This window comes from Centroberyx affinis, unplaced genomic scaffold (assembly GCF_046629955.1).
Source record: "Centroberyx affinis isolate AG114_WGS23_722 - 3 ecotype Tasmania unplaced genomic scaffold, CSIRO-AGI_Caff_v1 ptg000211l_1, whole genome shotgun sequence".
In the NCBI taxonomy this organism is placed as follows: Eukaryota; Metazoa; Chordata; class Actinopteri; order Beryciformes; family Berycidae; genus Centroberyx; species Centroberyx affinis.
The window spans coordinates 190,445-259,966 of record NW_027278903.1 but is presented as its reverse complement, the minus strand read 5'-3'; the positions used below and the strand labels follow the sequence as shown (position 1 = coordinate 259,966).

Below are 69,522 nucleotides of genomic sequence, written 5' to 3'. Positions count from 1 at the left end.
TTCTGCTGCTGTAAATAATGCAACTTATGTTAACTTGCCTATATGAGGTTTCGAAGAAATGCCTCCCCTTACCTAGACAGCCACACAGAGCTTCTCTTGTTACTATGATTAAGAGCATTTCTGCTTTCGACATTATTAAACTCTAATGAAATAATACATGTTTACCCCTGAAGAAAAAAAAACAAACTGAAATTAAATACTGTTAATTAAAAATGTGATTCATTCATTTTGCATTTATTCAGTAGTTAATTATCTTTTCCCGTATGACACTGTTGCTTCCAATTCTGATTAAATATCTTTCCCAATTGTCATGGTTGAATAAAACACACTCCAGTAGCTCCTTTGAAGTCAGAACATTTTATTCAACTGAAAATGAAATCAACAGATAATTCATTCATGTGTGAGGTTGAATATAATAGCATTTGCAGCATACTAGATTGTAGTTATTATGCATCTTCATTTTCTTAATTGTTACCACGAATGAACACAAAGTAAACAATTAAGGTTTATTGATTTCTTGACTTTCATTGTCAGATCAGTGCTGATTTTATAAAATCAAAATGAAGATTTTTTTTTGACACCTGACTGCCATGCTTTATTTAATCCTGGATGGTGTAAAAAATCATTGTAAACACATATTTTGTATTTTTATAATAAGAAACAGCTTATACCTTACCTAATTCTGACCAGCAGGCCCACCATGGTACAGCGGAGCCATTTTAAACTCTGGCACATATCATTCCACCCGAGGAAGTCAAAACATTGGTGATTTCCTATTGGCACATTCACTAGTCCGCTTGACCATGAGGCATTTTTTTTTCTTTCCTTCTCTATATTCCAATTTTCCCCTATCCCGGGATCAATTTGGTTATCACAGAGGCTATCAGAGTGGACTTCATTGCTTACTGATTTACCGTGTGATGCCCACTAGATGGTAGCAGTATACTGAGGTATTTAATGAGGCTCTTCATATGCTTCCTTCTGTGTCTCTCATTGCTTTGTTTTACATGCCAGGAGGCTCCAATTAAGTTTCTTCCTCTTTGCACTTTCCCACTACATCCAATGACCCCACTTAGCCTGAGGAACAGGTTTGGATCATCTTGCCGCTTCCTCCTGGTAATGTATTTGCTCTAATACCAGTTTAATATTTTTTCCCTTTTGCGCTTCACGTACAGTATCCTTATGTACCAGTTGTACTTGCTGATCTCCTTTAGTCGAAAATGGAGGGATCCATTTCTGCCCAGTTGCGAGAACAAGTGGTGCACCAACTCAAAGCCTTAGCATTAGTAGGGGAGAACAGTGTAAGCTGAGCCTGTGGGTAAGATGAACCACCCCTTGTATCTAGGCAACCTTACACAAAATGAATCATGTAATCACAGATTTAGGAAGAATAATTAATGTCCCTGAATCTGTAATGTAGGACAGCATGTACAGAAAATGGTAAGAGAGCCAGGTCAAAAAGTGATTTTTGCTGAGCCTGTGCCTATGACATATTGAGATTATTTTTGTCCTAAATAATGCAACTACAATAAGGAAATTCAATTGCAAATGTGAACAGTCAAATTAATTTTAAATATGGCAGTTATGCTTCACTTTGGAGTGAAAATTGGATTACTTGTCATACATTATGCTCTCATAAATGGGAATTGAAATTGCGATTCTATTTCATGATTTCAAATGAATTGTCACTTCTCAACTACTCAAACAACAGGCTTGAACTGTTTCTAAACTTTAATTAATACTGTTGTACTGGGCCTATATGAGAAACCCTGGTGTCTAATCAACAGCAAGGTAAACCACCAGCCACCATGCTAATGTAATGGAGGTGGAAGTGGATGCAGATGCATTACAAAATGAGGCCACATAGACTCTCGCGGCAACCACACTGATACAACAGACAGACAGACATTGGGCTGTGTTGGAACATCAACATGGTGGGAAAGACAGGAAGTACAGGAAAGCTTTGCTCATAACTGCTATTTCATAGAAACAAGATTAGGTAGACCTAGTGCAAGCCGGGACTCCTCTTGGCTTTAGTACCCTAGTATAATATGTGTGCTCTGCATTGTAGTGATATACTAAGTGTGGTGGCCTGCACAAACCCTTCACATGGTGAAGGGAAAATTTGACATTTTCACATTAATTTGTGATATGTTGATTTTGACTTTTTTTTAATCTGTTATGTGTCTAAAAGTAAGAAGAAAGAAGAAGAAAAATGGCTTTAAACATTCCAAAACATTAAATTTTCTCCAGTGGCATTCCACCAACTTAGTCTACAGGAGAGTGTAAGGAAAAAACACATCAGCACTGAAAATAAATCCAATATGATTTGTTTACCTCATTTGTTTAACATATTTGGTCACTTCTTTACAGCAATCTGAAATCATAGGATTGTCTTCAGTGTGTGTCTGTGGATGTCCTTTACACCTAGCAATGCATTCTGGTAGCTCCACGGTGTGTTTCGAGAGACAGCGTGTGATGTTGGCCGCTCCACATTTGTATATTGTTGAGGTCTAGGCTACTTAATGCAAATCAGGGGCGTCCAGTGAGACTCGCCGCCTCTCGAAACTCGTGTACAAACTTTTAAAATAGCCGTTGTTGATGTAAAATGAAGACAGATTCAGCAACTGCATTGCTTATTTCTCGCCTCAGATGTTTTCAGAAACACATTTCGGTGAACTATTTTCGTAATATCAGAGAAGCTTTCCAAACTAGCCACCATGTTTTTCCAGTTTGAAATCTGGGGGCAGACGTATGGAAGCCACTTTATTAGGTACACCTAGCAGCCACATGAAAATCTCATGTGTTGTACGAAAATCGTACAATCGCTTTGGATAAAGGCGTCTGCCAAATGGGAAATTGTAAATTGTAATTGTTTGGATGAGCAGGCTATTTGTGTTAACAAGCAGGTGCTCCTAATAAAGTGGCCTTGAGTGTCATATTTATAAGATACTATCTCATAATTATGACTTAGCATCTCATTATTATGACTTAGCATCTCATAATTATGACTTAGCATTTCATAATTATGAGAAGCTTTCTCATAATTTTGAGATACTAGTATCTCATAAATATGACTTAGCATCTCATAATTATGAGATAGTATCTCATAATAATGACTTAGCATCTCATAATTATGAGATAATATCTCATTATTATGAGATACTATCTCATAATTATGATATACAAAGTCATACTATTGAGAAAAAAATCTCACTTAATGATGAAAAAAAAAAAAAAAAGATATTTAACAGGTGGCGATAGAGAGGCACACCCATCCCTCGCGTGAAATGACGAAACAACGCAATATCACGTATACCACCATAACTGTGTTCTCTCTCGCAACTTTCAACAATGGGTAGTCAGTCAGTCAGTTAGCTACTTTCACTCTTATAGGCCGGTCCCAGAGGCCCGGCAAAAAGAAGAAACAGGCTATACAGTATGAATTCAAAAAGAAACTGACCCAGAAAACCAAAAATCATCCCAATTTTCTACCCGGCTTTCTCCGTTTTATCTTTGTTTTGGTCGTACCGTTCTCGCCCTGTGTTTTCCGTTATGTTTTCCAAAACAAATGTACGGATGCCTCTAATTAGCTAAATGGATGGTGAGAAATCCATCCTTCCATCTCGGTTGAACTTTCTGTCCATCAAAACGGATGGAAATCTGACGGAGACAGACGCGCCATGAGCCCACATCGAAAATGAACGTACAAGGACAGATACAATGGATCATTGTGGCCGCCGCCTTAAAGGATAAGGCTGGTGTTTTATTAATGCTTTGCTTACCGTCAACAAACCCTATGAAAATAACAAAATCAACAATGCGTTTACTCTACTCCCGTTACTTTCTGACTTCCCACGTACCGTTTTTAGCCATCAACCCGGAAGTCATTGGCTCCAATTGTAAGCTAAAAACCTTTAAATACAGCTCACAAAGACATAGTTTCAATTTTAAAAATTGCTAACTGTTACCACGAAAAGTCAGACTATTGTAGTTATTACCAAATCAAATTCAAATGGGAACAAATTCTTCATGAAGCTGGCACTATTTTCGATGCTACAAAACTACTTTCCTGAGATAGCAAAGTGTTTACAGTCGGCTTATTAAGTTGTTTGAGGAAAAAGTCGGCTGGCTTGCGATGATGAAATATGCTGCCCAGAGCAACGGCATGGCTCTTTGATGTGTTTTTAATTGTTTTTTTAATACAATGGAGTTCTGCTGGGACATGGCTTCATTGGGCACCAGCTACATGGACGAGACTTGTTGTCAAAACAAAATCATTGCTGATTTTGTTATTTTCATAGGATTTGTTAACAGTAAGCAATGCATTAAAAAACACCAGCCTTATCCTTTAAGTGTTGACACTTTGTTGTCTCTCCAGTGTTACATCTGTCTGAACAAACAAGTCCTCCAAACCATACGACCAAATAGGTTGTTTGTTCTTACCCTCTCTAATAAGACCCACAGGAGCGTTTCCTAAATTAGCGCCCCTACCAGCGGCAGGAGATGGCAACAAGCGTTTCCAACGTGATCTCACAAAAATATGTGAAATTAACACGACCTCGACGAATTTGAAAACGTTCCTCTGCCACAAATTGAATTACGTCCCAAAGGTTGGTTATTGGTTAAATTTAGGCAAGTAAAACAAGTTTGGTTAAGGTTAGGGTTAGGGTTATGGTAAAGTTTAGGCAAATAAAACAACTTGGGTTAGGGTTATGGTTAGGCAACTAAAACAACTTGGTTAAGGTTAGGAAAATGGTTTGGTCACGGTTAAATTAAAAAAAAAATTAAATGTGACTCACGGTTGTATGTCCTTTGGAAATGCTGGGAACGTGCTACTTCAATGTTAAGAGAGAAACTTGACCGTCACGTGATGTGGACGCATTGTTGTTATTTACACGACCGCTAGAGGTCGCTTAACTTTAAAACGTAACTATAGGTCATAATAAGCTGCTTGTACAAACGACGTATGGAGTCGTTTTTTTGGGGGAGGACAGTCTCGTCTGAATGGGTTTACTGATCCCATACCAAATCCCTGTACCACATTTGCACAGCCTGTTTCACAGGACACTGCTAAAGCTGTGCCTTACCAAATGTATAGTCTAATGTATGCTCATCTAAAAATCAACGAAGACCAGGTGCTCAATATGATGTGCAAAATAATGAGAAAACATAATTTAATGTAATTTAAGGGTAATGAAGGAAGGTGCATACAATGACTCACGTCAAGTCTCAACTCGTGTACACAAGTTTTCGAGTCAGCGTGGACATGCGGTGCAGCATAGTAAATCTGGCTGAGTCGGAGAATTGTTATTAGAGCAGATTCAACCACATATTCATCACTTAAAAATATGTAGCCTATGGCAAAATATTCTATTTTATAAAGGCCTGCATGGACTATGTGTCATACAGCCTATCCCTAACATAAATAGGTATTTTCAAATTGTTTGCAATTAACGGGGTTAACAGTTTTATGGTGTAAGATTAATTTCTCTTTCATTTTGAGATAGCCTACTTGTTTGAGGTCTGACCATTTTGTCTTCACCTAAATGTAAAGAATTGCAATACAACCTTTATATTAGGCTACTATTATAGGCTATACATATCACGGATGTATAAATTAAATATTCAAACCCCAGCTGGAGTGATTTCTTTCCATATTGCATTTTTCCGACTTCCTTTGATGCCAATTTTCAGGCTGCCAAATAGAACTAATTGGTTCAATTGGACTTGTGACGTTAGAGTTTCTATTTCGAGGTCGGAGTAGTTTCTCTTCTTGGACGTATTACGCATCTCTATGTCATAAACTCTGGGTGCGAGGCCTCTGAACCAAGAATATTTAGGGGCGTGATATTTAAATGACAATTGTTTTCAGCCTCCACATTTATCAACGCCCGATCATTCTTACGCTGTAATTGGCGAGATACGAACGTTTCGTGAATCACACGTGAACCCTGTCGTAAGGTGATTTCTGCACTCGGATCTGCGCTGGTTTCTACGTTAGATTGATAAATGAGGGCCATTGTGATTATAGTGCAAGTCTGTGAAAGGTTTTATAGTGCAAGTCTGTCCCTTGTGGCCTATAGCCTACAAGTAAAATTTCATGCCAAACGCTTCCTCAGTGGGGTATAGGCCTAGTGAGCTCATGCCACCTTGTTTCATCCACAAATAAATGTGACTTCTCTGATCACGGATGTAAGCCCAAAATGATTGGATGACAATAGTTGGAAAAAAATATATCCGTACCGAATAATCGGTTTGTCCGACGGCTCACCCCTAGTGTAAACAAGCCCATGAGAGTCTGTCTCCATGCACACATTTCTTCACTAGGAGTAGGGGCTTTTATCAGAAGTCGATACACCAAAGCAACAGGTCAGTAGCCCACACAAAACAACAATGTATAAACAATGATATAACAATCACACAAACTTGGAAAGTATAATTGGAACAACAAAAATCAAGGCAATTTCAAGTCCCAAACAATGCACCAAAAACAGTATAATACTCAGTTCTTGGCAACATCTGGTAACAGTTGATTGTATTTCTGAACTTAAACAGTATCAAATAGACTTCTGTGCTGTTTTTGTGTGGAACTGCACGCGATTAATTTTGTGTTTAGATAATGTCAACTTCTGACTCATCTGATTTGCATAATAGCTAAAGTTATGTGGCTAGCTGCATGTTAACATTAACATTAGTTGCTTTGCTAAATTTGTTTGCACGTTAACTATGACACTCAAATAGTTTGTTTAGGTTTACTCAGCTGACTCGGAATAGTTCACCCAAAAATGAAAATTCTGTCATGATCACCCTCATGCCACATGCCAGTTTATTAGTCCATATAACACAGCCGGAGGTTGCCAGCACAACTTCGTAGCAGCCTTCTCTGAAAAAATGTACCGTAAGTCTTTGGGGACCGATCTTTAGAGTTACGAAAAAATAAATAAATAAATAACCATAAAATTACTCCACACAGCTTGTGCAGCATAATCCAAGTCTCCTGAAGCCAACCATCTCACAGTGAGTGGAAAAGACCAATATTTACACCATTATTTAGCACAAATCTTCACTAATTGTTTTCAAAAGACTGTTGCGTGTGCACGTACCAAGACCTGGCGTGGACATGTGAGTGGTGGAATAATCACCATACCCTATGTCAAGATGATTAGATCCACTCTATGCTCAGGTAGGCTAGCTGTCTCCAGTATCATTGCCAAAATGTTATATTGACCAAACCTAATACATTTTACACCTGTTATGCAAAACTGCTTTGCTAGCTCCATGTAGATGTAAGAAAAATATTCACCAGCAAAAAATATTTTTGTCAGCATAGCCACTGCAGTTGCAAATATTTGCGAGACTGTAACACTGAGCGAGCGAGCGAGCATCCCTCAACATGAGATAAGAGAATGCCATTTGACTGACTGATCGAAATCCAAATAAGATGTTGTCCGTCATGATCCCTTAGTAGAAACCATAACTTCGCTAGCCGCCTGCTCTACCCGTCCAGTAACAACGGGCTGCCCCCTCCCACACTACTGCAATAGAAACCTAGGGGCATAGTCTTTGAAAACTATATAATAAACATTGTTTTGCAAAAACATAATACTCACTATGATCATACTTTTTTCCACACACATCCTTTCACATGAACCACTTTTTGTCAAGCCATTGTTTTGCCTTCACTCTTGAGAGGAGTGATTTGCGTTTCCATGCGCATGTGTCATCCTGTTTACTATCATTCCACCATGGGCTTTACAGCTATTATAAATACCCACATCAACACTTTGGTTATGCAGAGCAGGGGGGAGTATGTCATAGTTTAGATACCTTGTCAGTCGTAAGTGGAAGTTATATTTGGAGTACATATGAAGATACTTTCAAAGTGGTTACATCTTTAATGACCCTTTCTCTCTACAGGTGGATGACTTCAGGATGAGATATTAACTTCCTCCTGCTGCATTGTGAGCAAAACCTGGGAAAGATAGGATTTTTTTTAACAACAGGATAACTGTTGAATTTTTATAGATATTGTGTTCACTGCACTTCTGTTTGATGTATATTCTGCCGCTGAGATATCAGTTATCTAATTGAGTATATGTAACAAGTGTCTAGAACAGCTGTATCCATGTCTTGGTTCTCCTGGCTCCTCACTCGGTGGCCCTCCTCAGCCCCGTACCTGCTCCTTCTGGGGGTGGTGGGCAGAGAGGTGGGGCTCAGGGTGGGGCTGGAGGTGGCTCAGACGGCGATGTGTTCTCGCTGGGGTGCGCTAATGGAGCAGAGCAAGCAGGGGCTCTCCCAGGATGGGGATGTGGTTATCGGCGGGCTCTTTAACCTTCATTACCTGCCTTCAGTTACAGACCAGGGCTTCACTAAGCCGCCATACTACAAACCTTGCACTGGGTAAAACTGTTCACTGTACATGTTATTGACTGATTACTGTATGTCACATACTGCACACTGTCTGCAATTTCAGGTTGACAAACACAAGAAGCATTCATTTGCCTTTTTGTATCTGATGATTACTTTTATCTTGATGACTTGCAGTCAGTTGAACATTTTGACTGCTATTTTTCTCACTCTACCTCTGTCTCAGTTTAGATCTCGCTCCATTAAGGTATATATATGCTATGGTGTTTGCGGTGGAAGAAATCAATCGTAACGCCATTCTGCTGCCAGGCGTGAGGCTGAGCTACCATATTCTTGATAGCTGTGGCCGACACCCCTGGGCCCTGCAAGGAGCACTGTCACTGGTTGGAGGAGACAGCCACAGCTGTAACTCAACAGCCCCTCTCCCTCATTCAGCTGTGTATGGACAAACTGGGGAGAGGAGAGGTAGCCTACTATACAGCTTGATGTGCATAGAACTGCTACTGTGTCCATAACACAACCAAATGAAATGATCATAGCATAAAGAGTGTGATGTTGTCTTTGACATAGTCAAACTGTATTTTCCATGTAACTGAACTAAAGTAGTGCACTCTTTTTGTCATTCATCTGTTTTCAACACATCCCCCACCATGTCCTTTGGTGTCATAAGGTGGTCCGCCTGTTCCTTTGGTCATTGGTGGTGCCTCATCCACAACAGGCAAAATACTGTCCAGGACCTTGAGGCCTCTCTCTGTACCTGTAGTGAGTTTCATTACCTCAGGAATAAAGCCTCAGAGGAACATATTTTTGCACAGTGCAAATCAGATGAAGTAGTTCATATGAAGCTGAAAACATTTAATCAGTTATTGTTTGATTAAAAAATATCAAATTATGATCAAAAAAATACTTACATTAAATTAATATTAATATTGTATTTTCATTTCTTTGTCTCAGATCAGCTACCTGTCTAGCTGTCCCTGTCTGAGTGACAGGCGTAAGTTTCCCAACTTCTTTAGGACCATCCCCAGTGATGTTTACCAAGCCCGGGCCATGGCTCGGCTTGCCATACGCTTCCACTGGACTTGGGTTGGAGCAGTGGTAGCAAACAATGACTATGGTCGCTTGGCAATCCAGGTGTTTGATTTTGTTGTTATATTGATTGTAGAACAAATACTATCCGTATATAGTGTGCCTGATGGTTATTACATTTTTTATACAAATAAATACACTATCTACATGTTGCTCATTCATCTAATTTTTGTGCTCCTTCCACCTCCATATTTCAGGAATTTCAGAAGGAGATTCAGGGAGCAGGAGTGTGTTTGGCATTCTTAGAGACTGTCAGCAGGGAGACGATTGTGAGAGATGCCAGACGAGTAGCAGTCACTGTTGAGGCCTCAACTGCCAGGGTGATTTTGATCTTTTGCTGGTACACAGATGTGAGGCAGTTATTCCTGGAACTAGCCAAGAGAAATGTGAGAAACTGAAATGAATAAGTATTCAACCGCCTGGACTCATCAAACTGAGACATCTAATTTGGAAATCATGAAAACTATTTTTATTTTTGCAATTTATTTATCCTTGCTCTCATTCTAGGTGACTGACAGACAGTTTCTAGCCAGTGAGGCTTGGAGCACCAGTGGTGATCTTCTTCAGAATCTTGCCCTCTCTAAGGTGGCAGGTGGTGTTCTAGGTGTGGCTGTTCGAAGTTCATCCATACCAGGATTTGAGAATTATCTCAGAAGTTTGCATCCATCTCATCGTCCTGACGATGAGATATTAAGAGAATTCTGGGAAAAGGAGTTTGGATGTCGTCCTGAAACTACACAATCACATGCCACACCTCTTTCTTCCTATCACTCTTCATCATTCAACTCTGTAACTCCTCTCCCAAGGTCTGACCATCCATCAAATGTCTCTACTTCATCTCCTGCCAACAGGTCCCCTCATTCAGCTCCCCTACCCCCCTGCAGTGGGACAGAGTCCCTGGAGGGGGTGCAGAATCTCTTTACCGATACCTCCCAGCTGAGGGTGACCTATAATGTTTACCTTGCTGTGTATGCTGCAGCTCATGCCCTTCACAGCCTTCTCTCCTGCCCCGACAGAGATAGCCCTCCCCGAAGCAACAGCTCCACCTGCTCCTCTCCACAAAACATCAACCCCATAGAGGTAAATGCAATCGAACCTTCCGTGGCTTGTCATTAAGGCTTGTAGCGGGTACTGTTTTAATGAAACTCTGAGAATAGTGTGTAGGTGTATATTAGAAATACCTTTGACACATACAGTATTTCACACAGTTTAATTGAAACTATTGAACTATTTCATTAACAACATTTTGATGCTTCCAGCTGTTGCAGCACTTGAACAAGGTGAACTTCACCACTCCACAGGGGGAAAAGTTTTTCTTTCAAGGGGCCGATATTCCAGCAGTGTATGACCTTGTCAACTGGCAGACCACCCCCGAGGGGTCACTCAAACTTGTTTTGATGGGTCGAGTGGATGGGTTTGATCTCCACCTTAACCAATCAGCTATTCAGTGGAGCACAGGGTCCAATCAGGTAGTCAAATAGAAAAGCATCTTGATTCAGGTTAATGATAAAATTGTTATTAAATTCAATGTTTTTCTTTGTACATTTACAAGACATTTATGTTGTGCTTGAGAATATGGTTTGGCTTATTGTTTAGGTGCCTGTTTCAGTGTGCAGTGAGAGTTGCCCCCCAGGTACCCGGATGGCCAGCAGGAAGGGGGAACCTGTCTGCTGCTTTGACTGTATCCCATGTGCTGAAGGGGAGATTAGCAATGAAACTGGTAAGGAAATTACAGTAACAAAAAGTTCCCACCAACATTTTATACAGTCAATGGCACAATTGCTGTTCATAACAGTATAAACAGGCTTCCAACACGCTGTAGGTGACCCAGCCTTTAACCTGAAGTTTTTCACTCGTCTGCAATTTTCGCTTTCTCTTTTGTTGTCCTTCAATCTCTACTAATCTGAAGAAGAGCAGTGTGCTCGAAATGTCACTTTGTGGTGCTATGCAATAAAGTAGCAAAAGGGAGCTACAGTGTGCGGACTTTCTTTCCTAAATATTGTATCACTTCGGCGTCCAGCACGTGCCTTCAATGGTTCCTGGATGTGCGCAAACATTTTATGTTCTTCTCCCAGGTTCCCTCCAGTGTGAGCGTTGCCCATCAGAGTTCTGGTCCAATGCTGAGCGAACTGCCTGCATCCCTCGTCAAGTGGACTTCCTTTCCTTTAATGAGACCTTGGGCATTACCCTGACAACAGCAGCTGTGTCGGGTGCCGTGGTGACAGCAGCTGTGTTTGTGGTCTTCCTGTGCTACCGTCACACTCCCGTGGTGAGAGCCCAGAGTAATATATTTTCTGTTAGATCCAAAACATTTGGCCTATCTAAATGCCCACATCTTTGTCTGTTAATGTGATTACCTCTATTTATCCCACTTCTCATTTCAAGGTGCGAGCCAACAATTCAGAACTGAGCTTCCTGCTTCTCCTGTCACTCAAGCTCTGCTTCCTGTGCTCGCTGGTGTTCATTGGTCGTCCGTCGATCTGGTCTTGCCGCTTCCAGCAGGCAGCATTTGGGATCAGCTTTGTACTCTGTGTTTCCTGCCTCCAGGTCAAGACCATAGTAGTTCTGGCTGCTTTCCGCTCAGCTCGGCCTGGTGCTGGAGCACTGATAAAGTGGTTTGGTCCAGGCCAACAGAGAGGAAGTGTCTGCCTCTTTACCTGTATACAGGTGAGTGTTATAGATGCACTGTTGAAGTTTTTCAGAAATAATAAAATGATGTCTGATGTACCATATTTCACTTCCAGTCAATTCATTTTGAACAATGCATGTTTTCATCCAGGTTCTCATCTGTACTATATGGCTGTCCCTCAGCCCCCCTGTGCCTCGACGTGACCTGGGTTTCCAAGGGTCAAAGGTTACCCTAGAGTGTGCCATGGCCTCTGTGGTGGGCTTCTCTCTCGTCCTAGGCTACATTGGCCTGCTGGCCTGCATCTGCCTCCTCTTGGCCTTCCTGGCTAGGAAACTTCCTGACAACTTCAATGAGGCCAAGCTCATCACCTTCAGCATGCTGATCTTCTGTGCGGTGTGGGTGGCCTTTGTGCCTGCTTACATTAGCTCTCCGGGGAAGTACGCTGTTGCTGTGGAGATTTTTGCCATCCTGGCCTCTAGCTATGGCCTCCTGCTCTGCATCTTTGCCCCAAAGTGCTTCATCATCCTCCTGAGGCCTGAGAGAAATACCAAGAAACACCTGATGGCCAGATAGCAGACAAACATATTTTCTTTCCAAATCATGTCTTTGTCTTGGGGAGACACTGGCCTTCCATCTGCTCCACTGGAGCTGTTCAGTGGACAAGAGTACAAGACTCCAGTTGCACTGTGAGGTTTCCAGGTCTTTTTGTGTATGTGACACCTGCCTCCCTTGCAACTGGTCCTCCATACTGTTGTTAATGTGACTTATGTTAACTTGCCTGGCTATGTGAGGTTTAGAAATAACTTATCCCCTTACCTAGACAGCCACACAGTTACGGCTTCACTTGTTACTATGATTAAGAACATTTCTGCTTTCCTTCGACATCATTAAGCTCTAATAAAAATAGCATGTCTTCCCCTGAAGAAAAATGCAAAACATTTAAATTAAATACTTCTAATTAAAAATGTAATTCATTCATTTTGCATTTATGCAGTAGGTTCTCTTCCTTTATATGACAGTGTTCTTATTAAATATGTAACCAATTGTCATGGTTGAATGAAACACTCAAGCAGCTCCTTTGAAGTCAGAATATTTTCTTAAACTGAAAATTAAATCAATGAATAATTCATTCATTGGTGAAAGACAATAGCATCTGCATCATACTACATTGTAGCTATTACCTATGCATCTTCATTTCCTCACATTGTTAATATAAATGAACATGAAGTAAACAGTCAAGGTTGACTGATTTATTGACATTCACTGTGAAATCACAGCTGATTTTTTAATATAATTTTTAATCAATAATCCTAAATGTTTTAAGTTTCAGAAAATGCTAGGCGACGATATTAGATTGTCTCCCTAAATATGTCTGTGCCTATCGCTACAAGTTAAGCTTTTTAACCTTGTTTACCAGGTTTTGATTCTCCAAACACCTGTATGTGGCTCAAATGAAAGTCATGGGATATATAGAACTAATCAATCAGTCTGATAACGTCAATCAGGGCAACTTGTGCCATCTGCTATTTGAATATGTCGGTCTGCTGGTGGAACCACAGAAATAGTCTCTTTTTGTAAAGTTCCTGAATCTCCTGTGAAAGAGTAGTTTCCTCTATTGCGAGGTCATAAGCGACTCTTTCACTATGTTGAATGGAGGTGGAACACATTGAAACTGGACAGTATAACCCAGTCGAAGCTTTCTGTCCATCCATTCTCATCGCCTCTGCCGTTCCTGATAGAATTATATCAGAGGGTGGGGTTGTAACTGTGGAGCGGCCCAGCAAGGGCAGACCTTCCCATGGGGGGCTGAATTCAAAAGGGCCAGTGACAAACTGCCCAATCTGATGCACCGCTTGCCGGACATGGTGTGGCAGATGATTGCTGAGTCGAAAACGGTGGTCTCACCTCGGCTCCATGCCACCTGTTCTCAATAATGTCTGCATGTCACTTGAGCAAGGTGCTGATGTCAGCAGAGCAGGCAGGCTGGAAACTGTGGTTTTGAACAGTCTGCTTCCTCCCATCTAGCCAGTCATAGCTGGTCAATGGGTAGAGCTAGTAGTTAGTTAGTTAGTTAGTAGTTGTGACAAGGACATACCCAACAGTCCCAGGTTGTTGGCCGCTGCTGCCGACTAAGCTGCCAGGTGAAATGTTTTGTTTCAAAATTCCATTGTCTCCTTGTCTTTAGTTTGTGGTGGAATAGGTGTTCTACTCCCTGACCAACTAGCAGTACCAGGAAAAAAGGTGGACAGCCAGTGCATCATCTAGTTGAGGAATGCCTTGATGCAAGACGTCAGGCTTCCCCTCCACCCTGGTGAAGAGAGGCCAGAGATCAGAGCCCTGATCCTCGGGGATTCCGACCAGGATGCCTCCACACACTCCCAGATGTTAATATGGGGACGACGGAGATGGGTCTCACCGCCGTTGCCGGTCTGTAAGCACCCTCCATGAGACGGTTGAGGCGTCAAGGCGGAACGGTAGGTGGGAGCTGTAGGCCGACCATCTCTGCAGCTGCTCTCATGACGGTGGGGGAATCTTGTTTCTCTGAAGGTGGAGCAGGAATGGCGGTGGAGAAGGATGCCGCCTGGGCAGAGATAGATGAGATGTTGTCATCATTGGCATCTTCCAGGAATGGCATCTGGTCATCAGGACAGGGCTTGGGGGAGCCATCGTCACACTCTACCTCACTGTCGTTGCATTCCATGGAAGATGGGAGGGCCCGACAGTTAATGCATTCTGGCGGTTCCGCCATCCCCAGAGATGCATGCTCGACACTGAGGCACTCATACATTGCTGGTGGGGATCAATGGTGATGACCAGTCCAGAGCACATCAAGCAGTGAGGTCTGAATTCAGGAAGTTGGTGAAAATGTCTATTGTCAAATCCCAAGATCCCAAGTAGTATTTACTGTACCGCCTCCACAGGGGGGAACCACAGGGAGATTTGTATGTAGTTTGTGCTATACGCAATTATTTTGGTAACCTCAAGATTTGTGGTACAAACACTGTACATTTTATAAAAATTTTATCACAAAAAAGTAGGCTAACCTTACCAGCCACCAAAACCAATATTACAAAATGAGGCCACGCAGATTCTTAAGTGTTGACTCTCCACTGTTACATCTGTAAATGGGTTCACTGATCCCACATCAAATCCTTGTAGACCACATTTGCACAGCCTGTTTCACAGGACACTGCTCAGGAGTTGAACTCTCCATCAACAGCGGCATTTCATGTCCAAATACTGCATACATTAGCCTGCATTTGCAATAGGGGAAGAATCATTTTATTTGGAAACGTCAACGCCCAGTGGGTTCAGCCATTGAAAATACAGGTGCTGTTTGGATTCTCCAGGCTGTCAACAGGCTGCTTGGAATCGTCGACGTACCTGCAGAGCTCCAATGTGCGTCAGCCAGCACACGAGCCCTGATTGGCTGCGTTGCAGCCCTGCTTTCCATGCGCTACTGCTTTATAAACACCTGTTCGCAGTGTGTGCACAGCGCACCAAGGGGTGCACCGTGCTGCTCGCGTCGCTTGGTGTTCCAAGTCCATTTTCTGTCACATCTCCATCAACAGCGGCATTTCATGTCCAAACACTGTAGGAAAAGTCATGGAAAGACAACATTACATTTGCAATAGGGCAAGAATCATTTTATTGGGAATATGTCAGCCCATGAAAATACAGGTGGTGTTTGAATTGTCCAGGCTGTTAGTGAAATAGCTGTGCCTCGCTGGACAGCTGCTGGGAATCCTCCACGACTTGCATATAGCTCCAGCTGCTATGTAGTGTGCAGCCGGCACACAAGGCCTTTTGGCCTTTTCCCAATCCACTTTTAAATACTGCCCAGTGTCTTTGATAAGAACTGAAGACAATGAAACAGTGTGAGAGAGCTCCACACAACACAAACACTCGGTTTCCCTAAAAAAGTGCTATCAACCGCGGTGCAGTATGCACTTTAAGTAGGTAGATAAGCTCTGCATGACGTCATGGACGCCGCAGTGTAGCGTTCAATGAAGGCAGCTGCTTCTAGCCTGGAGATCCAGAGGTCGACAGTTTGCCTCCCCTCGGCCACAGTGACCGCCAATGCGGCCCTCTGTGTCTGAGTGAGACTCCGCTCCCTAGCTTCTCCTTTTCACACTTTCTGTCATATCATACAATTACTTTCCAACACAAATTAAATAAATGACTAAATAAATACAGCATTAAATCAGTAAATCAGTAAAAAGTATTGTGACCACAGACAAGAGTTGAACTTTCAAAGTCCATGTTTTTTCCCTCACATCTCCATCAACAGCGGCATTTCATGTCCAAATACTGTAGGAAAAGTCATCATGGAAGGACAACATTAGCTTGCTGCATTTGCAATAGGGGAAGAATCATTTTATTTGGAGAGTTCAGTTTTTGAGACTGTAACAGACAGCTAAAGCTGTGCCTTGGGTTAGGGTTAGGGTTACTGCTGAAATGCAGTTCCAAGGATATGGATATTTTTGGATATGGATAGGATATGATGTGCAAAACAATGAGAAAAACTGTATGCACACATACACACAGCCTCCTTTTTCCCTCTGTGCCACCTCTTGGTACATTTATAATGGGATGTAATTGCTTGTGAAATGAGCGGTGATGGAGGTGAGGAATAGCACACCTGTGGCTGTGGGTGCCAGCCCTCCCCTGATCCCATCGCTACCTCCTCGCTTAACCCCCCTGAAACTAACTGTGTGTGTCTTACTCCCAGATGAAGTGACCACCTGCCTTCTTGACCCAGAGGCAGTGACCCAGGTCTTATGGGGGCCCTAAGCAAAATTTGATTTATCTCCCTCCCATTTTGTGGTTGTGAACCCACCATTCGCAAACCAGACTATCCACTGTATTACAATGAAATACATGACTAACATCATGGTTTGGTTTTGAAAATCAGTGTTTGTGTAAAATACTGCACTGCAAATTTATTCCAATTGCAAATGACTGAGAAAGCAAGTTTGACTATGGAGCCCGGGAGTGACCATTGGGAGAGAAAAAAAGTTATATCAAGTCCATGATTTACTGTAACGTGCGTTTTAGTTCATTCGTGTGCACAAGGTACAATTTGTTCCCTCGATTTCGTTAAACTGTGTATTTTAGGAAAAAATGCAACTTAAAAGGTACCTTTTAGGTATTGCAGATAGGCCTAGTAAGGATTTGGTATGTTAATATCCATTGTCTGTTTACACTGAATAGGCATATCCCCCAAATATTGCAACATATTTAGCCACTTAAACTTCAGGCCATGTAAACACAATCAGGTGGCTGCAACACACCCAGGACAGCGCCACATTTAAACATAATCACCAGTATGTGCACTGACTCTTTATAAGCTCGTGAAGAGCGCATGTATTATATATCGAGAGCACGATATCACTATTTCGAGGGCACGTTTTGGCAATTCATGCGCACGTAAAGAGGAAATCAAGGGAACGAATTATATCTCGTGCGCACTAATAAACCAAAACGAGGGCTCGAATTGCATATCGTGCGCACGTTACAGTAAATCGTGGCCACGACATAAATCATTTTTCTCCCGATGGCCACTCCCGGGCTCCGTATTTGACAAACAAATCATTAACTAAAAATAAAATCAAGTCTTAAATTTCCAGTTCCAAACAATGCAAAACCATAAACGTGCATGTAAATTAATCTGTATTTCCCAGGTGAGGTAACGTCCCCTCTGCTGGCTGTGTTGGAGGTCTGCAGTTCTTGGCAACATCTTAGAACAAGTTGTATTTCCTAACTTACATCTTGGCTGTCCAAACAGTATCAAACAGATTTGGGTGTTGCTGATGTGACTAATTTTGTGTCTTCTTCTCAAGTTACAACTTGGAGTGCTTTGGAGTAGAGGCTAGGGCTAAAATATAGTTTACTATGCCACTGTAGCCTAAATTCGGAAACAAATAGGCCATTGACTTTAAGCTAGAACGTTAACCTTTCTCACATATTTTTTTCTTTTTTTCCCCCTTTAGCCTGGTTGTTACAGACTTGCACAGCCAACTCACCAATAGAATGATGGTGCCAGCCACGGTTGTTTGTAGATTTGTTGCTAAATTACCATGTAACATCTGCAGCACAGAAACAAATTTCACTCAGCTGTTCTCTCTAATATCCATTGTGCCTTCATTGTACCAACAAGTGGTGACAAAGCCTCATCATGTTTACTACTACTCAATCCCTGCTCTACCAAGGTACTCTAATGTTTCCTACAACATTCTCTCTCTCATTTTTCTTACCCTCCTACACTAAATATGCAAAACTGTGTTGCAACAATTGGCAGTTGGGCTGTCTGAGGGACCCCAGATCATTTATTTTTAAATAAATATTGTCAGAAATTATTCCTTCATATTAATACTGAACTGAAAAATATAGCTGAAACAACAATATGCTTGGGCAGCCAAGACCGGCCCTGTTGAGGGAGCTTGGGTCCTACATCAAGAAATTTAAGATCTACTCTTGCACTCATGTAAATCACTTTGGATTTAAGAGTCAACTAAATGTCAAAGATGTAAATGTAACTCCATTACAGTTAAGTCTCCTTTTGCAGCAGTGGTCACTGATGTTCAGGTAAACTGTATGCCACATGAATGTTGACCTTGGTTAGTTCAAATGACATTATTATAGCTTGTGTAGTAAAAAGTTCAAATCCCTCACTCACACACATATCCTTACACGTTAATCAGTCTCTGTCATGCCATTGTTGTTTTGCCTTCATTCTTGAGAGGAGTGGTTTGGGTTTCCATGTGCATGTGTCATCCTGTTTACTATCATTCCACCATGGGCTTTACAGCTATTATAAATACCCACATCAACACTTTGGTTGTGCAGAGCAGGGGGGTATGTCAGATACCTTGTCAGTCGATGTGGAAGTTATATCTGGTGTACATAATGATGCAAATACTTTCAAAATGGTTACATCTTTACCTGTAAATGACCCTTTCTCTCTACAGGTGGATGACTTAAGAATGAGATGTTAACTTTCTCCTGCTGCATTGTGAGAGACGTCTTGGAAGGATTTGATTTGAACTGTTGAATTTTTATAGATATTTTGTTCATTGGACCGCTGTTTAATGTATATTCTGCCGCAGACATATCAGTTATCTAATTGAGTATATGTAACAAGTGTCTAGAACAGCTGTATCCATGTCTTGGTTCTCCTTGCTCCTCACTCGGTGGCCCTCCTCAGCCCCGTACCTGCTCCTTCTGGGGGTGGTGGGCAGAGAGGTGGGGCTCAGGGTGGGGCTGGAGGTGGCTCAGACGGCGATGTGTTCTCGCTGGGGTGCGCTAATGGAGCAGAGCAAGCAGGGGCTCTCCCAGGATGGGGATGTGGTTATCGGCGGGCTCTTTAACCTTCATTACCTGCCTTCAGTTACAGACCAGGGCTTCACTAAGCTGCCATACTACAAACCTTGCACTGGGTAAAACTGTTCACTGTACATGTTATTGACTGATTACTGTATGTCACATACTGCACACTGTCTGCAATTTCAGGTTGACAAACACAAGAAGCATTCATTTGGCTTTTTGTATCTGATGATTACTTTTATATTATCACTGGTTGACTTTGCGGTCACTTGAACATTTTGACTGCTATTTTTCTCACTCTACCTCTTTCCTGCGGTCTCAGTTTAGAACTCGCTCCATTAAGGTATATATATGCTATGGTGTTTGCGGTGGAAGAAATCAATCGTAACGCCATTCTGCTGCCAGGCGTGAGACTGAGCTACCATATTCTTGATAGCTGTGGCCGACACCCCTGGGCCCTGCAAGGAGCACTGTCACTGGTTGGAGGAGACAGCCACAGCTGTAACTCAACAGCCCCTCTCCCTCATTCAGCTGTGTATGGACAAAATGGGGAGAGGAGAGGTAGCCTACTATACAGGTTGATGTGCACATAACTGCTACTGTGTCCATAACACAACCAAATGAAATGATCATAGCATAAAGAGTGTGATGTTGTCTTTGACATAGTCAAACTGTATTTTCCATGTAACTGAACTAAAGTAGTGCGCTCTTTTTGTCATTCATCTGTTTTCAACACATCCCCCACCATGTCCTTTGATGTTGTCATAAGGTGGTCCGCCTGTTCCTTTGGTCATTGGTGGTGCCTCATCCTTAACAGGCAAAATACTGTCCAGAACCCTGGGGCCGCTCTCTGTACCTGTAGTGAGTTTCATTACCTCAGGAATAAAGCCTCAGAAGAACATATTTTTGTATAGTGCAAATCAGATGAAGTAGTTGAAGCTGAAAACATTGTTCACATTTCATCAATTATTATTGATTGATTAAAATGTTATTAAGATAAAAATTAATCATTAAATTAATATTATATATATATTTTTTTTCTCTCAGATCAGCTACCGGTCTAGCTGTCCCTGTCTGAGTGACAGGCGTAAGTTTCCCAACTTCTTCAGGACCATCCCCAGTGATGTTTACCAAGCCCGGGCCATGGCTCGGCTTGCCATACGCTTCCACTGGACTTGGGTTGGAGCGGTGGTCGCAAACAATGACTATGGTCGCTTGGCAATCCAGGTGTTTGATTTTGTTGTTATATTGATTGTAGAACAAATACTATCCGTATATAGTGTGCCTGATGGTTATTAAATTTTTTATACAAATAAATACACTATCTACATGTTGCTCATTCATCTAATTTTTGTGCTCCTTCCACCTCCATATTTCAGGAATTTCAGAAGGAGATTCAGGGAGCAGGAGTGTGTTTGGCATTCTTAGAGACTCTCAGTAGGGAGGCTATAGTGAGAGATGCCAGACGAGCAGCAGTCACTGTTGAGGCCTCAACTGCCAGGGTGATTTTGATCTTTTCCTGGTACACAGATGTGATGCAGTTATTCATGGAACTAGCCAAGAGAAATGTGAGAAACTAAAATAAAAGCAAGCATTAAACCCAGTAAATTCATCATCAAACTAAGTCATCTTATTTGGAAAATGTGGTGACTATTTTTAATTGTCATTTTTATTATTTCCCTTTGCTCTCATTCTAGGTGACTGACAGACAGTTTCTAGCCAGTGAGGCTTGGAGCACCAGTGGTGAACTTCTCCAAAATCTTGCCCTCTCTAAGGTGGCAGGTGGTGTTCTAGGTGTGGCTGTTCGAAGTTCAACTATACCTGGATTTGAGAATTATCTCAGAAGTTTGCATCCATCTCATCGTCCTGACGATGAGCTATTAAGAGAATTCTGGGAAAAGGAGTTTGGATGTCGTCCTGAAACTACACAATCACATGCCACACCTCTTTCTTCCTATCACTCTTCATCATTCAACTCTGTAACTCCTCTCCCAAGGTCTGACCATCCATCAAATGTCTCTACTTCATCTCCTGCCAACAGGTCCCCTCATTCAGCTCCCCTACCCCCCTGCAGTGGGACAGAGTCCCTGGAGGGGGTGCAGAATCCCTTTACCGATACCTCCCAGCTGAGGGTGACCTATAATGTTTACCTTGCTGTGTATGCTGCAGCTCATGCCCTTCACAGCCTTCTCTCCTGCCCTGACAGAGATAGCCCTCCCCGAAGCAACAGCTCCACCTGCTCCTCTCCACAAAACATCAACCCCATAGAGGTAAATGCAATCAAACTTTCTGTGGCTTGTCATTAAGGCTTGTAGCGTGTACTATTCTAATGAAACTCTGATAATATAAGGTGTATATTATAAATGCATTCGTCATATACAGTATTTCACACAGTTTAATTGAAATGTGAAATATTTCATTAACATTTTGATGTTTCCAGCTGTTGCAGCACTTGAACAAGGTGAACTTCACCACTCCACAGGGGGAAAAGTTTTTCTTTCAAGGGGCCGATATTCCAGCAGTGTATGACCTTGTCAACTGGCAGACCACCCCCGAGGGGTCACTCAAACTTGTTTTGATTGGTCGAGTGGATGGGTTTGATCTCCACCTTAACCAATCAGCTATTCAGTGGAGCACAGGGTCCAATCAGGTAGTCAGATAGAACAGCATCTTGATTCAGGCTAAATATACAATTGCTATTAAATTGAATGTTTATTTTCTTTGTGCATTTACAAGACATTTATGTTATGCTTGAGAATATGGTTTGGCTTATTGTTTAGGTGCCTGTTTCAGTGTGCAGTGAGAGCTGCCCCCCAGGTACCCGGATGGCCAGCAGGAAGGGGGAACCTGTCTGTTGCTTTGACTGTATCCCATGTGCTGAAGGGGAGATTAGCAATGAAACTGGTAAGGAAATTACAGTAACAAAAAGTTCCCACCAACATTTTATACAGTAAATGGCTAGGACAGCACTCCAAATTGACTTTTTATTTGCCATTTGGTGGCAAATAAAAAGTCAATTTGGAGTGCTGTCCTAGTTTCTTTTTCATTATCTACCACTTTAAGGATCCAGCACCCAGTTGTCAGGGTATTGTCGTGAGTTGAGCGCGTTGTATCTTTTTGTTTATACAGTCAATGGCACAATTGCTGTTCATAACAGTATAAACAGGCTTCCAACACGCTGTAGGTGACCCAGCCTTTAACCTGAAGTTTTTCACTTGTCTGTAATTTTCTGCTTTCTCTTTTGTTTTCCTTCAATCTCCTCCCTGTCTTGTTCCAGGTTCCCTCCAGTGTGAGCGTTGTCCATCAGAGTTCTGGTCCAATGCTGAGCGAACTTCCTGCATCCCTCGTCAAGTGGACTTCCTTTCCTTTAATGAGACCTTGGGCATTACCCTGACAACAGCAGCTGTGTCGGGTGCCGTGGTGACAGCAGCTGTGTTTGTGGTCTTCCTGTGCTACCGTCACACTCCCATGGTGAGAGCCCAGAGTAATATATTTTCTGTTAGATCCAAAACATTTGGCCTATCTAAATGCCCACATCTTTGTCTGTTAATGTGATTACCTCTATTTATCCCACTTCTCATTTCAAGGTGCGAGCCAACAATTCAGAACTGAGCTTCCTGCTTCTCCTGTCACTCAAGCTCTGCTTCCTGTGCTCGCTGGTGTTCATTGGTCGTCCGTCGATCTGGTCTTGCCGCTTCCAGCAGGCAGCATTTGGGATCAGCTTTGTACTCTGTGTTTCCTGCCTCCAGGTCAAGACCATAGTAGTTCTGGCTGCTTTCCGCTCAGCTCGGCCTGGAGCTGGAGCACTGATAAAATGGTTTGGTCCAGGCCAGCAGAGGGGAAGTGTCTGCCTCTTTAGCTGTATACAGGTGAGTGTTATAGATGCACTGTTGATTTTTTCAGAAATAATGAAATAATGTCACAATGATGTCTGATGTACCACATTTCACTTTCAATCAATTCACTTTAAACAATGCATATTTTCATCCAGGTTATCATCTGTATTACATGGCTGTCCCTCAGCCCCCCCGAGCCTCGACGTGACCTGGGTTTCCAGGGGTCAAAGGTTACCCTAGAGTGTGCCATGGCCTCTGTGGTGGGCTTCTCTCTGGTCCTGGGCTACATTGGCCTGCTGGCCTGCAGCTGCCTCCTCTTGGCCTTCCTGGCTAGGAAACTTCCTGACAACTTCAATGAGGCCAAGCTCATCACCTTCAGCATGCTGATCTTCTGTGCGGTGTGGGTGGCCTTTGTGCCTGCTTACATTAGCTCTCCGGGGAAGTACGCTGTTGCTGTGGAGATTTTTGCCATCCTGGCCTCTAGCTATGGCCTCCTGCTCTGCATCTTTGCCCCAAAGTGCTTCATCATCCTCCTGAGGCCTGAGAGAAATACCAAGAAACACCTGATGGCCAGATAGCAGACAAACATATTTTTTTTCTAAATTATGTCTTTGTCTTGGGGAGACACTGGCCTTCCATCTGCTCCACTGGAGCTGTTCAGTGGACAAGAGTACAAGACTCCAGTTGCACTGTGAGGTTTCCAGGTCTTCTTGTGTATGTGACACCTGCCTCCCTTGCAACTGGTCCTCCATACTGTTGTTAATGTGACTTATGTTAACTTGCCTGGCTATGTGAGGTTTAGAAATAACTTATCCCCTTACCTAGACAGCCACACACTTACGGCTTCACTTGTTACTATGATTAAGAACATTTCTGCTTTCCTTCGACATCATTAAGCTCTAATAAAAATAGCATGTCTTCCCCTGAAGAAAAATACAAAACATTTAAATTAAATACTTCTAATTAAAAATTTAATTCATTAATTTTGCATTTATGCAGCAGGTTCTCTTCCTTTATATGACAGTGTTCTTATTAAATATCTAACCAATTGTCATGGTTGAATAAAACACTCAAGCAGCTCCTTTGAAGTCAGAATATTTTCTTAAACTGAAAATTAAATCAATGGATAATTCATTCGTTGGTGAAAGACAATAACATCTGCATCATACTACATTGTAGTTATTACCTATGCATCTTCATTTCCTCACATTGTTAATATAAATGAACATAAAGTAAACAATCAAGGTTGACTGATTTATTGACATTCACTGTGAAATCACAGCTGATTTTTTAATATCATTTTTAATCAATAATCCTAAATGTTTTAAGTTTCAGAAAATGCTAGGCGACTGACAAAATATTAGATTGTCTCCCTAAATGTGTCTGTGCCTATCGCTACAAGCTTTTTAACCTTGATTACCAGGTTTTGATTCTCCAAACACCTGTATGTGGCTCAAATGAAAGTCATGGGATATATAGAACTAATCAATCAGTCTGATAACGTCAATCAGGGCAACTTGTGCCATCTGCTATTTGAATATGTCGGTCTGCTGGTGGAACCACAGAAATAGTCTCTTTTTGTAAAGTTCCTGAATCTCCTGTGAAAGAGTAGTTTCCTCTATTGCGAGGTCATGAGGGACTCTTTCACTATGTTGAATGGAGGTGGAACACATTGAAACTGGACAGTATAACCCAGTCGAAGCTTTCTGTCCATCCATTCTCATCGCCTCTGCCGTTCCTGATAGAATTATATGAGAGGGTGGGGTTGTAACTGTGGAGCGGCCCAGCAAGGGCAGACCTTCCCATGGGGGGCTGAATTCAAAAGGGCCAGTGACAAACTGCCCAATCTGATGCACCGCTTGCCGGACATGGTGTGGCAGATGATTGCTGAGTCGAAAACGGTGGTCTCACCTCGGCTTCATGCCACCTGTTCTCAATAATGTCCGCATGTCACTTGAGCAAAGTGCTGATGTCAGCAGAGCAGGCAGGCTGGAAACTGTGGTTTTGAACAGTCTGCTTCTTCCCATCTAGCCAGTCATAGCTGGTCAATGGGTAGAGCTAGTAGTTAGTTAGTTAGTTAGTTAATAGTTGTGACAAGGACACACCCAACAGTCCCAGGTTGTTGGCCGCTGCTGCCGACTAAGCTGCCAGGTGAAATGTTTTGTTTCAAAATTCCATTGTCTCCTTGTCTTTAGTTTGTGGTGGAATAGGTGTTCTACTCCCTGACCAACTAGCAGTACCAGGAAAAAAGGTGGACAGCCAGTGCATCATCTAGTTGAGGAATGCCTTGATGCAAGACGTCAGGCTTCCCCTCCACCCTGGTGAAGAGAGGCCAGAGATCAGAGCCCTGATCCTCGGGGATTCCGACCAGGATGCCTCCACACACTCCCAGATGTTAATATGGGGACGACGGAGATGGGTCTCACCGCCGTTGCCGGTCTGTAAGCACCCTCCATGAGACGGTTGAGGCGTCAAGGCGGAACGGTAGGTGGGAGCTGTAGGCCGACCATCTCTGCAGCTGCTCTCATGACGGTGGGGGAATCTTGTTTCTCTGAAGGTGGAGCAGGAATGGCGGTGGAGAAGGATGCCGCCTGGGCAGAGATAGATGAGATGTTGTCATCATTGGCATCTTCCAGGAATGGCATCTGGTCATCAGGACAGGGCTTGGGGGAGCCATCGTCACACTCTACCTCACTGTCGTTGCATTCCATGGAAGATGGGAGGGCCCGACAGTTAATGCATTCTGGCGGTTCCGCCATCCCCAGAGATGCATGCTCGACACTGAGGCACTCATACATTGCTGGTGGGGATCAATGGTGATGACCAGTCCAGAGCACATCAAGCAGTGAGGTCTGAATTCAGGAAGTTGGTGAAAATGTCTATTGTCAAATCCCAAGATCCCAAGTAGTATTTACTGTACCGCCTCCACAGGGGGGAACCACAGGGAGATTTGTATGTAGTTTGTGCTATACGCAATTATTTTGGTAACCTCAAGATTTGTGGTACAAACACTGTACATTTTATAAAAATTTTATCACAAAAAAGTAGGCTAACCTTACCAGCCACCAAAACCAATATTACAAAATGAGGCCACGCAGATTCTTAAGTGTTGACTCTCCACTGTTACATCTGTAAATGGGTTCACTGATCCCACATCAAATCCTTGTAGACCACATTTGCACAGGACACTGCTAAGGAGTTGAACTTTCCAAGTCTATTTTCTTTCACATCTACATCAACAGCAGCATTTCATGTCCAAATACTGCATACATTAGCCTGCATTTGCAATAGGGGAAGAATCATTTTATTTGGAAACGTCAACGCCCAGTGGGTTCAGCCATTGAAAATACAGGTGCTGTTTGGATTCTCCAGGCTGTCAACAGGCTGCTTGGAATCGTCGACGTACCTGCAGAGCTCCAATGTGCGTCAGCCAGCACACGAGCCCTGATTGGCTGCGTTGCAGCCCTGCTTTCCATGCGCTACTGCTTTATAAACACCTGTTCGCAGTGTGTGCACAGCGCGCCAAGGGGTGCACCGTGCTGCTCGCGTCGCTTGGTGTTCCAAGTCCATTTTCTGTCACATCTCCATCAACAGCGGCATTTCATGTCCAAACACTGTAGGAAAAGTCATGGAAAGACAACATTACATTTGCAATAGGGCAAGAATCATTTTATTGGGAATATCTCAGCCCATGAAAATACAGGTGGTGTTTGAATTGTCCAGGCTGTTAGTGAAATAGCTGTGCCTCGCTGGACAGCTGCTGGGAATCCTCCACGACTTGCATATAGCTCCAGCTGCTATGTAGTGTGCAGCCGGCACACAAGGCCTTTTGGCCTTTTCCCAATCCACTTTTAAATACTGCCCAGTGTCTTTGATAAGAACTGAAGACAATGAAACAGTGTGAGAGAGCTCCACACAACACAAACACTCGGTTTCCCTAAAAAAGTGCTATCAACCGCGGTGCAGTATGCACTTTAAGTAGGTAGATAAGCTCTGCATGACATCATGGACGCCGCAGTGTAGCGTTCAATGAAGGCAGCTGCTTCTAGCCTGGAGATCCAGAGGTCGACAGTTTGCCTCCCCTCGGCCACAGTGATTGCCAATGCGGCCCTCTGTGTTTGAGTGAGACTCCGCTCCCTAGCTTCTCCTTTTCACACTTTCTGTCATATCATACAATTACTTTCCAACACAAATTAAATAAATGACTAAATAAATACAGCATTAAATCAATAAATCAGTAAAAAGTATTGTGACCACAGACAAGAGTTGAACTTTCAAAGTCCATGTTTTTTCCCTCTCATCTCCATCAACAGCTGCATTTCATGTCCAAATACTGTAGGAAAAGTCATCATGGAAGGACAACATTAGCTTGCTGCATTTGCAATAGGGGAAGAATCATTTTATTTGGAGAGTTCAGTTTTTGAGACTGTAACAGACAGCTAAAGCTGTGCCTTGGGTTAGGGTTAGGGTTACTGCTGAAATGCAGTTCCAAGGATATGGATATTTTTGGACATGGATAGGATATGATGTGCAAAACAATGAGAAAAACTGTATGCACACATACACACAGCCTCCTTTTTCCCTCTGTGCCACGTCTTGGTACATTTATAATGGGATGTAATTGCTTGTGAAATGAGCGGTGATGGAGGTGAGGAATAGCACACCTGTGGCTGTGGGTGCCAGCCCTCCCCTGATCCCATCGCTACCTCCTCGCTTAACCCCCCTGAAACTAACTGTGTGTGTCTTACTCCCAGATGAAGTGACCACCTGCCTTCTTGACCCAGAGGCAGTGACCCAGGTCTAATGGGGGCCCTAAGCAAAATTTGATTTATCTCCCTCCCATTTTGTGGTTGTGAACCCACCATTCGCAAACCAGACTATCCACTGTATTACAATGAAATACATGACTAACATCATGGTTTGGTTTTGAAAATCAGTGTTTGTGTAAAATACTGCACTGCAAATTTATTCCAATTGCAAATGACTGAGAAAGCAAGTTTGACTATGGAGCCCGGGAGTGACCATTGGGAGAGAAAAAAAGTTATATCAAGTCCATGATTTACTGTAACGTGCGTTTTAGTTCATTCGTGTGCACAAGGTACAATTTGTTCCCTCGATTTCGTTAAACTGTGTATTTTAGGAAAAAATGCAACTTAAAAAGTACCTTTTAGGTATTGCAGATAGGCCTAGTAAGGATTTGGTATGTTAATATCCATTGTCTGTTTACACTGAATAGGCATATCCCCCAAATATTGCAACATATTTAGCCACTTAAACTTCAGGCCATGTAAACACAATCAGGTGGCTGCAACACACCCAGGACAGCGCCACATTTAAACATAATCACCAGTATGTGCACTGACTCTTTATAAGCTTGTGAAGAGCGCATGTATTATATATCGAGAGCACGATATCACTATTTCGAGGGCACGTTTTGGCAATTCATGCGCACGTAAAGAGGAAATCAAGGGAACGAATTATATCTCGTGCGCACTAATAAACCAAAACGAGGGCTCGAATTGCATATCGTGCGCACGTTACAGTAAATCGTGGCCACGACATAAATCATTTTTCTCCCGATGGCCACTCCCGGGCTCCGTATTTGACAAACAAATCATTCACTAAAAATAAAATCAAGTCTTAAATTTCCAGTTCCAAACAATGCAAAACCATAAACGTGCATGTAAATTAATCTGTATTTCCCAGGTGAGGTAACGTCCCCTCTGCTGGCTGTGTTGGAGGTCTGCAGTTCTTGGCAACAGCTGCAGCACAGAAACAAATTTCACTCAGCTGTTCTCTCTAATATCCATTGTGCCTTCATTGTACCAACAAGTGGTGACAAAGCCTCTTCATGTTTACTACTACTCAATCCCTGCTCTACCAAGGTACTCTAATGTTTCCTACAACATTCTCTCTCTCATTTTTCTTACCCTCCTACACTAAATATGCAAAACTGTGTTGCAACAATTGGCAGTTGGGCTGTCTGAGTATTATTGGTAGTATTATTGTCAGAAATTATTCCTTCATATTAATACTGAACTGAAAAATATAGCTGAAACAACAATATGCTTGGGCAGCCAAGACCGGCCCTGTTGAGGGAGCTTGGGTCCTACATCAAGAAATTTAAGATCTACTCTTGCACTCATGTAAATCACTTTGGATTTAAGAGTCAACTAAATGTCAAAGATGTAAATGTAACTCCATTACAGTTAAGTCTCCTTTTGCAGCAGTGGTCACTGATGTTCAGGTAAACTGTATGCCACATGAATGTTGACCTTGGTTAGTTCAAATGACATTATTATAGCTTGTGTAGTAAAAAGTTCAAATCCCTCACTCACACACATATCCTTACACGTTAATCAGTCTCTGTCATGCCATTGTTGTTTTGCCTTCATTCTTGAGAGGAGTGGTTTGGGTTTCCATGTGCATGTGTCATCCTGTTTACTATCATTCCACCATGGGCTTTACAGCTATTATAAATACCCACATCAACACTTTGGTTGTGCAGAGCAGGGGGGTATGTCAGATACCTTGTCAGTCGATGTGGAAGTTATATCTGGTGTACATAATGATGCAAATACTTTCAAAATGGTTACATCTTTACCTGTAAATTACCCTTTCTCTCTACAGGTGGATGACTTAAGGATGAGATGTTAACTTTCTCCTGCTGCATTGTGAGAGACGTCTGGGAGGGATTTGATTTGAACTGTTGAATTTTTATAGATATTTTGTTCATTGCACCTCTGTTTAATGTATATTCTGCCGCAGACATATCAGTTATCTAATTGAGTATATGTAACAAGTGTCTAGAACAGCTGTATCCATGTCTTGGTTCTCCTGGCTCCTCACTCGGTGGCCCTCCTCAGCCCCGTACCTGCTCCTTCTGGGGGTGGTGGGCAGAGAGGTGGGGCTCAGGGTGGGGCTGGAGGTGGCTCAGACGGCGATGTGTTCTCGCTGGGGTGCGCTAATGGAGCAGAGCAAGCAGGGGCTCTCCCAGGATGGGGATGTGGTTATCGGCGGGCTCTTTAACCTTCATTACCTGCCTTCAGTTACAGACCAGGGCTTCACTAAGCCGCCATACTACAAACCTTGCACTGGGTAAAACTGTTCACTGTACATGTTATTGACTGATTACTGTATGTCACATACTGCACACTGTCTGCAATTTCAGGTTGACAAACACAAGAAGCATTCATTTGCCTTTTTGTATCTGATGATTACTTTTATGTTATCACTGGATGACTTTGCGGTCAGTTGAATATTTTGACTGCTATTTTTCTCACTCTCTTTCCTGTGGTCTCAGTTTAGAACTCGCTCCATTAAGGTATATATATGCTATGGTGTTTGCGGTGGAAGAAATCAATCGTAACGCCATTCTGCTGCCAGGCGTGAGGCTGAGCTACCATATTCTTGATAGCTGTGGCCGACACCCCTGGGCCCTGCAAGGAGCACTGTCACTGGTTGGAGGAGACAGCCACAGCTGTAACTCAACAGCCACTCTACCTCATTCAGCTGTGTATGGACAAAATGGGGAGAGGAGAGGTAGCCTACTATACAGCTTGATGTGCACAGAACTGCTACTGTGTCCATAACACAACCAAATGAAATGATCATAGCATAAAGAGTGTGATGTTGTCTTTGACATAGAGCCAAACTGTATTTTCCATGTAACTGAACTAAAGTAGTGCGCTCTTTTTGTCATTCATCTGTTTTCAACACATCCCCCACCATGTCCTTTGATGTCATAAGGTGGTCCGCCTGTTCCTTTGGTCATTGGTGGTGCCTCATCCTTAACAGGCAAAATACTGTCCAGGACCCTGGGGCCGCTCTCTGTACCTGTAGTGAGTTTCATTACCTCAGGAATAAAGCCTCAGAGGAACATATTTTTGTATAGTGCAAATCAGATGAAGTAGTTGAAACTGAAAACATTGTTCATATTTCATCAATTATTATTGATTGATTAAAATGTTATTAAGATAAAAATTACTTCATTAAATTAATATTATATTTTTTATTTTTTTCTCTCAGATCAGCTACCTGTCTAGCTGTCCCTGTCTGAGTGACAGGCGTAAGTTTCCCAACTTCTTCAGGACCATCCCAAGTGATGTTTACCAAGCCCGGGCCATGGCTCGGCTTGCCATACGCTTCCACTGGACTTGGGTTGGAGCGGTGGTAGCAAACAATGACTATGGTCGCTTGGCAATCCAGGTGTTTGATTTTGTTGTTATATTGATTGTAGAACAAAGTATGTACTATCCGTATAATAGTGTGCCTGATGGTTATTAAATTTTTTATACAAATAAATACACTATCTACATGTTGCTCATTCTCATCTCATTTTTGTGGCTCTTTCCACCTCCATATTTCAGGAATTTCAGAAGGAGATTCAGGGAGCAGGAGTGTGTTTGGCATTCTTAGAGACTCTCAGTAGGGAGGCTATAGTGAGAGATGCCAGACGAGCAGCAGTCACTGTTGAGGCCTCAACTGCCAGGGTGATTTTGATCTTTTCCTGGTACACAGATGTGAGGCAGTTATTCATGGAACTAGCCAAGAGAAATGTGAGAAACTAAAATAAAAGCAAGCATTAAACCCAGTAAATTCATCATCAAACTAAGTCATCTTATTTGGAAAACGTGGTGACTATTTTTAATTGTCATTTTTATTATTTCCCTTTGCTCTCATTCTAGGTGACTGACAGACAGTTTCTAGCCAGTGAGGCTTGGAGCACCAGTGGTGAACTTCTTCAAAATCTTGCCGTCTCTAAGGTGGCAAGTGGTGTTCTAGGTGTGGCTGTTCGAAGTTCAACTATACCTGGATTTGAGAATTATCTCAGAAGTTTGCATCCATCTCATCGTCCTGACGATGAGATATTAAGAGAATTCTGGGAAAAGGAGTTTGGATGTCGTCCTGAAACTACACAATCACATGCCACACCTCTTTCTTCCTATCACTCTTCATCATTCAACTCTGTAACTCCTCTCCCAAGGTCTGACCATCCATCAAATGTCTCTACTTCATCTCCTGCCAACAGGTCCCCTCATTCAGCTCCCCTACCCCCCTGCAGTGGGACAGAGTCCCTGGAGGGGGTGCAGAATCTCTTTACCGATACCTCCCAGCTGAGGGTGACCTATAATGTTTACCTTGCTGTGTATGCTGCAGCTCATGCCCTTCACAGCCTTCTCTCCTGCCCCGACAGAGATAGCCCTCCCCGAAGCAACAGCTCCACCTGTTCCTCTCCACAAAACATCAACCCCATAGAGGTAAATGCAATCAAACTTTCTGTGGCTTGTCATTAAGGCTTGTAGCGTGTACTATTCTAATGAAACTCTGATAATATAAGGTGTATATTATAAATGCATTCGTCATATACAGTATTTCACACAGTTTAATTGAAATGTGAAATATTTCATTAACATTTTGATGTTTCCAGCTGTTGCAGCACATGAACAAGGTGAACTTCACCACTCCACAGGGGGAAAGGTTTTTCTTTCAAGGGGCCGATATTCCAGCAGTGTATGACCTTGTCAACTGGCAGACCACCCCCGAGGGGTCACTCAAACTTGTTTTGATGGGTCGAGTGGATGGGTTTGATCTCCACCTTAACCAATCAGCTATTCAGTGGAGCACAGGGTCCAATCAGGTAGTCAGATAGAAAAGCATCTTGATTCAGGCTAAATATACAATTGCTATTAAATTGAATGTTTATTTTCTTTGTGCATTTACAAGACATGTATGTTGTGCTTGAGAATATGGTTTGGCTTATTGTTTAGGTGCCTGTTTCAGTGTGCAGTGAGAGTTGCCCCCCAGGTACCCGGATGGCCAGCAGGAAGGGGGAACCTGTCTGTTGCTTTGACTGTATCCCATGTGCTGAAGGGGAGATTAGCAATGAAACTGGTAAGGAAATTACAGTAACAAAAAGTTCCCAACAACATTTAATACAGTCAATGGCACAACTGCTGTTCATAACAGTATAAACAGGCTTCCAACACGCTGTAGGTGACCCAGCCTTTAACCTGAAGTTTTTCACTTGTCGGTAATTTTCTGCTTTCTCTTTTGTTTTCCTTCAATCTCCTCCCTGTCTTGTCCCAGGTTCCCTCCAGTGTGAGCGTTGCCCATCAGAGTTCTGGTCCAATGCTGAGCGAACTGCCTGCATCCCTCGTCAAGTGGACTTCCTTTCCTTTAATGAGACCTTGGGCATTACCCTGACAACAGCAGCTGTGTCGGGTGCCATGGTGACAGCAGCTGTGTTTGTGGTCTTCCTGTGCTACCGTCACACTCCCATGGTGAGAGCCCAGAGTAATATATTTTCTGTTAGATCCAAAACATTTGGCCTATCTAAATACCCACATCTTTGTCTGTTAATGTGATTATCTCTATTTATCCCACTCCTCATTTCAAGGTGCGAGCCAACAATTCAGAACTGAGCTTCCTGCTTCTCCTGTCACTCAAGCTCTGCTTCCTGTGCTCGCTGGTGTTCATTGGTCGTCCGTCGATCTGGTCTTGCCGCTTCCAGCAGGCAGCATTTGGGATCAGCTTTGTACTCTGTGTTTCCTGCCTCCAGGTCAAGACCATAGTAGTTCTGGCTGCTTTCCGCTCAGCTCGGCCTGGTGCTGGAGCACTGATAAAGTGGTTTGGTCCAGGCCAGCAGAGGGGAAGTGTCTGCCTCTTTACCTGTATACAGGTGAGTGTTATAGATGCACTGTTGATTTTTTCAGAAATAGTGAAATAATGTCACAATGATGTCTGATGTACCACATTTCACTTTCAATCAATTCACTTTAAACAATGCATATTTTCATCCAGGTTATCATCTGTATTACATGGCTGTCCCTCAGCCCCCCTGTGCCTCGACGTGACCTGGGTTTCCAGGGGTCAAAGGTTACCCTAGAGTGTGCCATGGCCTCTGTGGTGGGCTTCTCTCTGGTCCTGGGCTATATTGGCCTGCTGGCCTGCATCTGCCTCCTCTTGGCCTTCCTGGGTAGGAAACTTCCTGACAACTTCAATGAGGCCAAGCTCATCACCTTCAGCATGCTGATCTTCTGTGCGGTGTGGGTGGCCTTTGTGCCTGCTTACATTAGCTCTCCGGGGAAGTACGCTGTTGCTGTGGAGATTTTTGCCATCCTGGCCTCAAGCTATGGCCTCCTGCTCTGCATCTTTGCCCCAAAGTGCTTCATCATTCTCATGAGGCCTGAGAGAAATACCAAGAAACACCTGATGGCCAGATAGCAAAGAAAAATCAACAAAACTACAAGGCCTAACAAATAAGAGAGAAATGAAGTAAATCAACCATTACAGTTCCTCTTGATTATTTTTTGTTCCATACCATTTTGCACATATTGGTTAGGCTATACAAAAATACATAATATACATAGCTACATTGCTCAATATTTTGTATGAGATATAACAATCTTAACTCCTACTGAAAAATATCTAGTTGCCATCAAACTTTGTGCTGCGCATCACTTAAAAAGGCAAGCTTTTAATCAGAAGATCAATCTAGGAAAATCTGGGCAAGAGAAAATTAAGAAATGCTTAACCTTCTACAACAGAGTCCTATTAGACTCTGCTTGCACTGGGGAGCTCCTATTTATCAGTGTGTGAATATCCTCCCTTCTCCTCCAGCCCATTGTTGTAAACTTACATTTTTAAAAAGTCTCTTCCAATCTAAATTACCACATAGTTATGTTTTTGATTATTTCTCATTCACAACATTTACGTTTTTCTACAATCATTATATGTAGTTAATATGTACCGCTGCTAGAAGGTTCATAAGAAAAATAATACAATTAGATACTGTTCATTAAAAAATTCTGTTAATTTATTATAGTCATGAAGTGTGTAATTCTGTATTCCCATATGACACTGCTGGTGCCTTTTCTAATTAAATGTCCTTCCCAAATCACATGGTTCAATAAGACATATTCCAGGAGCTCCTTTGAAGACAGACTATTTTATTGATTATTAAAAATTAAATATCATCCAGAACCCTGCAGTTTGCCTTGTCTTCAGCATCTCCTAATATACCCACTTCACTCCACTCTTCTTCCACTGCCTGCATTGGCAGCTCACATGAAATTCAAACGCTGATGCTGTCGTACAAGGCTGCTAAGGGAGCCACATCCCCATACCTTTAGGATATGCTCCAGCCCTACCATACTCTGCATTCTGCTACCACCGGCAACTTAACTCTCTCTTGCCTGCTATGGTCGTCGCTCGACCCATAGTTGACTTTTCTCCCTCCTAGCTCCAAAAGTAACATTCGTACTCTGGTCAGAACAGCTGAGTCGCTATCTCACCGTCTTCTGTCCCCAACTAAATCAGCTAAATGCCTAAAATGTAATAAAAATCAAGAGATACAGTACATGCAGTATCAATGTCGTGGACATGACGTGATCTGTAGGACTGCCTTTGGGTTTTCTCCAGGGGTCTGTGAACGGGACTGTATTTTAGCCAGAGCTAGAATATGGTGTGTATTGTGTCCATTGGGTGCACTGTTTCTGTTTCCAAACTTGACTCCTAGGTGTCCTTAGCTCCGACTTAAAAGAGGTGTGGTGACAAGATTATAAAAGGAGATGCTACCAGATAATGGGCCAGTTGGGACCGGACAGCTGTAAGATCTGGAGAGGGCCGACCACAGCCATTCTGCATAACAGGGATGGTCAATTCCTACTCACTAGATGGTGTGTCAGTACCTGTGTGTGTGTGGATGCGTGCTCTTATTGTCTGTTCTGTGTCTTCCCAGTCTGCTGCTGTAGGCTATCCTTACCTGCCTGCGCCATCTGCTGTTCACCTGGCTGCTGCTGAGAGTTATACTTGCCAACACCATCTGCTGTTCACCTGGCTGCTGCTTTAGGCTATACCCTTCCCTGCCTGCGCTACTCTGCTGTTCGCCCCAGTTAACTCCAGAGGGCTGGCGTGGCTTTGACATTGAGAGGACTGGATCGGGACTGATAAGGACCTCTTTTATTTCCCAACTCACCAGGAAAGGACAGAGTGGCGCTCTTGCCATGATTTGGGACGGACAATTTTAAAACTGTATCTTTATTTATTAACTTACTTTGTCTTATGTGATTAGACTTACAGTTATTATTTTTTCAATTGTGAGCTAAGCAAAGGCGGTTAAGATCAAGTCAAGTCAAAGTTTATTTGTATAGCACAATTAAAACAACCACAGTTGACCAAAGTGCTGAACAGGCTTAAAATACCAAAATAAACGAATATAAAAGTAAATAACACATAAGAATAAAAGAAAACAATAAACATAATAATAATAAAAGAATTGCGGCACAATAGAAGATGAAGTCAAGGTGTCAAGCTCAACTCGAATTAAATGCCAACGAGAAGAGTTGGGTCTTAAGCAGCGACTTAAAGGTTTCTAGGGTCTGAGCAGTTCTTATATGAATAGGTAAGCTGTTAGAGATTAGGGGCAGCCACCACAAAGGCTCGGTCGCCTCTGTTTTTGTGCCTAGATCTCGGAACATCCAAGAGCATCTGGTTGGTCGACCTCAGTGCTCTAACTGGAGTATGATGATGCAAGAGTTTTGCTAGATAAGGTGGCGCCTTAAAATCAATCCTGAAATGGACAGTAAGCCAGTGGAGGGAGGCCAATACTGGTGTTATGTGATCATCCTTTCTTTTTCCAGTTAGAAGACGAGCGGCTGCATTTTGTACTAACTGCAGACGACGAAGAGACGACTGATCTACACCCACATACAAAGAATTACAATAGTCTAACCGAGAGGTAATAAAAGCATGAATAACTCTCTCGAAATCCTTGGGAGAGAGATGGGCCTTTACCTTGGCTAAAAGTCTTAACTGAAAAAAGCTAGTTTTGACAACTGAACTAATCTGTTTATCAAATTTGAAGAAGCTGTTAAAAATCACACCAAGATTCTTAACAAAAGATCGATTCTAAGAAGCTAAAGGGCCAAGAGTACCATCAGAGTCATCCAATAGGTCAGGTCGTCCAATCATAATGATCTCAGTCTTATTTTCATTAAGATTGAGAAAGTTTAAATCCATCCAAGTTTTGATATCTTTTAAGCAGTTCAGCAAAGGCTGCATTGAATCTTTACTTTTTGTTTTTATAGGCAGATAGATTTGTATATCATCAGCAAAACAATGAAAAGGAATATTATGTTTCTTATCAAGACTAGGTCAAAACCTAGTATATGGCTGGACCGTGTATGGGTGTGCCACGTGCCACGGCCGACCAATGGTATAACTTCATCACTCAGTCAGTCAGTGAGTGACAGACATTCGCGTTTATAGGGCTGGCCGCACTGTTGCGGTCCAGCCAAAAATGGACCCAAGGGCAGCATATACAATGAAAAGAGGATGGGGCCCAAAATGGAGCCTTGAGGGACCCCACAAGTAAGTGGGGCCGCAGTCGAAGAATATTCGCCTAGGTGAACCGAGAAACTCCTATCTGTCAGGTAGGATTGAAACCATTTGAGGGCAGTACCTTTGATGCCTACGCACTGTTCAAGACGTGATAAAAGGATCTTATGATCCACAGTGTCAAAGGCAGCAGTCAGATCTAAAAGCACCAGTATAGCAGAGTTCCCTGAATCAACAGTTAAGAGAAGATCATTAAAAACTCTTAAAAGAGCTGTTTCAGTACTATAGCGTGGTTTAAAACCAGACTGAAACTTTTCATAAATGCCATGGTTATCTAAAAATGTTTGCAATTGAATAAAAACTACTCTCTCCAAAACTTTAGACAGAAAAGGTAGCTTAGAAATTGGCCTGAAGTTAGAGAGAACAGAAGGGTCCAGATTTTTCTTTTTGATAAGAGGCTGCACTACAGCATGTTTAAAAGCAGCTGGAACACACCCTGAAATAAGAGAGGTATTTATCAAAACAAGAATACTTGACCCAACAGTATTAAAAACTTCTTTTAGTAGACGAGAGGGAATACTATCTAGGGGGCAATTTGTAGGCTGCAGATGATGAACTACCTCTGATAATAAGGAGAATGATACAGGCTCAAACTGATCGAAAACAACAGGGCACATAGGAGGAACAGAAGGGTCTAGGGCTAAGGAAGTGGGTGAAGACCTAAGAGCAGAAATCTTGTCGATAAAAAATGTAAGAAAGTTATTATATAGTGTAGGCGTTGGTACAATACGGGCTGTATCACAAGGATTTATAAGAGAGTTGAAAGCATTGAAAAGAACTGAGGCCTATGACTGTTATTGGAAACAAGGTTAGATATAAACTCTGTTTTAGCAGTTTTAACGGCTCTCTGGTATTTTGATAAGCAGTCCCGTAAAATTCCTAAAGAGATTCGAAGCTTATCCTTCATCCACTTTCTCTCAGCTCGTCCACATGCGCATCTGAGAGCGTGGGTAGTATCATTCAGCCACGGCTCTGAAAGTGGTTTAGTGCGTTTAGTCCTAAATGGAGCAACAGAGTCCAAGATATCAGTGCAAGTGGAGTCAAAAAGGGTGGTAAGCTCCTCAGCACTGAGATCACAACAGCCATCCAGGGTATAAAGCATAGAGTCTTTAAAAACAATAGAAAACTGCGACATAGAGGGTTAATCGCACGCAGGCGGCGTGCAGGAGCACATGTTGTAACCCTAGAACAAGGGACTGTTGCAGTAAATAAAACAGTCAGATGATCTGATATACATGTGTCGCAAATTTCACTGATACATACACAAAAACCATAAGACAGCACAAGGTCCAGTGTGTGTCCCTTTTTATGTGTCGGGCCAGTCACCGCCTGAGTGAGATTAAGAGAGTCAATAAGATTCAAAAAGTCTTTGATCAGCATACATGTATATTAAAATCATCAACAATAAAAAAACAATCATATTTTAACATAACCCCCTGCCAAGAAGTCTGCAAAATCCTGTATGAAATCCTTATTGAACTTTGGTGGATGGTACACCACCACGCACAGCACGGGAAAAGGAAGGTTTATCTCAAATAGCTGCAGCTCAAAGCTGAAGTAGGTGTCAGATGGAGTCTGCCGACAGTGGAAGGTGGATTTGAATACAGATGCTAGCCCTCCACCCTTGCCGGTGGTCCAAGGGGAGCTGAAAAATGCACATTCAGGAGGAAGAAGTTCGGAAAAAGTAAATTCACCAGCATGAAGCCAGGTTTCCGTCAGAAACATAAAATCCAACTCGCGAGAGGTGAAGAAGTCGTTAAGCAAGAAAGTCTTGTTTGCTAGCGATCTAGCATTAATCAGAGCCATACGAAGAGTAAGCTCCTCGCTGGCCGATGTTGAAGCACGACTCAGCGGGCGAAGGTTCCCGTGGTCCACACCGCTTCTGCAGACCCGCATCCGCCAGGGTAGAGGAGGCTCCGTCGGCGGACCAGGAACAACGGGTCGGATCCACCGACCTCTAAATTCCAGTGAGCGCCAGACAACAGGAGAATAGTAACATCAACCGCAAAAGAGGCGAGGATCAGACACACAAGAGGATGTCAGGTGAGCCTTAAATCTCACCAGTACCCCTCCCCGCTTTCCCCATCTTCTAAAACGTTTCTTACGGGGAAAGGCGCAAGGTAGGCAGCGCAGGCATGCAGGTATATCCGATAAGAAGGGAGGAAGGTTTGTAGTCTGGTCTCCCAAATCGTGCTTTGACAACATCTCTTCAGAAGCTCGGTTGTTAGGAAGTGCTTGGCGATCATAAACAAGTAAAGCAGAGACATTTCGACCACATACACAGAAAAACAAAGCAGCAGCAAACAATAGGCCGAGCAGACACGACAGACGGCTCGCCGTACACACTGGCGCCATCTTGGCAGCTTGACAGATAATGATAAGATAAGATAACCAACGGAGTTGCTCTTCTTACAAAGCTTTAAATGCTGTAACTCCTCATTTGCATTTTTGCAGTGTGACTACCTTAATATCACAGTTTGCAGTGGAATGAAATCGTGAGTGAAGTGAAACAGTAAATCCCAGTGACGATCTGAGTTTTGATCACGTTCCCTTGATCACGTTCACAATGCAAAAGAGTGGTCGTCAGTTTGGTTTGATCTGTTTTGTAGGATAATAATTCAAACTTATGTTGCTGTCTCAACAATTTTGGAACTTTGTACTTCTTAGCTCAATCGTTTGATCTATTAGGTTTTGTTTTTGTTTAAGAACGTTTAATAATAAAGATTATATTTTTGTACCTAGCTGCTGTGGTGGTCATTGGGGGTCCAGAGAGGCCTAGCCGTCTATGGTGACACCTACATCTTTCTGGTTTTTGAATAGTCTGGAATCATAGAGATAATTAAAAATTGTATTTATTGCCCCTACAATAAAACTTTGTGCTCATTGTGTGATATTCCCCCCACGTATTCTCAGAAGCACTTATGGATTACGGCAGCTCTGAATGGCTGGCAGTCGTGACATCAGGACCCTCCTCCCTTTATATTGGGCTGATGCTGCGTCACTTTCACCTCTTCTCGCTTTGGTTCAGAAGCATTATCTCTCAACTGTTGCTTTCCCGGTTAACTAGCTTAAAGGTCCCATATTGTGTAAAACAGGATTTCCCTTAATTGCCTCTTTGATTATAAAGGAGTTGGATGTGCTATCTAAACATTGTTAAAGTATCCAAATGCACGGTAGCCAACTAAACCACACAATCCATATTAGTTACTTCCGTAACTTTGTGGCGTCACAAAGGTACACTCATTATCATTTTTGTAAGAAAGAATAGTTTAACAAAGTGTTTTTTTCAAAGTGGATGAGCGATTGTCATTGTTTATTAATAGAGAGTTTTCCCTGCCTCTCGCTGTCTGCAGCTCCTGTCTGTGGTGTCTCACATTTCACTTTTTAAACGGTTAGCCAATCAGAACAGAGGGGTTGTTAAAATTAATGAGCCTTAAAGGCACAGCGACAGAAACAGCCTGTTCTTGGCAAGGCTCAGAGAGACGCTGGAAAATGAATGTGTAAAAATGGTTTGAGAGTGTTTTTGGTACCTGACACCACACAAACGGCTTTTAATGGAGCTAAGACATAAAATAAAACACTGGAAAGTGTAGAATATGGGACCTTTAACTTTCCACCGACCAGAGTGGACACCTCTGGCTTGTTTTTCCCTGGAACTGCCTTCAGGTCTAGCTGCTTTCCCCATAGACAGGGTGTTTCAAGAGGTCATCACTGGTAAACTGTAGCCTGTCCCCAAACAATAGAGTTAGTTCACGGCGCTGCTAGCAAGCTAACATCCTCACTGGCTTCTACCTCCCAGCTAGCTCGGCATCCATGTTAGCCGCACTACACCAGGCAAGCTACCAGCATGATAAGCCAGCGGCCACCTTGCTGTTTGTCCACCACTTGAGCTAGCTTGGCACATTATCACTACAGATATCTAGTGCCTGCTTTAAATGTGTACCTGGACTGAACTGGTGGATTTAGGAAAGGGGACCAGTTGTTTGTGTCCTGGGCTAAGCCCCACAGGGGAAAGCCCATTACGAAACAAAGGCTTTCCCACATGGGTCTTCAGGCCCCAGCTGGCTTACATGTGCACTCCACCAGGGATTTCTTGGGCCCTGTTTAGGGGTGTCTCTATACAGGATATCTGTGCTGAAGCGAGCTGGAACTCGCCCCTCACATTTGCAAGATTATATAAATTAGATTTCACTGCTCCAAGTCTTGCTCACGCCGTCTTGAGCGTGGGCTATTCAGTGAGATAAGCTTGTCTGGCAATACCAGAGTCTCCATATACCATAGTGACACATCAAAACAAATCCTATGAAAGAGAACTTTAGGTTACCTGCGGTAACCCTGGTTCTCTGGGTAGCAGGAGTAACGGCCGAAATACATGGGACACGGACGCGACGCGTCACGTAGGCGGGGCGGAGCAGGTTTTTTACCTGCTACACAGACTCCGTCTTTGTAGCGTGTGGTTGCGTGGTTTTCTGAGGAGATATCAAGTACGATACTTTGGTTTGGTTTGGAAGTATAGGCTATATTAACTGGTATTGAATTAATTAACTAGATCGTTTTAACTACAGGATCATGGATACACATTGATTTGATTTATTTATTTTAATGTGCAATGTAAAAACACCCACAAGGTTGCTCTGCTGCGTCACATTGCCTCTGGTACAATGAGGTATTTATTTTAATCATTTTTAAACAGATTGTACTCGTTTTTTACACAGTTCTATGGAGTTTTTACCTGTTTGAGGGCCGCGTAGCCGCGCGTAGAGGGGAAAAAATAGACCAGATGCGCAAAAATAGAGATGAGCCGCGCGATGCCCGCGCGGGTGCGCGCGGCTTCCGTGGTCCGTGTAGCAGCTTCAGTTGATTATAATGGACGCGCTCTGTTGCGGGCATTCCGCGGCAGATGTGTCGCGCCGCGTCCGTGTCCCATGTATTTCGGCCGTAAGATGTCTCAACGGACCACCCTTAATTGAATTGAATTTATTTATTTATTTATATAGCACTTATTTAAACATGGTTACATAGTGCTTCACAAAAATGAAATAAGAATAAAATATTCCTGACAGAGAAGCAATAGTAGACAATACTAAAACAACAATAAAATGTGTATAAAAGAAACAATATGAAGCAAGAAGAGGTGTGCTTATTTGAATGAGTGACGCAGCGTCAGCCCAATATAACATCTGTGTCACAACTGCCAGCCAATCAAGACTGGCATAATGGAATAAGTGCTTCTGAGAATATGCCGGGGGCGTATCCCATAGTGATGGGATACCCGTATCTCACTAATGCTACTCAGAGAACTGTGGTAACCTAAAGCTTTGTTAAAGGGGCAATAGATAAGATTTTTACTGCCCCATAGCACAAAATGACCATAATACATCTGAGGGATGGGGGGTAATATGGTAATTGATCAATACAAATACCACTCAGCAATTCCTGTGCCTGGCTTTCACACTCACTTTCCAGCCAGTACTCTGTTCCCATTGGAATTTCAAGACAATGTGACACTGGTGGGTGGGGGCCAGATAATTGTGTAAGAGGTGATCAGTTCTATTGATGTTGGTTGCTATTCCTTTATAGTTGATAAAGGTCACAGAATACTGCCCCTTTAAACTAAGCCCACAGCAGCTCCAGAAGGGTCCGCAGTAAATTACAGCATGTCAGATGGCCCCAAACCCCACCACCACCCCCTAAAGATCCATCCAAATCAGTCACCTCTTAGGCCTATATAACATGAATTTTGAGTCAGGTTCTACATTTCTTCATTCTTATAATGTTAGGTATATAACTACAAGTACACTGTTGCTGTGAAACACATGGAAACCAGGGGAGAAGCCAGGGGGATCAACTTTTCACCATCTTTTCTTCATAAAATATGATTAATGCTAATGCTAAAACATGATTAATCTCTGAATAGATTACTCAATCATCAGTAAAGTAGATTATACTATGAAAAGTCACAAAGGTATTATCATTGAAAGGGCATTGTTTGGACTTGATTGCATGGTGACAAAAATGCACAGGGTTTGACCCTCCCAAACCAGAGAAGTGATCCCAGTGGTAACCAATTTCACAGTAAAACACATTTAATTGTGGTCAGCCCTGATTCCTCTGTTACTTAACATTGCAATTGTCTGTCTCACTTTGCCACTTTCATAAGGATATCTGTGTTGAGTGAAGAAAAAATGTTAAGGATACATTGTGAGTGATACATTGAAGTGCTACTTTTATGTCTTGGTGGTGCCTCGGCCCATGATAGCTTTTTTAGTGTTTTTCTCAGGTCTCAGCAGGATTATATAACACTTTGGACCAAACAGTGCCACCAAGAGGCCAAAACTAGAGGCCAGGATGGCAAATACCTCCACCGCATCTGCATATTTGCCTGGGGAGCTGATGTAAGCAGGGATAAAGGCCACCCACACAGCACAGAAGATCAGCATGCTGAAAGTGATGAGCTTGGCCTCATTGAAGTTGTCTGGAAGATTCCTTGCCAGAAATGCTAGGAGGAAGCTGAGGATAGCCAGTAAGCCAATATAGCCCAGTAACACTGCAAAACCAACTGTGGACCCTACTACACACTCATAGACTATCTTGTCATTGTGATATTGTGTGTTTTTGTGAGGAGCTGGTGAGGAAGAGACAAGCCAGGCTGTGCAGATTGCTGCCTGGATGGAAGTTAGAGCCAGAACTGTCCCTCTCTGCTGTACAGCACCAAACCACTTCAGACTGGCTCCACCCCCGGGCTTGGAGGCCTTGAACACAGCCAGCACCACCATGGTTTTCACCAGGATACATGAGACACAAAGCACAAAGCTGATCCCAAATGCTGCATGCCTCAGCTGGCATGTCCATAGCCTGGGACGGCCAATGAACAGCAGTGAGCACAAGAAACATAGTTTGAGTGACAGCAAGAGCAGGAAGCTGAGTTCTGAGTTGTTGGCTCGTACCATAGGTGTGCTGCGATGATAGGTGAAGATTCCCAGGACAATGGTGCAGATTAGTGTGCCTAGCAATGAGGTGGTTGTCAAACAGATACCCAAGGGCTCATGGTAGGAGAGGAACTCCATTCTCTTAGGGACACATTGATCACGCTGGGGGCTGGACCAGAAGTCCTCTAGACAACTGTTGCACTCCATGGAGTCTAAAAAAATGGGGCAGGTGTTGAAGGAGATACAGCCATACAGTACATCCCTAAAGTTAGACAACACAATTTTGTAATATATACCAACCAGTCTTATTGCTGATCTTTCCCTCAGAACAAGGGATGCAGTCGAAACAGCACACAGGTTCCCCCTTCCTTCTGGCCATGCGGGTACCTGGGGGGCAGCTGTCACTGCACACTGACCGGGGCGGCTACAGGGAGAGTAACAATTATCACTGTCATTCCACACTATTTGACACTATCATGATAAGTTCTCCACAGGCCAACAAAATAGGTAGCTGATAAGCAGAAGTGACCTTTTTGGATTCAAAATTCCAGAAGATTCTGTCTTCATCAAGTGTGAGCTCTTCACCTGTGGAGGCGGACTTCTTAACCACACCCACACTCTGAACCTTTGTGCTTCCATCAGGGAGCCACAGCCAGTTCATAACATCATAGATTGGTAAGGCATCACCATTCTCATCAAATGACACCTGATCACCAAATGCTGTGGTGAAGTTGACCTTTTCCAAGTAATACACAAGCTAGACATGTTGGTCAGAAAAAACACACAGAGATAAAGAGGAAAGACAAAGAGAGACAGGCTGTATAAAAAAAACAATCTCTATACTTAATCAGCATGCTGAATACAATGTTATGTTTTTATCCATACTGAAGTCAAAACACTGAACATGATGCTGTTGTTTTCTCTGACTGGATAACATTAGGCCTACTATAAATCACTGTCATACAGCAGAAGAGGAAATGCTTTTATCCTGCTGCTAGACATTTTGAGAACACTAATCTCATAGTTACATGTTTTGTTGAATGTCTGTCTACTGAATCATTTCACATATCATTTCTATATACTGAAACCAAAACAGTAGTATTCAGCACAGGATTTGGAAACATAAACAGGTAGAATATAAATTGATATCTCACCTGCCATGGATCCATTCTCTGCAAAGTGGTACAGCTGTGCCCGCTGAAAGGCCCTCTACCTGGCACACACTGCAGCATGTCATCAAGGGCGTACGCCAGGGAATACACAGCCTTGTACACATTGTACTCTGGCCTGAGTTCTGACACATCCCAAAAGCCAGTTTCCACATTTCCCAGATCTTCCTGTCCAGTGCACAGCGCTCCCCCAGCATCCAGCCACCCTGCTGGTGGTGGTGCAAATCTACACTGAAATGTGTATTCCCAAAACTGCCTCACCTGAAGAAATTAGATGAAGATTAACACTAATTATAAGAAATTGTAAACATATAAAAAAAATCAATGTTAATAAAAACAATAGTATGCTGACAGTATACTATTCTTGTGATTTCAGAAGAGTGTAAGGTCAAAATCTCACCATGCTATTTTCATAGCTGTTGTTAGGGTCATTGTCAGGACGAATTCTTAACAGGAAGTCCCTGAGCCCTGGTATCTCTCCTCGACGGATGGCAATACCCAGCGTGCCTCCCAGGTACGGCATGAGGCGGGGGGTCTGGAGCACAGTAGCTGCTGACCAGGCTTCACTGGCCATCCACTGCAGACCTGTCACATTCTGCTTTATCACCTGTGGATTTTATTTTGCCAAATATAAGTCCAGACATCAGTGGCACTAATGTAATATCTACTCAACTAAATTGTATGATTATGCCATATAGCATCTTGTACATGTCACATAAGCACTGGTGTAATCCAATGTTTTACAAGTTATTAAGAGGAAGGGTGATGCATGTCTGTTCAAAGTGGAGTCTGCATATTTTGTCAAAACGGTGGTTAGAGAAATGGGAGTCAGTCTGTTAATGCAATCAGGATGAATATTTTTCTTGTGGTTATAGCTCCTTTAACCAGTGAGAGGTGTGAATTATTCAAATATTTACTTATTCGTTGTACAGAGTGCTATGGAGACCAAAGACAAAACCTTGATTTTTCCATTTGCCATATGCCATCTTTTGGTTAGAGGAATAAAATATCATTATTTCACCTTCTTTAAAATTATGGACTCCTAAATTAAGATGTATTATAACCCCAACCTCTTCCATGAGGTGAATCATGTGGCTCTCATGTGCAAACACAATGACCACGCGAGCTGTGGATTTCCTCATCATATCGACAATCCTCCTAAGTTCACTTGGGTCATTGCCCCAGGGCAAAACCTCTGAGTAGGCCAGACAACCTCCACCAGACTGAGCCAAGTCAGATTGGAAGGATCGGGCAGCGTGGAGTCCATAGTCATCATCACTGACCAGCAGGCCCGCCCAAGTCCAGCTGAACCACTTTAGAATCTGGAGCATAGCACGCACCTAGTTGGATAGAGAGTGTAAGGATTAGAGCTCAGGCTGGAATATTCTTTCAGCGGAAAACCTCCTATACAAGTCTCACAATGGCCACGGTTTAATTATTCTCTTTCAGCTGTGTCATCTGAGACCATATAGCTCCATTAATGACACACACAAAGCACATGGCTTTTCATACACAAAAGCAAATCAGTTTCATTCACTTTAAATAAATTTCTGATTGAAAGTTTCATTTTTTATTTTTTTTTTCACCTGGAAGGCATCACTTGGGATTGTTCTAAAGAAGGATGGGAACCTTTGCCGGTCACTCAGGCAAGAGCATGTGGCAAAGTAACTCACCTGTAAGAGACACAGACAGTGTGATCCTAAAATATGATAGAATTATTGTGCAAGTGACTAAAAGTCCTTACAAGTTTTTTCAGCTGTAAATGATATAAGTTGCTTATTACATATTTAAATTTACAATTCAATCAAAATCAGGAATATCAAAAAGCATTTTCTGATGGTAACGGGGAAAACTTACCATAGGTACTCTGTACAAACCTAAGACACTGGAGATGGCAATAGAACGTGTAGAGGAAGAATCACCCACAATCCCTAGGACTGGAGGGGACCCTAAACAGGTGTTGTCCAACAGAAACTGCTCCTCTCGGCCACTGGCCAACAATAATGCAGCACGGAATCCAATTCCTAGTTTGACGCAGTTATCATAGAGACTGTATCCCAGAGTCACATTCGGTAGCAGGTTGGAGTTCCTGTTGATCTCATCAATAGCAAAGGCCATGGTCTGGACCTGCCTGAATCCTAGAACATCAAAACTAACACAAAAATTACGCCTGTATAGCTACTACTGAAAAAATACCATATGACAAACATGGGAACAGTGTTCATTCAAATATTAACTCAAGATTTATGTCATATACAAAAAAACAAAAAAAAAATCACAGGATAATTCCTTCAGAATGAGTACTTTGAACAGATAAACTAATGAAATTTATCTACACCAGTCTCTGCTTTCAGCTGTATCTCAGACTCATCACAGACTCACCCGTGGCAGCTGGGCTGCTGTGGCTCTGAGGTGAAAGACAGCTCAGGGAAGACAGAGAAGAAGTGGACCTGAAACAGCCCACCCAGAACCACATCCCCAGCCTTGTGCATCCCATTAAGATGAAACTGTCCCTGTAACCGACAGGAGGAGGAAAAGGAGGAAGACACAGGGGAGAAAAAGGAGGAAGAGAACAATATCAAGATGAAGTACATGCACAAAAACACATAGGTGTCAACAAATGTCCTCATGATTGTCCCCCTCTGTTTATCCCTTTTCTAAGCCCAGTCACTTAATTTTATAGAAAGTGCTATGTCATCCCCTTTGCTGTCTTGCGTCATTGTGTTATCATCCACACCACCCATCAGGGCAGAAGTAAGGGCAGGACCTAATAAATTAATATCAAATATTTCACCTATGTTTGAGGTCTAAGTTGTGTCACAGGCAACTCCCGTTTAGTGTTTCTCTTTGTTTTTTCAAATGGCATACACTTTTTCACATGTATCTTAAGTTGTACATTACAATAGATAGATTGCTTATATCACTGACCATTAAACCATCAATTTACTTTGTTTTGAAAGACAAATGTCCGCAGAACCAAAATGCAGTTTAAAATTTGGGCAAGTGCATACACTTATAAGGAGAGCCTCTGCGACCTGTGGATAACTACAACCATCTGTTTGTGGCCCTAGATAGACCCATTTAAAATCACCAACTGCAGAGGCTTACATCCTTGATCATGTGGAGTTGTTCACTACCAAACATTCACTGAGTTTACTGTGATGTCCACTAGATGGTAGTAGCACACTGAGCCATTTAATGAGATTCTGTTTCTTCCATGCTGTCAGTGTCACAACGCATGCATACACTATACATACACTCACGCACAAGCACTCAATCACAAACCCACACATGCAATGCTGCATGCTGCACAAAATATACTGGATTGGGTGTTTATTAATATCGATTCAAAGAATACTGTGAAAATATAACGTAAAACTGCAACAGATCATGTTTAAGTATTGTAACAAGACCAATAACTATGTTTTTTAATACTCAAATACCCTGTGTTGACTCTATGATTCGATTGGGGAGTCAGATCTAAGTCATTGTAGCTTGCCCGAAAATGCAAGCATATCAAAATTCATCAAATGTAGAGCTAGTGATCTGCAACCAGTTCAGAATACAGCAACAATTCATTTAACAAAAGCTGTGAAATATAAGTTGGATCAAGGCAATTTATTGCTTCAAAACTAAGCAATACAATCTTTAAATTAAATCAGCTAAAATCAGCTGGAAACCAAAGTAAGGTACAGCTAGTAAAAATAGGAAGTATATGTTCTCTCGAATGGATGAACTAAGTCACTCTCAATAAGAACTGCCTAAAATGTAAAAAGGAAATTAAAATGTTTGTTTTGAACGTGACATGTTTTTTTTGTTTGTTTGTTTGTGTTTGGGGGGGGGGGGGGGGGGGGGGGGGGGCTCCCCTGAAACAAAGTAATAAACATTGTCTAGGTGTAAGTAACTGCATGATGGGGTAATATCTGTTTTTTATGAAGGGGGATTTACAAGGGGAGACTAGGGACAAGGATATTGAGTGGAGAATATAACCTGTAGTCCTTAAAGACTTGGACAGCAGCTACTAAGACAAAGACAAGACCACCAGGTATAGGGCCTCCTCTCTCTGATGGATAGTAAGCTGACGTACAGTAGAAGGAGGGAAGTATTTGTGTGAAAAGCTATATAACCCAGTGGTAATGCATTCTGACCTGTGAGAGCTGCCTTATCCACATGTACACACACTTCAGGGATGGGGATCTCCTCAATTCTTTTTACTGGGCTGACGGTGGCTCTGGGTTTGGTTGTGCTGCACTCAGCTCTTGCCTTGAATGGGTCTGGGGACAGCCTGAAACAAAGGACTGGGCGCATAGAGGCTCTGACTGGTGTCGGGCCTGGGGCTGCATCTGTGACAGGGGCTCCTGCTCACTCTGTCAAATGTAAGCTCCAGGGCAGCCCGCGTCTACCTGCATTCTCAATGGATGGTGACTTCGTTATTGGGGGTGTTTTCTCCATACACTACTACATGCACACAGTGAAGCATAACTACACCAGCATGCCTGAGCCCCTAAGGTGTACAGGGAGGTTAGTAAGATGGAGAAGAAGTGGGGCATAAGAGGAAATGAGATTGTGCTGGGATAGAAATGTGTTTTATTATGCAATATATTATGTTGCAAACTTTTTTGATAAGTATGCTGAACCCTTTATGAAACAGTTGTGTTTAATTCAACAATCACAATTAGCCTGTCATTAATAATTGTAGTTCTATTTTACATTGAATGTCTGTTATTAATTTGTGAATTGGCAATGTATTGTGCAAACTTCAGCTGTGACATGAGTGGTTCATTGTCTGTGTGCAGCATGGACACCCGTGAACTGCGTTTCTCACGCGCAATGGTCTTTGCCATCGAGGAGATCAACAACAGCATGGAGCTGCTGCCTGGCATCAGGCTCGGTTACCAAATCCACGACTCGTGCGCCTCAGTTCCCTTGGCGGTACAAGTGGCGTTCCAGCTGACAAATGGCCTGCACCCGATGTTTGACACCGGCGAAAAATGCTCGCAGTCGGGTATGGTAACGGCTATTGTCGGCGAGTCCGGATCCACGCCATCCATCAGCATGTCGCGCATCATCGGGCCCTTTAACATACCACAAGTAAATTTCTCCAATTGCTGACCTACTTAGGTGTTGGGATAATTAACATAGTGCTGATCTTCTCCCACCGAGGCCATTACTGTTCTGTTAAATAATTGCACTATACTGTTTTCCTAGGTGAGCCACTTTGCCACTTGTGCATGCTTGTCCGATAAGCAGCAGTACCCGACCTTCTTCAGGACAATCCCGAGTGACCAGTTCCAGGCTGACGCTCTGGCCAAGCTTGTGAAACACTTTGGCTGGACCTGGATCGGTGCTGTCCGGTCCGACTCGGACTATGGGAATAACGGCATGGCGTCGTTTCTGCAGGCAGCGTGGAATACTCGGAATCTTTTTATCGAACGCACCCACGCAGCAGGATTCGACGAGTGGCTGATGTTATCCGCAAGTTTATAGGCTACATCACTGATTCTGTTGTGTTCCCTATATGTTTATAGTGATATCCTATATATTCCACAAACCACAACATTAAAACATTTAGTTTTTAAGATATTAGCGGAAACTTTAATGATCCTCTTGAGAAAGTGAGTAGCCGAACTGGATGAGCCAAACATTTCCATACAGGCTATTCTGACACTCATATGCTATTCCACAGACAAAAACACAAAAACTAAGTCAATATACCGGTAAGCTATTTTTTACGATGCCAATGATATATTCCAAACACCAAAACACTAAAAGTCTCTCTAAACCCTTTTTATGTTATGTTTTCTATCCTGACACATACAAAATTAAACACTCAAACGTTCAAGTCGATGTAAATCTATTTTGAAGGTCTAGTTGCATCTGTCTCTTTCCAGGTCCACAGCCATGGTTGTTGTGGGATTTACAGCCTCTGGAGACATGAGGATCCTGCTGGAGGAGTTGGCGCGGCAGCCCTCTCCACCTCGCCAGTGGATAGGCAGTGAGTCCTGGGTAACCGACCCGGACATGCTGAGGTTCAGCTTTTGTGCCGGGGCCATTGGATTTGGCATTCAGCAATCTGTCATCCCAGGTCTGAGAGACTTCCTGCTGGATCTCACTCCAGCTGAAGTGACTGGCTCCCAGCTGCTTACTGAGTTCTGGGAGGGTGCATTCAACTGCCGGCTAGGAAAAAGTGTGAAAAGTTGTATTGGTTTTTAACATGCTGTTATTACTCACAGTGCTGCTTTATGGTTGGTAAGGTTGGGTTTTAAAACATTCTTGTCTTTTGGATTATCTACCCATCTGGGTTGAGTTTCCTGATATGGTATTGGAACTGTATTAGCCATTTCAAGACCAACCCTTTGGTCATTATTCAATTTCTCCTAAAAGCTGTATGGAGGAAAATCTGTCAATAATGAAATAATTGATAAGGTGAAGGTGAGGTGTGCCGCTCTGATTAATCACATTTCTTGACACTATGACCCCTCATGACAAGTTTAAGTACTGGACTGACCTAAAGATTTTACACTGCATTAGCCTACATTATCCAGGAATATTGACAATGACAATAGAATTGCTTTGTTTCTGTTGGCGGCTCCTGCCCAAGGACTATACTCTGGTGCAATATGTTGTGCATTGTCCCTGTCAAATAAACAAAGTAAAGTTTTAAACACAGTGATGCACAAGCAACAGCAAACTAGATAGCAAATTGTTAATTATTATTATTATTATTATCATTATCATTGTTGTTGTTGTTTCAAATTTAAAAATGGCCACAAACTGCTGCACAGAAAATGACACAATAACAAATAAAAGCCAATAAGGTAAACAATAATAAAGCCATACATGAATTGAAACAGAGATAATGAAGAATATGTCAAACAAAAAGGAAAATACAGCACAAATAAAATAGGTAAAATTTATAAAGGCATGTTTGTAAAAATGTGCTTTGAGAAGTAATTTAAAAGATGAGTCTGACTTACAAATAAATGAGAACACTATAGAACTACAAGTTGTTGCAAGGCGTGTTTGGCGATTTCTTTGAAAAAACAAAACCAAATACGATGTCATGATATTCCTAGCATTGTTGAAGCTAAAATAAACCCGTTCCTGTCTCTCTGTGTTTGTAGGTGCTGACACAGGGGAGAGAGTGTGTGATGGAACTGAAGATATACAGAAGCTCCAGAGCCCGTACACTGACACATCTCAACTCCGAATCACTAACATGGTGTACAAGGCTGTTTACGCTATAGCACATGCCATCCACAATTTAGTGTGTCAGGAGACAAACTCCACAACTCAATGTGACAGATTCACCAGGATAGAGCCCACACAGGTCAATCCAACAGAACAAATGAAGGCCTAATTATTTGTATAATTTAAAAACATGTAAATTTTATTTACCTTTGATTACATAGAATGTTTTTTTTTTACATTATTCACCTTCTCTGCTGCTCACTGCCACCCCCACCCCTTCCCCCCACTGTCTCTTCTTCCACTCTATCCATGTAGGTTCAGGGTCAGCTGAAGAGCGTTAATTTCTCTCGAAATGGTTACCCAGTCTCTTTTGATGCCAACGGGGATCCTGTGGCCACATATGAGCTTGTTAACTGGCAGAGAAGTGAGAGTGGCAACTCGTGAGTTTGTGACAGTAGGATACTATGATGATCTCTGCCAGCTGGACAGGAGTTCCGTATGAACAGGAACCTCACCTGGGCAGAGGGTGGCACACAGGTAAGGAGCCTGAGGGCAATCATTTAAAGCAATATTCAGTTTTAACATGGGGGTTATTTGGCACTTGACCGCCATGAAAACCAGAATAAAAACTACTCACCAAGATCGGACGCAGCTGGGACAAGTTTGTCGTGAATCTGAATGCTATATCGGATCTTGATGAGTAGTTAATATTCTGGTTTTCATGGCGGTCAAGTGCCAAATAACCCCCATGTTAAAACTAAGTGGAATATTCCTTTAACATATTCTGTTCTGACATTTGATTATTTTGTGATATCCTAAAAACAGTATAGCACACTGGCTATATCTGCCTGTATGTATGTGCCAGGTGCCTGTGTCAGTGTGCAGTGAGAGCTGTCCTCCAGGAACTCGTAAAGTGCTGCAGAGAAGAAGACCTGTCTGCTGCTACGACTGTATACCATGTCCGGAGGGAGAGATTAGCAGTACTATAGGTAAAATAAATTGTTTTTCACAAATTTCTATAAGATAAAAACTAAGACTGATGAAACACTTTTTCCTTTCTGAATTTGTATCCTCAGATTCCCATATCATGTAAAACAGGATTTCCCTTAATTGCCTCTTTGATTATAAAGGAGTTGGATGTGCTATCTAAACATTGTTAAAGTATCCAAATGCACGGTAGCCAACTAAACCACACAATCCATATTAGTTACTTCCGTAACTTTGTGGCGTCACAAAGGTACACTCATTATCATTTTTGTAAGAAAGAATAGTTTAACAAAGTGTTTTTTTCAAAGTGGATGAGCGATTGTCATTGTTTATTACTAGAGAGTTTTCCCTGCCTCTCGCTGTCTGCAGCTGCCTGTCTGTGGTGTCTCACATTTCACTATTTAAACGGTTAGCCAATCAGAACAGAGGGGTTGTTAAAATTAATGAGCCTTAAAGGCACAGCGACAGAAACAGCCTGTTCTTGGCAAGGCTCAGTTAGATGCTGGAAAATGAATGTGTAAAAATGGTTTGAGAGTGTTTTTGGTACCATGGAGCTAAGACATAAAATAAAACACTGGAAAGTGTAGAATATGGGACCTTTAACTTTCCACCGACCAGAGTGGACACCTCTGGCTTGTTTTTCCCTGGAACTGCCTTCAGGTCTAGCTGCTTTCCCCATAGGCAGGGTGTTTCAAGAGGTCATCACTGGTAAACTGTAGCCTGTCCCCAAACAATAGAGTTAGTTCACGGCGCTGCTAGCAAGCTAACATCCTCACTGGGACAAGTGGCCTGGGAACAGAAGGATGGAGCCGGAAACCTCAGGCGGACGGCCTGGAGGCTGGACGGAAGCTGAGCAGGAAACCTCAGGCGGACGGCCTGGAGGCTGGACGGAGGCCGAGCAGGAAACCTCAGGCGGACGGCCTGGAGGCTGGACGGAGGCCGAGCAGGAAACCTCAGGCGGACGGCCTGGAGGCTGGACGGAGGCCGAGCAGGAAACCTCAGGCGGACGGCCTGGAGGCTGGACGGAGGCCGAGCAGGAAACCTCAGGCGGACGGCCTGGAGGCTGGACACATAGGCGCAGGAGCTCTGGAGGACGACCAGAGTGGCGGAACAGCTCTGGAGGACGGGCAGGAGGATGACCAGAGTGGCGGAACAGCTCTGGAGGACGGGCAGGAGGACGACCAGAGTGGCGGAACAGCTCTGGAGGACGGGCAGGAGGACGACCAGAGTGGCGGAACAGCTCTGGAGGCCGGTAATGTAGGCGGGACCGCTCAGGAGGTCGATGACGAAGGCGGAACCGCTCAGGTCGACGACGCAGCTGGAGGTCAGGGAATGCAGCCGACACCAGAAGATTCGGCTGCGGGTCGGGGCAGGCTGCGAGGTCAGCTTCTTGTTTCAGGAGTACAGGACTGGAGTCTGGCAGCGGGAGTGCGGGACCAGAGGCCGGAGACAGGAATGCTGGACCGGAAGCTGGGGACAGGAAAGCAGGACCGGAAGCCGGAGACTGGAGTACAGGATCGGAGGCCGGAAACTGGAATGCTGGACCGGAAGCCGGGGACAGGAGTGCAGGACCGGAGGCCGGAGACGGCTGGAGTGCAGGACCGGAGGCCGGAGACGGCTGGAGTGCAGGACCGGAGGCCGGAGACGGCTGGAGTGCAGGACCGGAGGCCGGCAACGGCTGTCTGAGATGGCCGACGGGGAATGGCAGGGCGTCGACAGATGCGGCCGACGACTGGGAATCTGGCTGCAGTGCAGGCTGTGTCAGCTGGGAGCCCGGCAGGCGAGCCGGTGAAGGTAGGGAAACAGGGGTTTGCTGACACAGCCAGAGCTGACTGCAGCAGAACAGAACCAAAAACTTGCTGCACCTCTGGCTCAGCGGATTGCTGCGAGACGGGAACAGAAGACAGCTGCAGCCCAGGAACAGAAGGCTCTTGCAGCACAGGAACAGAAGGCTCTTGCAGCCGCACAGGAACAGAAGGCTCTTGCAGCCCAGCAGGAACAGAAGGCTTTTGCAGCCCAACAGGAACAGAAGGCTTTTGCAGCCCAGCAGGAACAGAAGGCTTTTGCAGCCCAACAGGAACAGAAGGCTCTTGCAGCCCAGGAACAGAAGGCTTTTGCAGCCCAGGAACAGAAGGCTTTTGCAGCCCAGGAACAGGAGGCTCTTGCAGCACAGGAACAGGAGGCCTTTGCAGCACAGGAACAAGAGATTGCTGCGGCCCAACAGGAACAAGAGATTGCTGCGGCCCAACAGGAACAAGAGATTGCCACGGCTCAGCGGGAACAGGGAGCTTCCGCGGCGCAGGAACAGGTAACTGCCGCAGCTCGGCGACAGGGCGCTTTTGTGGCGCAGGAACAGGGACCAGCTGAGGCGCAGGAACAGGGACCAGACGAGGTGCAGGAACAGGTGACTGTCGCAGCTCGGCAACAGGAAGCTTCTGTGGCGCAGGAAGCTGGGATTGCCGCGGCCCGACAGGTACGGGAGATTGCCGCGACCCGGCAGGAACGGGAGATTGCCGCAGTACAGGAACAGGAGACCACCACGGTTCGGCTACGGGGAGCTTCCGCGGCGCAGGAACGGGTGACTGCCGCAGCTCGACGGCAGGGAGCTTCCGCGGCGCAGGAACAGGTGACTGCCGCAGCTCGGCGACAGGGAGCTTCCGCGGCGCAGGAAGCTGAGAGTGCTGTGACCCAGCACGAACAGGAGATTGCCATGGTGCAGGAACAGGAGACCACCGCGGCTCAGCTACGGGGAGCTTCCGCGGCGCAGGAAGCTGAGACTGCTGTGACCCAGCACGAACAGGAGACCGCCATGGCCCGACAGGAGCAGGAACTGGAGATTGCCGCGGCCCGACAGGAACAGGGACTGGAGATTGCCGCGGCCCGACAGGAACAGGGGATTGCCACGGCCCGACAGGAACAGGGGATTGCCGCGGCTTGGGAACAGGGACTGACTGGACCCCAGTAGTGGCGCTGGGTAGCGGAGACTCTGTGGCGCAGGACTGCTGAGTGAGCCAGTGGCGTCGGGAGCCACGGGGACCTCGCCGCCTCTTGGTGCCTCCACGGGTCCCCGTGAAAAAGACAAGACGAGTCCCCTCAAAGGATGACCGCTGGGCATCATGGCGGCTCCCCAGATGATCCGTGGTAGGAACCAGGGGTTCCAGGAAAGCCGGGTCAGGACAGGCAGGTTTCAGGCTCAAAAACCCGAGCCTAACCGACTGGAGTGCTGGCTGGTGGCTAGCAGGCCCAAAGCTAGCAGACTGGGACTTGGGCTGGTAGCTCGGCTGCTGCTGGGGCTTGGGCTGGTAGCTCGGCTGCTGCTGCGGCCTAGGCTTGGGCTGGTAGCTAGACTGCTGGCCAGCTGACAAGGCTGCTTGCCGGAAAAAATAAGTGGCCAGGGAAATAATCTCCAAGCCCGTTGCAGCGGGAGGAGACCTGTCTGCTGGGTCCATCTTGGTCAGTTCGTACTGTTAGGGTTAGGTGTGGTGAGGACCCAAATGCAGACAGGCAAGCAGGGATTAACGAAAGTAGGGACTTTAATCAAGAACTAAGGCAGAAGTACAAAACCAAAAACCAAAAACACAGCAGGCTGGCAAAAAGGCAAACAAAGAATACAAAAACCCAACCTGACTGGCAACAAAGCAAGAAGTCCAAAAACTGGTGACAAGCGGGAACAGGAATGGAACAGGTAACAGGACAAGAAGCAAAACAGAACGGGTAGGCAAAACAGGTAGCAAAAACAGAACAGGGAGCAAAACAGACAAACTGACCAAGAGTGGATAGTGAACCGGGGTAGATATACTGTGGGGATGGGTGATTAGTGATGAGGTACAGGTGTGTGGGAGCAGGAGGAGGGAACAGGTGAAGAGAGATAGACCAGGAGGCGGAGACACAAGGCAGACAGGAAACACAGAAACAAGGAAAACACAAAGGCAAGACATGACAGAACCGTGACACCACCACTTGAGCTAGCTTGGCACATTATCACTCCAGATATCTAGTACCTGCTTTAAATGTGTACCTGGACTGAACTGGTGGATTTAGGAAAGGGGACCAGTTGTTTGTGTCCTGGGCTAAGCCCCACAGGGGAAAGCCCATTACGAAACAAAGGCTTTCCCACTGGATAGTGGGGCTATTGCACTGGCCTATGAGCATGGGTCTTCAGGCCCCAGCTGGCTTACATGTGCACTCCACCAGGGATTTCTTGGGTCCTGTTTAGGGGTGTCTCTATACAGGATATCTGTGCTGAAGCGAGCTGGAACTCGCCCCTCACATTTGCAAGATTATATAAATTAGATTTCACTGCTCCAAGTCTTGCTCACGCCGTCTTGAGCGTGGGCTATTCAGTGAGATAAGCTTGTCTGGCAATACCAGAGTCTCCATATACCATAGTGACACATCAAAACAAATCCTATGAAAGAGAACTTTAGGTTACCTGCGGTAACCCTGGTTCTCTGGGTAGCAGGAGTAAGATGTCTCACCGGACCACCCTTAATTGAATTTAATTTATTTATTTATTTATATAGCACTTATTTAAACATGGTTACATAGTGCTTCACAAAAATGAAATAAGAATAAAATATTCCTGACAGAGAAGCAATAGTAGACAATACTAAAACAACAATAAAATGTGTATAAAAGAAACAATATGAAGCAAGAAGAGGTGTGCTTATTTGAATGAGTGACGCAGCGTCAGCCCAATATAACATCTGTGTCACAACTGCCAGCCAATCAAGACTGGCATAATGGAATGAGTGCTTCTGAGAATATGCCGGGGGCGTATCCTATAGTGATGGGATACCCGTATCTCACTAATGCTACTCAGAAAACTGTGGTAACCTAAAGCTTTGTTAAAGGGGCAATAGATAAGATTTTTACTGCCCCATAGCACAAAATGACCATAATATATCTGAGGGATGGGGGGTAATATGGTAATTGATCAATACAAATACCACTCAGCAATTCCTGTGCCTGGCTTTCACACTCACTTTCCAGCCAGTACTCTGTTCCCATTGGAATTTCAAGACACTGTGACACTGGTGGGTGGGGGCCAGATAATTGTGTAAGAGGTGATCAGTTCTATTGATGTTGGTTGCTATTCCTTTATAGTTGATAAAGGTCACAGAATACTGCCCCTTTAAACTAAGCCCACAGCAGCTCCAGAAGGGTCCGCAGTAAATTACAGCATGTCAGATGGCCCCAAACCCCACCACCACCCCCTAAAGATCCATCCAAATCAGTCACCTCTTAGGCCTATATAACATGAATTTTGAGTCAGGTTCTACATTTCTTCATTCTTATAATGTTAGGTATGTAACTACAAGTACACTGTTGCTGTGAAACACATGGAAACCAGGGGAGAAGCCAGGGGGATCAACTTTTCACCATCTTTTCTTCATAAAATATGATTAATGCTAATGCTAAAACATGATTAATCTCTGAATAGATTACTCAATCATCAGTAAAGTAGATTATACCATGAAAAGTCACAAAGGTATTATCATTGAAAGGGCATTGTTTGGACTTGATTGCATGGTGACAAAAATGCACAGGGTTTGACCCTTCCAAACCAGAGTAGTGATCCCAGTGGTAACCAATTTCATAGTAAAACACATTTAATTGTGGTCAGCCCTGATTCCTCTGTTACTTAACATTGCAATTGTCTGTCTCACTTTGCCACTTTCATAAGGATATCTGTGTTGAGTGAAGAAAAAATGTTAAGGACACATTGTGAGTGATACATGGAAGTGCTACTTTTATGTCTTGGTAGTGCCTCGACCCATGATAGCTTTTTTAGTGTTTCTCTCAGGTCTCAGCAGGATTATATAACACTTTGGACCAAACAGTGCCACCAAGAGGCCAAAACTAGAGGCCAGGATGGCAAATACCTCCACCGCATCTGCATATTTGCCTGGGGAGCTGATGTAAGCAGGGATAAAGGCCACCCACACAGCACAGAAGATCAGCATGCTGAAAGTGATGAGCTTGGCCTCATTGAAGTTGTCTGGAAGATTCCTTGCCAGAAATGCTAGGAGGAAGCTGAGGATAGCCAGTAAGCCAATATAGCCCAGTAACACTGCAAAACCAACTGTGGACCCTACTACACACTCATAGACTATCTTGTCATTGTGGTATTGTGTGTTTTTGTGAGGAGCTGGTGAGGAAGAGACAAGCCAGGCTGTGCAGATTGCTGCCTGGATGGAAGTTAGAGCCAGAACTGTCCCTCTCTGCTGTACAGCACCAAACCACTTCAGACTGGCTCCACCCCCAGGCTTGGAGGCCTTGAACACAGCCAGCACCACCATGGTTTTCACCAGGATACATGAGACACAAAGCACAAAGCTGATCCCAAATGCTGCATGCCTCAGCTGGCATGTCCATAGCCTGGGACGGCCAATGAACAGTAGTGAGCACAAGAAGCATAGTTTGAGTGACAGCAAGAGCTGGAAGCTGAGTTCTGAGTTGTTGGCTCGTACCATAGGTGTGCTACAATGATAGGTGAAGATTCCCAGGACAATGGTGCAGATTAGTGTGCCTAGCAATGAGGTGGTTGTCAAACAGATACCCAAGGGCTCATGGTAGGAGAGGAACTCCATTCTCTTAGGGACACATTGATCACGCTGGGGGCTGGACCAGAAGTCCTCTAGACAACTGTTGCACTCCATGGAGTCTAAAAAAATGGGGCAGGTGTTGAAGGAGATACAGCCATACAGTACATCCCTAAAGTTAGACAACACAATTTTGTAATATATACCAACCAGTCTTATTGCTGATCTTTCCCTCAGAACATGGGATGCAGTCAAAGCAGCACACAGGTTCCCCCTTCCTTCTGGCCATGCGGGTACCTGGGGGGCAGCTGTCACTGCACACTGACCGGGGCGGCTACAGGGAGAGTAAGAATTATCACCGTCATTCCACACTATTTGACACTATCATGATAAGTTCTCCACAGGCCAACAAAATAGGTAGCTGATAAGCAGAAGTGACCTTTTTGGATTCAAAATTCCAGAAGATTCTGTCTTCATCAAGTGTGAGCTCTTCACCTGTGGAGGCGGACTTCTTAACCACACCCACACTCTGAACCTTTGTGCTTCCATCAGGGAGCCACAGCCAGTTCATAACATCATAGATTGGTGAGGCATCACCATTCTCATCAAATGACACCTGATCACCAAATGCTGTGGTGAAGTTGACCTTTTCCAAGTAATACACAACCTAGACATGTTGGTCAGAAAAAACACACAGAGATAAAGAGGAAAGACAAAGAGAGTCAGGCTGTATAAAAAAAACAATCTCTATACTTAATCAGCATGCTGAATACAATGTTATGTTTTTATCCATACTGAAGTCAAAACACTGAACATGATGCTGTTGTTTTCTCTGACTGGATAACATTAGGCCTACTATAAATCACTGTCATACAACAGAAGAGGAAATGCTTTTATCCTGCTGCTAGACATTTTGAGAACACTAATCTCATAGTTACATGTTTTGTTGAATGCCTGTCTACTGAATCATTTCACATATCATTTCTATATACTGAAACCAAAACAGTAGTATTCAGCACAGGATTTGGAAACATAAACAGGTAGAATGTAAACTGATATCTCACCTGCCATGGATCCATTCTCTGCAAAGTGGTACAGCTGTGCCCGCTGAAAGGCCCTCTACCTGGCACACACTGCAGCATGTCATCAAGGGCGTACGCCAGGGCATACACAGCCTTGTACACATTGTACTCTGGCCTGAGTTCTGACACATCCAAAAAGCCAGTTTCCACGTTCCCCAGATCTTCCTGTCCAGTGCACAGCGCTCCCCCAGCATCCAGCCACCCTGCTGGTGGTGGTGCAAATCTACACTGAAATGTGTATTCCCAAAACTGCCTCACCTGAAGAAATTAGATGAAGATTAACACTAATTATGAGAAATTGTAAACATATAAAAAAAAATCAATGTTAATAAAAACAATAGTATGCTGACAGTATACTATTCTTGTGATTTCAGAAGAGTGTAAGGTCAAAATCTCACCATGCTATTTTCATAGCTGTTGTTAGGGTCATTGTCAGGACGAATTCTTAACAGGAAGTCCCTGAGCCCTGGTATCTCTCCTCGACGGATGGCAATGCCCAGCGTGCCTCCCAGGTACGGCATGAGGCGGGGGTTCTGGAGCACAGTAGCTGCTGTCCAGGCTTCACTGGCCATCCACTGCAGACCTGTCACATTCTGCTTTATCACCTGTGGATTTTATTTTGCCAAATATAAGTCCAGACATCAGTGGCACTAATGTAATATCTACTCAACTAAATTGTATGATTATGCCATATAGCATCTTGCACATGTCACATAAGCACTGGTATAATCCAATGTTTTACAAGTTATTAAGAGGAAGGGTGATGCATGTCTGTTCAAAGTGGAGTCTGCATATTTTGTCAAAACGGTGGGTAGAGAAATGGTAGTCAGTCTGTTAATGCAATCAGGATGATTATTTTTCTTGTGGTTATAGCTCCTTTAACCAGTGAGAGGTGTGAATTATTCAAATATTTACTTATTTGTTGTACAGAGTGCTATGGAGACCAAAGACAAAACCTTGATTTTTCCATTTGCTGACAATTTTGATGTCATGGTAACCAAAAAGATGCCATCTTTCGGTTAGAGGAATAAAATATAATTATTTCACCTTCTTTCAAATTATGGACTCCTAAATTAAGATGTATTATAACCCCAACCTCTTCCATGAGGTGAATCATGTGGCTCTCGTGTGCAAACACAATGACCACGCGAGCTGTGGATTTCCTCATCATATCGACGATCCTCCTAAGTTCAGTTGGGTCATTGCCCCAGGGCAAAACCTCTGAGTAGGCCAGACAACCTCCACCAGACTCAGCCAGGTCAGATTGGAAGGATCGGGCAGCGTGGAGTCCATAGTCATCATCACTGACCAGCAGGCCCGCCCAAGTCCAGCCGAACCGCTTTAGAATCTGGAGCATAGCACGCACCTAGTTGGATAGAGAGTGTAAGGATTAGAGCTCAGGCTGGAATATTCTTTCAGCGGAAAACCTCCTATACAAGTCTCACAATGGCCACGGTTTAATTATTGTCTTTCAGCTGTCTCATCTGAGACCATATAGCTCCATTAATGACACACACAAAGCACATGGCTTTTCATACACAAAAGCAAATCAGTTTCATTCACTTTAAATAAATTTCTGATTGAAAGTTTCATTTTTTATTTTTTTTTTCACCTGGAAGGCATCACTTGGGATTGTTCTAAAGAAGGATGGGAACCTTTGCCGGTCACTCAGGCAAGAGCATGTGGCAAAGTAACTCACCTGTAAGAGACACAGACAGTGTGATCCTAAAATATGATAGAATTATTGTGCAAGTGACTAAAAGTCCTTACAAGTTTTTTCAGCTGTAAATGATATAAGTTGCTTATTACATATTTAAATTTACAATTCAATCAAAATCAGGAATATCAAAAAGCATTTTCTGATGGTAACGGGGAAAACTTACCATAGGTACTCTGTACAAACCTAAGACACTGGAGATGGCAATGGAACGTGTAGAGGAAGAATCACCCACAATCCCCAGGACTGGAGGGGACCCTAAACAGGTGTTGTCCAACAGAAACTGCTCCTCTCGGCCACTGGCCAACAATAATGCAGCACGGAATCCAATTCCTAGTTTGGCGCAGTTATCATAGAGACTGTATCCCAGAGTCACATTCGGTAGCAGGTTGGAGTTCCTGTTGATCTCATCAATAGCAAAGGCCATGGTTTGGGCCCGCCGGAATCCTAGAACATCAAAACTAACACAAAAATTACGCCTGTATAGCTACTACTGAAAAAATACCATATGACAAACATGGGAACAGTGTTCATTCAAATATTAACTCAAGATTTATGTCATATAATGAAACGTCATTTAAAAAATGAAAAAAAAAAAAAAAATCACAGGATAATTCCTTCAGAATGAGTACTTTGAATAGATAAACTAATTAAATTTATCTACACCAGTCTCTGCTTTCAGCTGTATCTCAGACTCATCACAGACTCACCCGTGGCAGCTGGGCTGCTGTGGCTCTGAGGTGAAAGACAGCTCAGGGAAGACAGAGAAGAAGTGGACCTGAAACAGCCCACCCAGAACCACATCGCCAGCCTTGTGCATCCCATTAAGATGAAACTGTCCCTGTAACCGACAGGAGGAGGAAAAGGAGGAAGACACAGGGGAGAAAAAGGAGGAAGAGAACAATATCAAGATGAAGTACATGCACAAAAACACATAGGTGTCAACAAATGTCCTCATGATTGTCCCCCTCTGTTTATCCCTTTTCTAAGCCCAGTCACTTAATTTTATAGAAAGTGCTATGTCATCCCCTTTGCTGTCTTGCGTCATTGTGTTATCATCCACACCACCCATCAGGGCAGAAGTAAGGGCAGGACCTAATAAATTAATATCAAATATTGCACCTATGTTTGAGGTCTGAGTTGTGTCACAGGCAACTCCCGTTTAGTGTTTCTCTTTGTTTTTTCAAATGGCATACACTTTTTCACATGTATCTTAAGTTGTACATTACAATAGATAGATTGCTTATATCACTGACCATTAAACCATCAATTTACTTTGTTTTGAAAGACAAATGTCCGCAGAACCAAAATGCAGTTTAAAATTTGGGCAAGTGCATACACTTATAAGGAGAGCCTCTGCGACCTGTGGATAACTACAACCATCTGTTTGTGGCCCTAGATAGACCCATTTAAAATCACCAACTGCAGAGGCTTACATCCTTGATCATGTGGAGTTGTTCACTACCAAACATTCACTGAGTTTACTGTGATGTCCACTAGATGGTAGTAGCACACTGAGCCATTTAATGAGATTCTGTTTCTTCCATGCTGTCAGTGTCAAACACATGCATACACTATACATACACTCACGCACAAGCACTCAATCACAAACCCACACATGCAATGCTGCATGCTGCACAAAATATACTGGATTGGGTGTTTATTAATATCGATTCAAAGAATACTGTGAAAATATAACGTAAAACTGCAACAGATCATGTTTAAGCATTGTAACAAGACCAATATCTATGTATTTTAATACTCAAATACCCTGTGTTGACTCTATGATTCGATTGGGGAGTCAGATCTAAGTCATTGTAGCTTGCCCGAAAATGCAAGCATATCAAAATTCATCAAATGTAGAGCTAGTGATCTGCAACCAGTTCAGAATACAGCAACAATTCATTTAACAAAAGCTGTGAAATATAAGTTGGATCAAGGCAATTTATTGCTTCAAAACTAAGCAATACAATCTTTAAATTAAATCAGCTAAAATCAGCTGGAAACCAAAGTAAGGTACAGCTAGTAAAAATAGGAAGTATATGTTCTCTCGAATGGATGAAATAAGTCACTCTCAATAAGAGCATCATCTAACTGCCTAAAATGTAAAAAGGAAATTAAAATGTTTGTTTTGAACATGACATGTTTTTTTTGTTTGTTTGTTTGTTTGTGTTTTGGGGGGGGGGCTCCCCTGAAACAAAGTAATAAACATTGTCTAGGGTCTGGGGACAGTGTGAAACAAGGGACTGAGCTCATAGAGACTCTGACTGGTGCTGGGGTCGGGCCTGGGGCTGCATCTGTGACAGGGGCTCCTGCTCACTCTGTCAAATGTAAGCTCCAGGGCAGCCCGCATCTACCTGCATTCTCAATGGATGGTGACTTCGTTATTGGGGGTGTTTTCTCCATACACTACTACATGCACACAGTGAAGCATAACTACACCAGCATGCCTGAGCCCCTAAGGTGTACAGGGAGGTTAGTAAGATGGAGAAGAAGTGGGGCATAAGAGGAAATGAGATTGTGCTGGGATAGAAATGTGTTTTATTATGCAATATATTATGTTGCAAACTTTTTTGATAAGTATTCTGAACCCTTTATGAAACAGTTGTGTTTTTTAATTCAACAATCACAATTAGCCTGTCATTAAGAATTGTAGTTCTATTTTACATTGAATGTCTGTTATTAATTTGTGAATTGGCAATGTATTGTGCAAACTTCAGCTGTGACATGAGTGGTTCATTGTCTGTGTGCAGCATGGACACCCGTGAACTGCGTTTCTCACGCGCAATGGTCTTTGCCATCGAGGAGATCAACAACAGCATGGAGCTGCTGCCTGGCATCCGGCTCGGTTACCAAATCCACGACTCGTGCGCCTCAGTTCCCGTGGCGGTACAAGTGGCGTTCCAGCTGACAAATGGCCTGCACCCGATGTTTGACACCGGCGAAAAATGCTCGCAGTCGGGTATGGTAACGGCTATTGTCGGGGAGTCCGGATCCACGCCATCCATCAGCATGTCGCGCATCATCGGGCCCTTTAACATACCACAAGTAAATTTCTCCAATTGCTGACCTACTTAGGTGTTTGGATAATTAACATAGTGCTGTTTTTCTCCCACCATGGCCATTACTGTTCTGTTAAATAATTGCACTATACTGTTTTCCTAGGTGAGCCACTTTGCCACTTGTGCATGCTTGTCCGATAAGCAGCAGTACCCAACCTTTTTCAGGACAGTCCCGAGTGACCAGTTCCAGGCTGACACTCTGGCCAAGCTTGTGAAACACTTTGGCTGGACCTGGATCGGTGCTGTCCGGTCTGACTCGGACTATGGGAATAACGGCATGGCGTCGTTTCTGCAGGCAGCGCGGAAAGAGGGCAGCAGGATTCGACGAGTGGCTGATGTTATCCGCAGGTTTATAGGCTACATCACTGATTCTGTTGTGTTCCCTATATGTTTATAGTGATATCCTATATATTCCACAAACCACAACATTAAAACATTTAGTTCTATTTCGTATAGGCTTCGCCCTCTAAGAGCTGTCGCTATTGGGTTTATCCCTCTCGCGCATGCGCAGTCTGAAGATTTTCTTTCCTGTCACTTACACTATAGTGGCTACACTCAGGTCCTCAATCATAGAATATACAGCGTTGGGACCTGAGCTCTGCTCCCAAAATTTCTTCAGCGACAAGCAGTTAAGAAGAAGAAGAATAAGAAGATGAAGAAGTCGTCTTACCATGCCGGAGGAGCTGTCCGCTTGTGTGCCGCCTGCTGGACCGGCTACATCCTGCCGTCGGACCTCCACCCCCCGCTGCGAGCCTTGCCTGGGCGCCGTTCACGCCGGGTTAGCGTTGACTCCACAGGCCTCCCGCCAATACTGCGCTCGACTGCCTGTGGAGGAACTGCAGCGGCGGGCAGACGCCTTTCACGGCGCTCCAGGTGGAGGGAAGCGGCGACGGTAGCTGGGCTGACCGCGGCGCCGTCTCTCCGGACGACGAGCTGGACAGGATCCTCAGTGGTAAGAGATTCTTGATGGCGGGCATGAGTCAGCCGGCTCAGCTCCTTCCATCTTGGGCTCTCCTCCCGGTTCTCCCGTCTCCCCATCGGGAGACCTGGAGCCTGATCTTGAGGGTGGCTTTCCCCTTCCCCACCGCGGCAAGGAGCTCCGCTGCTGCGGTTCTCTCCTCTTCCGCTCCAATCTGCCAGCCACATGCCGGCCGCCAAAGGACTTCTCCTGGACTTGCCGGACATCATTAGGCAGGCGGCGGATTTTAGGGGCATAGCGATGCCGGCAGGGCAACCTGCACCTGCTCACGGTTTCTTAGGCGGGGATGTGTATGTCCAGGAGCCCCCGGCCAAACGCCCCCCCCGCTTTGGCCCAGGTTTGTGGACCTTCAGCCCTTCAGGGAGATGGTGTTTTCCGTCCCCGGAAAACTGCGAGCTCCGGTGGCCAGATGGGAACCTTTCACCAGGGTCATGGACACGGAAAAGGGTTTTCCCTCCGTTCCGTCGCTTGAGCCTCTGAATTCCTTTCTGAGAACCGCCTGTATGATCCCAACCAGTCTGGCTTCAAACGCGGACACTCTACCGAGACTGCGCTCTTGTCTGTAGTAGAAACACTGCGATCAGCTAGAGCTGCCGGTCAGTCCTCTGTCCTACTGCTACTTGACCTATCGGCCGCCTTTGACACGGTGAACCACCAAATCCTCCTCTCCACACTCGCTGAGCTCGGCTTCTCAGGATCTACCCTCTGCTGGTTTGAGTCCTACCTCTCAGGGAGAGGGGAAGTGTCTAAATCCCACTACTTGTCCACAGGGGTACCTCAAGGGTCAGTGCTTGAACCCCTTCTCTTTTCATTATACACCACCTCATTGGGTGCAGTGATCCGCTCACATGGCTTCTCTTATCATTCATATGCTGACGATACCCAGCTCCTCCTGTCGTTCCCGCCAGACGACCCCACAGTCTCGGCGCGGATATCGGCATGCCTCGCCGACATCTCGGCTTGGATGACGGAACGCCACCTTCAGCTTAACTTGTCAAAGACTGAGCTCCTTGTCATCCCAGCCAGTCCCTCTATACAACAACAAATCAGTATCCAGCTCGAATCAACTGAGCTCATACCCACAAAGTCTGCCAGAAACTTGGGTGTCATGATTGACGACCAGCTAACCTTCAAGGAGCATGTGACTTCTGTTGCTCGGTCATGCCGATTTGCTCTATACAATATCAGGAAGATCAGACCCTACCTGTCTGAGCATGCAGCACAACTCCTGGTACAGGCTCTTGTAATATCACGCCTTGACTACTGCAACTCCTTACTGGCAGGGCTCCCGGCCTGTACTTTCAAACCTCTGCAGATGATCCAGAACGCGGCGGCGCGTCTGGTCTTCAACCAGCCCAAAAGAGCACATGTCACTCCGCTATTCATATCCCTCCACTGGCTCCCAGTTGCTGCCCGCATCAAGTTCAAGTCCTTGATGCTCGCCTACAAAACAATAACCAAAACGGCTCCGACCTACCTGAACTCCCTCATTCAGGTCTATGCTCCCTCCCGCTCACTACGCTCTGCCATGGAGCGGCGCCTGGTGCTGCCACCACAGCAAGGCCCTAAGTCTCTAGCCAGACTCTTCTCTTCTGTGGTTCCCCGGTGGTGGAACGAGTTGCCAAACTCCATTTGATCCGCAGAATCACTCTCTATCCTTAAGAAAAGGCTAAAGACCCAGCTCTTTAGCGAATACCTCCTTTCATAAAAAAAAAAAAAAAAAAAAAATTTGATGCACTCTATGCATTACCTCATAGCACTGCCTTGTAGCACTCCCTCGTAGCACCTATGTCCTGTTGGACCAGAACTTAGCTTGTTGCACTGTCTCGTAGCACCTTTGTCCTGTTGGACCAGAACTTAGCTCTATAGCACTTACTCTCGTTGTTCTCTCCTATCTAGAAACTTGCTTGTGTTTTATGCAAATCTCATGTGTAAGTTGCTTTGGATAAAAGCGTCTGCCAAATGTGAAATTGTAATTGTAATTGTTGAGCCGAGCTTGGTGTCGATCCTCCTCCCTAAGGCTACCTTTTTTGATAAAAGGAAACCTTTGCCGCCGACGCCGCGGGACCAGAACTACGACCGCCTGTACTCGCACCAGTGTGCAGCGAACAGATCACGGCGGCGTAGAACAACGTCGTCCTGTTGTCCTCGGCTGTCTCCGCCATGGCCACCAATCCCGGGGCTCTTTCCCCAGAGTTGGCCACGGACACC

General features: G+C 43.9%; 6 protein-coding genes and 1 pseudogene across 6 annotated transcripts; 5 read left to right on the top strand and 2 right to left on the bottom strand.

Annotated features, from left to right (window-relative positions):
* The first annotated feature begins 8,128 nt into the window (after positions 1 to 8,128).
* LOC139662099 (extracellular calcium-sensing receptor-like) lies at positions 8,129 to 12,661 on the top strand. Its single transcript, XM_071540697.1, has 12 exons — positions 8,129 to 8,403; positions 8,597 to 8,835; positions 9,041 to 9,132; positions 9,325 to 9,504; positions 9,657 to 9,845; positions 9,967 to 10,189; positions 10,301 to 10,539; positions 10,719 to 10,928; positions 11,056 to 11,179; positions 11,535 to 11,728; positions 11,845 to 12,126; positions 12,239 to 12,661. Exons 1-12 carry the CDS (start codon positions 8,129 to 8,131, stop codon positions 12,659 to 12,661), a joined length of 2,670 nt encoding a protein of 889 aa, XP_071396798.1.
* A 7,109-nt stretch (positions 12,662 to 19,770) lies between these two features.
* On the top strand, positions 19,771 to 23,828 carry LOC139661909 (extracellular calcium-sensing receptor-like). The gene is made up of 11 exons (XM_071540491.1): positions 19,771 to 19,915; positions 20,184 to 20,275; positions 20,462 to 20,641; positions 20,794 to 20,982; positions 21,112 to 21,364; positions 21,473 to 21,684; positions 21,855 to 22,064; positions 22,195 to 22,318; positions 22,692 to 22,885; positions 23,002 to 23,283; positions 23,406 to 23,828. Exons 1-11 carry the CDS (start codon positions 19,771 to 19,773, stop codon positions 23,826 to 23,828), a joined length of 2,304 nt encoding a protein of 767 aa, XP_071396592.1.
* Positions 23,829 to 30,073: 6,245 nt separating this feature from the next.
* On the top strand, positions 30,074 to 34,476 carry LOC139662090 (extracellular calcium-sensing receptor-like). Its single transcript, XM_071540686.1, has 12 exons — positions 30,074 to 30,348; positions 30,554 to 30,792; positions 31,000 to 31,091; positions 31,279 to 31,458; positions 31,620 to 31,808; positions 31,938 to 32,160; positions 32,272 to 32,510; positions 32,681 to 32,890; positions 33,021 to 33,144; positions 33,340 to 33,533; positions 33,650 to 33,931; positions 34,054 to 34,476. The coding sequence occupies exons 1-12, from the start codon at positions 30,074 to 30,076 to the stop codon at positions 34,474 to 34,476; spliced, it is 2,670 nt and encodes an 889-aa protein (XP_071396787.1).
* A 9,401-nt stretch (positions 34,477 to 43,877) lies between these two features.
* LOC139662032 (extracellular calcium-sensing receptor-like) lies at positions 43,878 to 48,321 on the bottom strand. The gene is made up of 9 exons (XM_071540620.1): positions 48,131 to 48,321; positions 47,606 to 47,900; positions 47,335 to 47,421; positions 46,819 to 47,088; positions 46,149 to 46,355; positions 45,734 to 46,009; positions 45,109 to 45,336; positions 44,880 to 45,003; positions 43,878 to 44,791 (listed from the first exon to the last, which is right to left on the bottom strand). The coding sequence occupies exons 1-9, from the start codon at positions 48,238 to 48,240 to the stop codon at positions 43,878 to 43,880; spliced, it is 2,511 nt and encodes an 836-aa protein (XP_071396721.1). The 5' UTR covers positions 48,241 to 48,321.
* Positions 48,322 to 50,162: 1,841 nt separating this feature from the next.
* Positions 50,163 to 55,612, top strand: LOC139662079 (extracellular calcium-sensing receptor-like; annotated as a pseudogene).
* Positions 55,613 to 55,627: 15 nt separating this feature from the next.
* LOC139662068 (mediator of RNA polymerase II transcription subunit 15-like) lies at positions 55,628 to 56,891 on the top strand. Its single transcript, XM_071540663.1, has 2 exons — positions 55,628 to 55,720; positions 56,004 to 56,891. Exons 1-2 carry the CDS (start codon positions 55,628 to 55,630, stop codon positions 56,889 to 56,891), a joined length of 981 nt encoding a protein of 326 aa, XP_071396764.1.
* Positions 56,892 to 59,679: 2,788 nt separating this feature from the next.
* LOC139662135 (extracellular calcium-sensing receptor-like) lies at positions 59,680 to 64,171 on the bottom strand. Its single transcript, XM_071540746.1, has 9 exons — positions 63,981 to 64,171; positions 63,437 to 63,731; positions 63,166 to 63,252; positions 62,650 to 62,919; positions 61,952 to 62,158; positions 61,536 to 61,811; positions 60,911 to 61,138; positions 60,682 to 60,805; positions 59,680 to 60,593 (listed from the first exon to the last, which is right to left on the bottom strand). The coding sequence occupies exons 1-9, from the start codon at positions 64,088 to 64,090 to the stop codon at positions 59,680 to 59,682; spliced, it is 2,511 nt and encodes an 836-aa protein (XP_071396847.1). The 5' UTR covers positions 64,091 to 64,171.
* Between the last annotated feature and the right edge of the window lie 5,351 nt (positions 64,172 to 69,522).

Excerpts from the sequence above, each read along its gene's own strand:
- LOC139662068 (XM_071540663.1), top strand. The coding sequence starts at position 55,628 with ATGGCAGGGCGTCGACAGATGCGGCCGACGACTGGGAATCTGGCTGCA. Across the intron at positions 55,721-56,003 it reads CGGCAGGCGAGCCGGTGAAG|GAACAGAAGGCTCTTGCAGC; the intron begins GTAGGGAAACAG and ends GCAGCCCAACAG.
- LOC139662090 (XM_071540686.1), top strand. The coding sequence starts at position 30,074 with ATGTCTTGGTTCTCCTGGCTCCTCACTCGGTGGCCCTCCTCAGCCCCG. Across the intron at positions 32,161-32,271 it reads GGAGTTTGGATGTCGTCCTG|CTGCCAACAGGTCCCCTCAT; the intron begins AAACTACACAAT and ends CTACTTCATCTC. Across the intron at positions 32,891-33,020 it reads GGAGCACAGGGTCCAATCAG|GTGCCTGTTTCAGTGTGCAG; the intron begins GTAGTCAGATAG and ends CTTATTGTTTAG.
- LOC139662135 (XM_071540746.1), bottom strand. The coding sequence starts at position 64,090 with ATGCACAAGGCTGGCGATGTGGTTCTGGGTGGGCTGTTTCAGGTCCAC. Across the intron at positions 63,253-63,436 it reads GTTTGTACAGAGTACCTATG|GTGAGTTACTTTGCCACATG; the intron begins GTAAGTTTTCCC and ends TGTCTCTTACAG. Across the intron at positions 62,920-63,165 it reads TCCCAAGTGATGCCTTCCAG|GTGCGTGCTATGCTCCAGAT; the intron begins GTGAAAAAAAAA and ends CTATCCAACTAG.
- LOC139662032 (XM_071540620.1), bottom strand. The coding sequence starts at position 48,240 with ATGCACAAGGCTGGGGATGTGGTTCTGGGTGGGCTGTTTCAGGTCCAC. Across the intron at positions 47,089-47,334 it reads TCCCAAGTGATGCCTTCCAG|GTGCGTGCTATGCTCCAGAT; the intron begins GTGAAAAAAAAA and ends CTATCCAACTAG. Across the intron at positions 44,792-44,879 it reads AAAGATCAGCAATAAGACTG|ACTCCATGGAGTGCAACAGT; the intron begins GTTGGTATATAT and ends CCATTTTTTTAG.
- LOC139662099 (XM_071540697.1), top strand. The coding sequence starts at position 8,129 with ATGTCTTGGTTCTCCTGGCTCCTCACTCGGTGGCCCTCCTCAGCCCCG. Across the intron at positions 8,404-8,596 it reads TACTACAAACCTTGCACTGG|TTTAGATCTCGCTCCATTAA; the intron begins GTAAAACTGTTC and ends CCTCTGTCTCAG. Across the intron at positions 11,729-11,844 it reads GCTACCGTCACACTCCCGTG|GTGCGAGCCAACAATTCAGA; the intron begins GTGAGAGCCCAG and ends TCTCATTTCAAG.
- LOC139661909 (XM_071540491.1), top strand. The coding sequence starts at position 19,771 with ATGGTGTTTGCGGTGGAAGAAATCAATCGTAACGCCATTCTGCTGCCA. Across the intron at positions 20,276-20,461 it reads GGCCGCTCTCTGTACCTGTA|ATCAGCTACCGGTCTAGCTG; the intron begins GTGAGTTTCATT and ends TTTTTCTCTCAG. Across the intron at positions 23,284-23,405 it reads GCCTCTTTAGCTGTATACAG|GTTATCATCTGTATTACATG; the intron begins GTGAGTGTTATA and ends ATTTTCATCCAG.